Here is a 71,469-nt window from a genome sequence, read left to right as displayed (position 1 = left end):
ATTGTGAAAAAATAGCTTTAGAGACTAATGTTTTCAGTAAAAACGAAACATTTCATAACAGGACTCACCTATCAAAGCAAATGATGGTATTCCTACTTTATTAGTCCAACTGAATAACCACAGTTGTCAAGTAATAAAGATGAGGTTTGTGTACTTGATAGTGGTGACGAAGTTCTGAACACGTTGCTGGAGCATTCAGTGTGTCAGATGAAGCTGCTTGCGCAGCACATGTCACCGTACGCACCAACCACGGGAGGGGAGGGGGGGGGGGCGGGTTGCCCGAGTCTTGCGCCCCTCCTCCTCCCGGGAAAGCAAGTACAGTGTGCCCGCCAGACAAATTTGCACAGTTTTATACACCGAAAAAATAAAATATGTGTCACCGAACGCTCATGCTACTCCCAAATGTGGAGCTAAAGGTGCGAACCAGATCACAAAGTTCCAGCACCAACCGCGTTATCTTATTTAAAACATATAAGCGATTTTCTAAAAATTTCAACTGGAAAATGGCGACAGATGGACCTCTTTTAATACACGTAACTCTATGGTGAAAGTTACCGAGGACCGACAAAAATGGGCCCCATTTTCTCATTGAACATTTCAGAAAATTACATAATTTTGAATAAGATAATGGCTCGTTCTGAAACTGTGGCATATGGTTCGGGCCACATGGGCTAAACTTAAGCAGAGAATGATCGTTCGGTGCTGCCGTTTATTTATGCGATAAAAAAACAAAAAAAACTTGCAAAACAAATTTTCTGGGGCATGCATCTTGTACATTCGCATCATATGTGCGCCTTGGCGGGTGCACGCGCATATCGACGGGTGTCGCCCATGAGTAACTGTATGAGCTTCGCTTGCGGAGCACACTATCGTAATGATGCCTTCAGAGTGGTGATATTGGATCCAAGCCGCACTGCGGGAAGCGACCGTGGCTTCTGCAGGAGATCCGGAGGCGCGGATGGCGCGGCTGTGATGCGGCGTGCTGCGGCGTGCGGAGCAGAGAAAATATAGTACGGCGACACGGCGCGCGTTGGCCAAAGGTGAGACTCCAAGCTACGGCTACGAAACATTTTCTTTGTCTTGCCTTTCTTACAAAACTCCCAGTCAGCGCGAGCGCCGTCGCCCCGTCATTTGTCTCTCGTTTTTCTCGATACCCACTGCAGGTAGTAGTAGCCGACGAAAAGGTCGTCTTTGTGCAAGTAGTAGTGGTGTGTTGTTGTCTGGTCGAAGGTATACCCAGATGTGCTAGGTGTGTATCCATTCGCGAAAGTCGAAGACTCCAGTAACCCGATCCTCTGTGTCGTGTGCGTCTCAGACTTTAAAGACATATTTGTAAAATATCGCCCGCATTTTAAAACAGCACGACCATACTATATATTTAGTGGCTACACATGATGTTCAATGGTCAAGGAACCTTCCAGTTCGTTCTATTTTATTGTAGGGTGTATATTTCGAAAACTCAAAGTTAAAAACGTGCTTTTTCCGAAACTCGGCGCCTGCAAGGTCGCTTTCCCCTATTAGGTTTGGTTCCATCTCGGCACACGTGACCGCTTCTCTACCAATACCAAGTTGGCGGCGCAAGAAAGAGGAACGCGATACACTTGCTCTGCAATAAGAGTTTAAACAGTTACTTAAGAGTAACAAGAAAAATTAACTGCAAACACTTCACAAACATTACGAAACATTGCACAAAAAAAAAACAAAAAACAATGCGGGCGAAAAAAAGAGCAATATAAAAGAAAACCAGCCTGCAGGCGACAGAGAACACGTAAGAATCGACTCCCTCGGCAAAGACAACGGTTGCGGCGCTCTTGCCCAACATCCGCGAATGAGAAAGGCGAAAAGGAACTCGGGCCCTTACAAGAGACCCTTTTCTAACGACAATCGAGTAACATTGATGATTGCCAATTAATGGTCACGGAGCACGGGATTGGACCAGTACTTGCCGAACGCTAGCGCAGTGGTCGTCGTCCGTACGAGCGCCTTCCCCTTCAGTCGGGTCTCTGCCCGTCCCCGGGATATTGAAAACTTTCCGCCTATGCATGTAACCACCTTGGCACAAGAAAATAACTGCATCATGCAATGCATGGCACAAGTTAGGCAACAAAAAGTAGTATGCGCGACCTCGCGCTTTTCCGGGTAAGAAGGGGTTTTTTTGCGCTTCAAGTGAATGGAAGAAATATATATATATATATATATATATATATATATATATAGATATATATGACGAAGGCCGGACTCCGGCCGGACTCCTGAAGGCCGGACTCCGGCCGAAACGTCGAAGATTAAATCGTCCGTTGTTGCTGTTTTCACTAAGGGTTTTTTTCTTCTCAGTTTTATTTATATATATATATATATATATATATATATATATATATATATATATATATATATATATATATATATATATATATATATATATATTTCCAGTCCCGAAAAAAGTAAAAGATGTACAGATATTTCTGGGTCTATGCACATATTTTCGCAAGTTTATACGGGCTTTCTCAGATATTGCCGAACCACTTAACCAGCTGCTCCGTACTGGGGTTCCCTTCAACTGGACTCTGGCCCAGCAGCATTCTTTTGCCACACTCAAGAAAACTCTAACATCCGCTCCTATCCTGGGTCATTTCATTGAAGGTGCGGATACTGAAATAAGAACAGACGCCAGCGGCCATGGTATCGGGGCTGTCCTCGCTCACGTCATCAACGACACGCACCGCGTCATCGCATATGCAAGCCGCACTCTTACCAAGTCTGAAAGAAACTTTTCTACCACAGAAAAAGAGTGCTTGGCCGTCGTTTGGGCAATCTCAAAGTTTCGGCCATACCTCTACGGCTCTTCCTTCCGGATAGTAACAGACCACCATGCACTATGCTGGCTAGCTACCCTCAAGGATCCCTCGGGACGACTTGGCCGATGGTCGTTGAAACTGCAGGAATTCGATTTTACAGTTGTACACAAATCAGGCAGAAAACATCTCGATGCTGACAGTTTATCCCGATGTCCACTACCTTCTAGCATACCTGGCCCGAAGCATTCCTTTACACTCGATATTACTGCCACGGCCACGCTAGATACCGTCAATATACACTCCTGTCAGCTGGAAGATGGTGCACTAAGACCACTAATTCTCTATCTTCAAGGAATCAGCACGCCTTCCACCACCCCACGCATCAAGCGTCGCGCCCTGCTCTTCCAACTTCACAAAGGCGTCCTCTACAGAAGAAATTATGAGCCACAAGGACGACCTTGGCTACTCGTCGTCCCCCGCCGTCTCCAAAACGAAATCGTTAAAGCAAATCACGATGACCCAACCTCTGGTCATCTGGGATTTGCCAAGACGTACTTCAGAACACGCACAAAATACTTCTGGAATGGTATGCACCGCTCAATTAACAAATATGTCAGGGCTTGTCACCAGTGCCAAACGAAGAAAAAAACCTCGACGAAGCCTGCTGGAGTCCTGAGACCCAATCCACCACCAAATCATCCCTTTGAACGCCTTGGTATCGATTTCTTAGGCCCTTTTCCCTGCTCGGCACAGAACCACCGATGGATAATAGTGGTCATCGATTACTTTACCCGATACGCTGAGACTAAAGCAGTGTCAGCCGCTACAGCTTCTGAAGTCGCTGACTTCTTTCTGCACTCCATCCTGCTACGGCACGGAGCCCCGCAAGCCATTATTACCGACCGTGGCACTCCCTTCGTCGCAAAAGTCCTCAATGAGCTTTGTGGCCTCACGAGCACTGTCCATCATATCACAAGCGCTTACCACCCTCAAACCAACGGCCTTGTCGAACGCCTAAATCATACATTGACCGACATAATCTCGATGTACATCGCAGAGGACCACGACAATTGGGACACCATTCTGCCCTACGTCACATACGCATACAAGACTGGTCGCCAAGCTACCACCAATTATTCCTTATATTATCTCTTACACGCACGTGAACCTCTGTCAACGATGGACACCCTCTTGCCTTACCTTGATGACACATCCCTTGATAGTTACGCTGAAGATATATTATGTCGTGCGGAGGAAGCTCGCCAACTTTCGCGCATTTACACATTAAGGTGTCAACAAGAGCAAGTTCGCCGCTATGCCGACACTCATACTCTGGTTGAGTACACAGTGGGTGAAGAGGTGCTCTTACGGACACCGTCTCGAGTGCCAGGCAAGTGCGATAAGCTGCTCAAAAAGTTCAAGGGGCCATACCGAATTCTTCGCCGAATCTCCGCGACCAACTACGAGGTCGTCCCGGTTTCCCCACACTCGGACCATCGCTCAAAACAAACTGACATCGTTCATGTTGCACACCTCAAGCGTTACCACCGTCCAGCACCCTAACGCCGGATTCCGGCGCTTTCTGCACGGAGGAGTAACTGTGGTGAAGGAGGAAGAAGAAGTCTGTTCGTCAGAGACCGCCATCGTTCAGTCAACTATCACCCCATTAAATCAACCCTTCTCAAGTTTCACAATATATGTGTATATATATATATATATATATAGAGAGAGAGAGAGAGAGAGAGAGAGAGAGAGATAAAGTTGAAAATCCCAAGTCAGAGAAACAAAAACACGGAAGGTTTATTTCAACGTTTCGGCAAGAGTCTTGCCTTCGTCAGGAATGGCGACACACATATATATAGATATATATATATATTGTGTCGTGCTTATAGCCATTTCCAGTCACGGTGAACGACATCGTGCGTATAGCATTACTCTTTTACACATTGTATACGACTGCACAGTGGTTGGGGTATAAGCTAAAATACGCAAACGGCGACCAGGCAGTGTACAAACCACGCTGTTGCGCGGCTACTGTGCGTGCGTTAAGGGTGGGGAGGTATCGCCCGCGGCGGGTGACTATAGACACATTGAAACACCTCGACTGCCGTTCTGATTTACCACTCGCTGCCTGCTAGACTGCGTGGTCAAAACTGCCTGGTCGCCGTTTGCGCATCCTAGCTCATATCGCTGGCCACTCTACTGCATGTCTTATACATGTGTGGCTGGCCGTTGGCGGTGAAGTTGGAGACGCCACCATCTTAAACGAAGTTGGATAACTTCTTTCCAATGGTACCAGAGTTCCTAACTCGTAAGTGGCTGAACGACTGCTTTGCCGTGTAATTCTGGTTGATTGCTATTCAGCTAATGGTCGTTGCCTCGATAACTATCGAGAGATCGTGAAACCACATATTTCATAATACCTTTCTTGCCTGCGAAAATCAAGCACCTCGTCTTAAAGAAACAATAGATATATTAAGCAATAAAATATGTATGAAAGATTACCTGAAATCGGTCGTTGTTGAATTTGACTTCTCTCTATAAGAAGCTGCAGGCTAGAAATGATGCTTTCAGGCCTTGCAAATTTCGTTCATCGAACAGTACCTTTCGTTTGGTCCCTGAACTGTTCACCGTAAGCAGGTACGTTGCCCAAGAAGTCGCGATTAAAGTAGTCATTGCACTTCAAGCAAGGTGGCACAGCTTTAGCATACAAGCGACTACAAGTCGATTGAAGCTTGACAGTTCGACCTCCACATAAGTGACTTATACCAGGGCACCACGCTGACGAATATACGCGGAAAGTTGCGCCGAACATTGGCCGTGTTCACACTTGCGGAAAGATCCTTTGACGCCGACCGAATTTACTGAGCGGGATAAGACGGCGCCGTTCACATTTGCAGCCAAAGGCTGCGTTCGCGCGGCTTGGTCTGTCACGGATATCAGAGCAGACTGCCTGTGGCTCGAGTGGTGTAAGAAAAAATTCCCTCACAGACTTCCTGTTGCAATTGCCTTAAACCCGCAGTGCCGAGAAAATGCCCAACATTCTCTCGGCGACAGGAGAAGGCAATAATAAAACACCAAACAAACGGAGACAACGTGCGTACGTACCGCTCACATCAATTTTATTCCACAGGTCTTTGTGGGCGCTGTCTTCGTTGTTCAGATGCCTCTTGTCGAACAGGGTTGAATAATTGAGTCGCAATCAGCATTTCTGCCGACACTACGATACCAGCAGGACGGTGCCATTTACACAACTTGGGAACTCCGACAGCTCGGGCGGCTATTCTAACACACCCAAAAGCTCGGGCCACTCAGCCAGGATGTGACGCCAGCAAGAGTCATTTCCTCCGTGCGTTCCGGTTGGCTGCGGCTGTGTGTGAAGTTTTCTCTGCGCGGGAAAAATCGGTTCCGTACCGAGTGCTCCCGCAGTCTAATATTCCGTCACCAGCGAGGGTATTTCCCTTCCCGGCGTAAATGTGCACGCGGATTCGACTGCGCATGCGCAAGTGTATACACGAACTCGACCCTCCTACGTCACGCCGCGGTGGTGGCGCGTCGGGCGCACTTCCGGTCTGGGGTGGTGGGCAGAAGTCGCGGTGTGAGACATGCATTCCTGCGTTCTTTTGGGAGAAACCAGACAAAAAACCTGCCTTTTCGTCAAAATGCTGCGACGGGGGCTGTACCAAGAGAGCCTGGAAAGGTTTGAAGATCAGTGTACATGTGTTTCTGCCCCCTCCGCTCGTCCGAGAACGCGGATACTAGCCGTGACAAGGGCAAACCAGACGCTGTCGAACTACGATTGCCTGTGGAGGCAAAACCTTGCGCTCGCCAGATGTAGTTGTTGTGTACCAGCATGAACGAGAAAAAACCGCCAAGTTGTCCGGGCCACCCGCGGGTTCAGAGCGTCTTCAAATTCACACGGCCGCCTGATCGTTCAAACTTTCATCTGGTCTTTCAAACTTGTCTGCTTTTTGTCGTCTGCTCGTTCAAACAAAAGCGGCCCGTAGACCAAACTTTGACCCGGGATTGCAATAAGATGTAATTGCAGGCCTCAAAAGACTTAAGTTGGCTCGGTGTAAACAGTAGATACAAGATGTTGATCATTGGTACCAGTGGCCATCACCGACTTGTTACGCTTGGTCTGTTCCCGCTTCTGATTTTCAGTATTGACGTCGATCATCGCCGCTACCTTCTTCACTTTTGGAGCAGGAGCGACGTTGCGACCGAAAATAGCTAGAAGAATCTCATCGTGGTTTTGGCGTCCATTTTGCGTTGTTCATGCAAATGATTCGCCGCACGTCAAATTATTTACGCAAAGTTTAGTGGCGTTAGGAACCTGGATAATGTCTCTCAGGCGATTAAAGTGGTAAGACATTGCTATGAGGACGTAGAATCGACAATTCCAACGCGAAAAAGAGTATGCAGACTCGCACAGACGCCGACAACGTGACATTCCAATGGTTTGTTGACGCGGGACGCGGTGTTTCTTGCCCGCGCACTCCATTGCGCATCCATTCGAATTGTCGTCTGCTCTTTCAAGCTTGTCTGCTTTTTGTTGTCAGAGCATTCAAACGACAGCGGCCCGTAAACCAAACGTTGTCCCGGTAATTGCGATAAAACTAAGTGCAGGCCTCAAAACACTTTTGAAGGTTGGTTAGGGTAAGTAGACTAAGTGTAAACAGTAGATAAAAGAAGATATTGATCATTGTTACCAGTGGCCGTCACCAACTTGTAATGCCCGATTCTACTTGCGGTTTTCAGTATCGACGTCCACCATCTCAGCTACGGTCCATGCTTTTGCAGTCCGAGCGACATCGCGACTGAAAATAGCGAGATGAATCTCATTGTGCGAGTCAGGCTTTAGCGCCCATTCTGTGGCGTTCACGTGAAATGAATTGCCGCACGTCACATTATTCACGCAAAATTTTGCGGTGTACCGAGCCTCGTTAATTTTGCTGAAGCCGCTCAAGTAGTCAAACATTGTCCAGGAAGACGTAGAATCAACAATTCCAACGCGAAAAAAAGCACGGGGACTCACACCGACGCCGACAACAACGCAATTCAATGGTTTGTTTATGGGCAACGGCAAGCTTCTTGCCCACCGTCCACCGCGCATGCGCGGCGCCGGTGGCGTCCGCTAGGGGCGCTCCGGTTTGTTTGTAAACATGAGTTGGTGTATATGTGGCATTAGATGCGTACACAATGGCGGAGAGTATGCTGCAAATACGTGAGAATTACCATTGAATCGGTTTGGATTGGTAGTCGTAAACGTTGCAAAACCAATTTTTCTGCCATGCGAAAAGACAAAGTAAAAGATTTTTATCATAAAAATTTACTATTGAACTATTGAATGAGCTGAAATGATTACTTTTAATTCTGCGGCTATATATAGCTATGTTGTGAACAGAATTAAAATGGAAATTCGTGGCTTTTGGAAAGAACAAGAAGCTTGAAAATGGTTTTTCTGTGATTTTAAAAAGTTTACCCGGTCTTGTGTCAGTCTGTCTTAACGGCACTAAGTATGCATGCGGTTGGCAGCATTATTGCGACCTTTATTTCTTCTGAACAGCCCACTTTTTTCCTCGTCAGTGACATCTTATTCAGGGAGCAGGTGCATTTTGACTGATTTCAAAAGCTTGAAACAGTAGAATTTCATCGGCAATTTCACGCATGTGTAGAAAAACTGTGCCCCGAAAGCTTGCTTATGACTGACACCACAAACCTTCAGATGGATGTTCTAACCAATTATACAATAGGGAACAAAAGTCCTGGTGTCTGAGCGGCATGCTTTAATCCAGGACTTCCTTCCAAGATATTGTGTTTCACATAGGGCTGGTACAGTCTCTTCGTGCTGTATTCAATGTTCAGTCCAAATGAAGCTCTTAATCCGTCCAATTTTGGAGCGATGTTCAATTTATGAATATAAAAGAAAATACTACTTTCTATCACTTTTTGCTCGCGTCTAATTACACCTCGAACGAGTGGAAGCTTACGCTGTAGCCACAGGCACATGTGATGCTTATTCATGAACCTATAGACGTCCACAAGTGTATAGCCAGAATGGGATAGAGACCGGAGAGATGCCTCTGTTATCAGTTTGTCTAATTCCCATCAGGCTAAGTCGTGGCATAAAGATAGCGCCATGAAAGTAGAATACTAATCATATTTCAATAGTGTCGCGTAAAAAACAAGGTCTATCAAATAAATTAAAACGGTAATTATAGGTCCGATTTACCCGAGTAACAAGGCAGGGCTCTGTTCTCTTCTAAAAAAGAAATTCATTTTCCCCAGTGAATTAGAATATATAAACCGAAGTTATCCAAGGAACTGAATGTAACAGCGCCAACAGGCTGGTGTACATTGAATACTTGCTGGAAGTTAATTAGTTCGACAAGAGTGACGAAGAGCTTTCTAGGCTTGAAACGTTCTTTCTCCCAGCTACCTTCGACGCTGCCTCCGCCTCCCCTACTAAAAGCAATATTATTTCAGTAGATTACTCGCGATAGCTCCTTTTTTTTTCACCCCAGGTAGCTAATCCTGTACATAACCTTCTACACAATTGCAAATTTTGCTTGTATTGTTTTGTTTTATTTAACAGAAAAGCTACGTTTAGCCCCTTAAGTCTATGACATGTTAATCACATTTTTATCTGTCGTCCTCACAGCTCTATTTTCGTGTAAAGTTGGCGGAATATTTGCATAAAAAGTTTTTATTCCGTACGGTGATGCGAAATGAATGCAAGGTTTCTAAAAAACAAGTAAAACGCCCTCACGCGTTAGCCGCGTCATGGGCTGTAACTCTCACCCCTACACTCTCTTTGCGCCCTGCTCACGCCCTTCTTACACCCTTTCATATCGCGTCGGTGTAAACAGGGTTTTTCTGTCGCGTCCAACACCCTTCTAGCAGCCTTTACGCCCTTACGCTTTTAAAGTTGGAAAAAGAAAGACTTTACTCGATAATTAAGCAAAACGTCTATTGGCTGCTTTGCGAAGTCGTGACGTCGTACAGCCGCTGGGTTATTCGTTGGTGCGTAATGGTCCGCCCTGGAAACTACAGTGCGTGGAACGCGTCTTCGACTGGTGTGTTTAGCGTCCTGTTCAGCCCATGCATCGAAGGTTGTCCCGACCCGAAGTGGCAACAAATGAAGTCACAAAATCCGGAGTATCGTGCTGTCGAAAGTCGCGATCCTGGTGGCTGGTCGTAGAAGTTCCGGCAAAATTCTCGAGCAAACGCGAGTGTCCCTGTCGTCGTACACTCTAAGAAAAAGTGAGCACCCCCCTTCGTCATCGTGCGTTTTGACGGCTGTAACTACCCCACAGGCTTACTTAACGACCCACTGGGCTCCAGCCATTGAGAGTTAGCACCCTGTTGGCAGGTGGCAAGCATGGGGTAGTCACGTTTTATAAACTCTTGAATTGAACATTCAAGTGCATGCAGTCGTTCAATAGTAAAAGTCACTTCAAAAATCTCAAAAAGTACTTGAAACTTGTTTTCTTTGTGCGTTGGTTATCATTTATTCAAATTTGAACCGGTCGAAACAAGCGTGTGGCTCAGTTCACCTAAACTGGCAGAAAACAAACAAGTACAGGCAACCTTGGTAGGCACCTGCTAAAACCCGAGGCAGATAAAAAGTATCGCGGTTGTCCTTTTTGGTTCCGTCGCGGGTTTTACCATGTACAGCAGTAAACAGCTGGCAGCTGGCGTCGTGCTCGAGGAATTTAGCCAAATCTCTAGAAAAGCACAGGAAGCTACGCACAGGCGTGAGTTGACTTGAATGTTCGCCGGACGAGATACTCTCGTCGTCTTTTATTGTGCGGTTCAGTAAAGAGTGTGCTCTCAATAAAGGTGTGATCGGTCAGTTCTGCGTGCAGATCAGTTGCAACTGGCCTCCTCGGCTCCGCCGAACTTGCGCGCCTGTCGTACCCAATTTTTTTGCTTTCAAGTGTAGTATGTATGAAGCATTGAACACCACGACTGAGGCCGGACAGGACGAACGTACACAGATATCTGGGATCATGTCCGTGTATTTCACTATTTCTCTTTCTCGAGGTACATGATTCGCCTTCTCTGGTTCATTTGGCACATTTCATCGAGCATACTCGATAAAAAAAAAAATGCTTCACACAAGGCCGGTTCAGACACTAGCGTTTGACAGCGTTGCGTCGAGAACCGAAAGCCACTTACCGGCACGTCTGTGCTTCGTATCGAGCGTGGAATCCAATTCAAGGACTCATCTTGGCACGCGATATAGGCAGCAGGGATGTCCTGATTTCTTGCTGCCGCAACGCAGTCAGACGCACGCAGTCAAACACTACTGTCTCAACCGTTCGTTTCAGGTGAAGGCACGGGCCCGAAAGCAGCAATTCTGCACTGTCCTCTTGGCGCGAGCGCGAGCGCACAGAACGGATATTTAGCAAAAAGAAGAAAACTGAAATCACGCTTCGGGGAGGACCGGCGGACGGGCTTCGCTAAAATCACCTGCGCGTGCTCAGTGTACTCAACGTGTACCCAACCGCCGCTAAAGTCAGTCTGGATATGTAAAAAAAAGAAAAGAAAATGCATCAGTGTGTTCAGAAAGTTGTGATTGCAGAAATTGGTTTCGATTATTAATACAATTAATTAAACAGGCTTCTGTACAGTTGAAGTGTGGGCAAGCGAGAAAACGAAACTGTTCAAAATGTGACGTGTAGCAACTATTCCAATTTATTTATAACCTGCAGTTCGCTTTTGCAATGGCCCTACATTAGAGATACGAGCGCTTTCCTAAGGGCAGTAGAGGAAAAGAATATATACGGCTAAATCTCGCACAGTCTTTTCGTATTTATGCAAAATATGACAGTGGTCACCATCCTAATCGGTCACACAAAATACAGCAGTATATAACCTGGTGGTGTCGACTAGACGTGTGTATAGGAATGCAGAGTGTCAATATGTCATGTTGTATCTTGTGCTGTTTCTGAATGCGTTGATGTATAAGATGCTGTGATGTCGCGTATGAGTGAAGTGTGGCGTGGGAATCTACATACGGTATTGTCCGGCGAGACGCTCCGCCGAGCAAGAGCAAAAATTGCTGGTTTCTTTTTTTCTTTGGTTTGAGCGCTGTCCGCTAGGTGGCGCGTGTGGCCGCCCAATTCAAGGAGTCGCGCGTTTACGTGTCTACTTATTTGAGTGAAAAACATGGAGGCGTTGCGTTCCATGGCTCCACGTAGCAGCCACAAAGGTTCGTTCTGGTTCGGTCCTCGGCCTCTCGTCCAAATGGGATCAGTCCCATAGCCAGGTGAATGGGTGTTCCGTGCGGTGAATAGCGCCAAGTGCGTGCACAGACGCGGTGAGGATTACCAGGGACTTGAAAGTGGATAACGAATGCTAACAGGTGAGCAGGAGCGTTGAACGATCGGAACCGACGCCGCTTAAATCGGTGATGCTTCGCCTCGCCGCTGTCAACCGAAAACGCCGCTGGATCACTTGCGTCAAGCACAGCAAGCAGATGCTCTGTTCAATAAATACATCATTCCATTTGTCGCTATTTTGTTTCCTTCTTTGAATGTTTTCTGGCCGCGAAGTAAATGCAGCCGGCCTCGCGAAAGCAATCGCGAACAAACCCCCTCGAATGCGCCCGCCCGCCCGCCCGCCTATCTCACATCGTCGCCCCTAGTCATATTAGGTGCGGTGCCGGCGCTTCGAGGCGCGTTTCGGAGTGCTTTGTGCGCACGGAAGGCAGCGAACGGGCGTACGCACTTGAGAATCGTATTTTAGCAAAAAGCAGTCCAGCTCGCTAGGCCTTACTCGTATTGCTCCACTGTCGCTTGCCAGCCGCCATGTTGCTTTTGGGGGTGCTCACTGTGAGCACCTGCTGATTGCGTGCCGTGTGACTGCCCATGGGGTTGTTAGTATAACGAAGGGGGGGTAGCGATATCTGTGACGGCTTCTGACTACCCCAAGTGTAGTACCCTACGACAACACTTTTGTTGAGAGTGTAGCGACTCCACTCATGGCTGCCGAGGCCACCGTGGACTGACAACCTGGAGGGCGACTTTGCAGCAGTACACAGGTGTTTGCCCCAACCAACCACCGCTGCTATGACGTCATCAAATGGAAATCGAGGACCTTTTTTTTAGACGCGGTAAACGCACCAGTCGGAGCCGCCTTCCAGGCACCATACCGTAACGTAGTGAGATGATCTGGAGAGTTACACTTCGTCATTCGAGTGTCAGCTGTGCGCACAAGCGGTTTCCTAAGATATAACCGGCTCTCGTGAGTCGTTCATTAGTCGAGCTGCTGGCGCTCGCTTCAGCCTCCTCCTGGTGGCGTCGAGCAAAGGTATCGGGCTGCGGATCGCACAGCCCCTGTTTAGATTCCTTCTAAGCCGCTTGGTCATCACTTGTACGATTAATTAGGCATATAAGTATAATTACGTGCGATTAAGTGTTACGAAGTATTGCCATTATCGACGCTTTATAGGCCTGTCAGGAGCTTCGTGAGCCTTACGTAGCCTCGCCCCATGTAGAACGCTTTCGCCACACTCCAACGTAACGCTTATCGCGTGAGATCAGCCCATAAATGCGTTCTGGTTTAACACTGTTCCCAAACTATACCCCATTTCACACTACCTCCAACCACAGCCAACGCTACGATCCGACGAAACCAATAGACCAGTTCCAAAAGTACATCGTCACGGCGCTCGATGTCTTTGTGCGTTTGCTATGCGGAGCGCAAGACCGTCCGCTCCTTTGGCGGGGCTTGCGGTGACGTCATAACGGCGCCAAGCTCTGATTGAAGTTTAGTGGGTAGACCTCAAAGGCAAGCTGCCTTGAGGTCTACCCACTATCCGTCATTCAGAGCCAATCAGGGCTTGGCGTCGTTCTGACATCACCGCAACCCCTGCAAAAGAGGCGGACGAACTTGCACCCCGTGCAAATGACCGGCTGCTCCAATCACGCACAGTGAATTGGTCGTTTTCTTTTTGTTCGCGTGATTGGTTTAACCGGTGATAGCGAACGCGCAAGGACGAAGCAGTTTTGGTCCTGCTTCATTGGCTCCATTGAATTGTAGCGTTGGCTGCGGTCCGACTCAATAGAGTGTTTTAGGGAACCGTTTTCGTCCATCCGATACGGTACGATGACCCTCGAGTACGCACTGAGCATGCGCTAGTTTTATGCGGTAGTATATCCGCAGTTCGTACCGGACGTCTCATCGTACCACATCTCAGGTGCGAAAACGATCCCCTAAATCTTTCTGATGGGAAACGGAGCAATGACGTTATCCGTCATTCTCGTGGGTCGAAGAGCTTCGACACGAAGGTGTTGTGTGACTTTTGGCTAGAGCTGTATCATTTTTCAATTCACTCCAGCCGGCCGTGGGCCTGGACTGAAGGGGAAGTGTTTAAAAATGGAGTTTTCGTGAGGGTTGTATCAGCTTTTCTGAGTGTGTGCTTGAGAAAAGAAAGAGCAAGCAGCGGAGAATAACTTATTTTAGAAAAAAAAAAAAAAAAGTTTTCAGAATAGTTTTTTTTTTTTTTTTTTTTTTGCTTTCTAAAATACCGATAACTAAAATATATTTTCGGTTCCGACATATTGATAGATTCGGAGGCCTATCTGAATAAAGTATAACTGCGATTAAAATTTGTAAAACGAGAACTAATAAAATTAAAAAAAAATGCATCTGCCAGTTGTTTTCTCTTTTTGTCACCGGACTTGCGTTTTGTGCGTTGGCACAATAGCGTACAAAGTAAGTTTTGTGAAGTTTTCGTGTTAAGCGTTCTCTGGAAAGTAGGACAATTTTTAAATGTTCAGTTTGGCCTTGACAATTTATATAAAGTAAATATTACATTTATACAAATACAAGAACCACTAAAAAGCAAATATACGAGGCGTTATACTTTTACGTGTTATACGACTGCAGAATATGATCCTCATTTCCAAAAAAAAAAAAAAAAAGAGAAATATCGGCAGTCAGTGGCAATATTTGGTTCGTTTAATATTTTATTAGTGTTGCTTATGATCATAAAGAAGTGTTTTCTAGATATTCCTCTGTGAAATTGTTTACTATAAAAGCGCAGTGCACATTTGCTTAATAAAGTTTACTTTCGAAAGCAAAAAGCTACATGTTACGACGGACGATGAACTTTGTATATTTTGGTATCCTTCGCCGTGGCAACAAGACACGGGTTACAAGAAAGCACATAAAAGAATAGCTTCTGCAGACGGCCACATCGAACGCCTTTTCCTGAGCAATGTCTGCGCACCGAAACGCCTGCACGTCGGCACATCGCTGGCGGAGTATCGCTGCCGGTTAAGAAAACAGACGAACTTAATTGCGCGTTATAACATGACAGTCCCTGTCCTCTCCGTGCTGTAGAATGAAAACGATATGCCCGTTGGTACATTGCTCCAGACTTAAAAGCGCCAGAGAAGAGGACAAGCATGGAGACAAAGGAATACTATAAACTGAATTTAAATTTGCGTGCTTTTAATGTGTATATATTTCAGTTTTTTTTTTTTGTCACAGTGTGTGTGTGTGTGATTGTGTGCGTTTCTGTGTGTGTGTGTGTGTGTTATTTCTTTCATTGCGAGATAGCCGTCGTTCGTGAGGCTTCGCATCCGAACCCGTTCAGTTTATAGCATCACTTTGGTTGTCTCTTTTTTTTTTTCTGTTCTCTGGCACTTTTCTTGTGGATGCCTCTCTTCGGACTGGAGCCAATCCCCTTTTACGAAATTATAACGCGACGTTCCATGCGGGCAAAAGAAGAAGTAATTCATCGACCAGGACTTGTTGTCGCCTGTACCCAGTATTTACCGTAACGGAAAAGCTAGAACATCGCAGTGTTCGGCGGCGCATGATACGAAACAATTGCTCATTTATTGCGCGACTGCACGACCTACCGACAACAAAGGAGGAACCTTCCAGATTGGCGTGGCGCGACACGACGAGCGTCCAATTTTTCCTTACTCCCCGCCTTAAGGAATTATCTACAAAAACAAGCCAAGGCCAGAAATGCCCTTCGGTGTTTCCTGAAGGAAACACGCCTGGGCATATACCTTATGAAAACTTCATTAGTAAACCCAGTGGTGTGTGTGTGTGTGTGTGTTTGTGCGTGTGTGTGTGTGTGTTTTTGCGTAATTTCTTTTACTGTGTGATAACCGTCGTTGGTGAGGCTTCACATTCGATCACGTGCGTGGTTCGTGTACGCTGTGAAAAGAAACTTCTTCACTAAATTCAGTGGGAAATCACAGTGTCATTTTATTGTGGCGTCACAGTGTCTCGTTGCGTCACAGCTTTTTTCGCTGAATTCACCGGGAAACTTTCTTCGTTAAATATAGCGGGAAGTTTGGTCGGTTCAATTTACCGGGCATTGAGTGTCACGTGACGTTATGATGCCATGTGACATCATAATGTCACGTCAAGTTACGACGCCAAGTGGCGTCACAGCTTCACATGAACACTGTACACTTAATTTAGCGAAATTTCTTTTACACGTCAATGTAACTGTATGAAGCAGTGTGAAGGCAACCACCCGAGGTCAATAGCAACACACATCAAAAAGCCGGGTTATTATATTTTTACGTCCGGTGCTATAGGTGTTGTGTCTTTACCATACCCATCACGTTTTTCTCCCCTTTACTTTTTGTATTCCCTCCCCTGCGCAGAGTAGCCAACCGGGACTATTAATTTAGGTCACAATCACTGGATTAATGTTTTTGGTGCAGCTCTTTTTTCCACTCACTCTCTTTTTCTCTCTCAGAAATTACATGCACGCTTTGACGTGATTGCTTTTTCGTTTTCAAATTCCGCTGATTGAATCGATAAGCGAAATTTGAAAGAAAAAGTTTGTGTATGAACACATCGCCAAGGTATACGTTTCGTCTAAAGATTAAAATTTATGATGAGACTAACACAAACACATTTTGAAAAATTAAAATTTTATAATTTTTTTTTTATTGCAACAAGGTGACCTCTGTGTTTTTAAGTGCTTCCCTTAGGCGTTACGCGTTTTAGAAATATAACTCCGATTTAAACACTACCTGAACAATCTGTTCAACCTCATTTCAAGACCATCGTGATAAAGCATGACCGGGTACAGACGCTTTGCAGCAGCTGTGCATGGGCGCCGCCATAACCGACCTTCAGTTTTTGTTTCCTCTCATTCCGTTCGCTTCCCTTCGTCATTAACATAGCAGGCCAGGTCATTTCCCTTTTAGATTCTACCGTGTCCTTCCCCCCATCACTCGTCTTTCTGCAGACTCGTCCACGCCCGTCTTTGATGGCTCGGTCACCTCGGTAAAACAAGAGGAGGTCAGCAATGGCGAATGTAATTTGGCGCGTGTGTAAAGCGTCTATATGCTTACAATATGTGCTCGCACTAAAAAACGAAAAGTATACTTTGGTTGGTCGTTGGACACTCGCTCAAAAAAGTCATCAATTCTAGCTGCCCCGTAAATGGTCCCTGATGCCCACTAATGACTTCTTCTCTCAAAAAGCTTCCATGTTGATGACTTCTTCGGGATTGTTTATCACGCACAATATTTTCTTTGACAATCTAATCATTTTTACTACACTGAAAACAAAATTCGTGAACGTAACCTGATACCTGACATGCTTTCTAATGATAACTGTATTTTAACATATGGTCGGTGCTTCTAAGCAGTACTATAAAATGCTGCGCTGGTCGTGATTAAGCGTACGTGACGAAGAACGAGCAGCCTGAAGTGCTCTTCTTTTATTTGATATCTGTCTTTCCTGTTGTTCGATGTCGTCTTCAATTCTGATTATTCCTCATTCTGCTGACTTGACCTGCAAAGAATATGAAAATAAATATATCTAAGCCAAAAGTCACGGTTTCAAACTGCTTTCAAAACCCTTACGATATGAGCCTCAGTTTGAGGAAGGCACTTTACGTGACTGAGTTTTTTTAGAGCACTACATCGGCTCTCTTCTGCATTTTACACACACAAATTAGTGTAAAAACAGCAGTTTTCAACATACCTTGGTATTGCAATATGCTCATGTCACGTGCAAAACAAGAAATAACATTCATTAAACCGTTCTGATAAACCTTAGAAGTAATCGGTTTGCATCTAAAAGAATTGTCTTACAACAACAAAATAATTCGGATGCTAATTATTTTTTAACACGTGGAAGTTGTTACTAGGTCGAGGCTCTTTTTGCGAGTCTACCTGCGTGGCTCTTTTTCATGCTTTCAGGTTATTAGTTAATGTTCAATTATTTTAAACAATAATTAGATTTGACTCACAAGATAATACATTAAAAATGGCGGCTCTATTGAGATAGCACTTCTTTAAAAAGCTGTGCGTGTCATCAACAAACTATTTATGGCAGAAAAGACACAAAAAAGAAAGTAATGGAAAACGCGTGCGTCCTGTCGTTCTGTAAAAATTTCTATCAATATCATCATCGTCATCATCATCAGTTTGTGTTGTGTGCTTATGAACAGCGAAATCGCCTCAATTATGACCCACAGAAGAGTGTTTATAGATCCTGAGAGGTTGATGTCCGCTCTGTGATCTCGTCATACAGGGTGTTTCGCGAAAGGTGGACAAATTCGATATTGCGAAAACTACGCGTCGCAACAAAAAAATGCTTCTGTCGTTTTGGTCCTTGGTCAGGGACCCATCTAGGAAAATTATTGAAGTCCGGTATAATTGGATTGTTAGTTATTTTCGTGCAATTAACTTTTTATTAATGTGTTTAAGGACGTGGTTTCAATCAGAAAATTGCTCAGAATCATCGAAAAACACTAAATCAACAAATTGCAGAAGAATAGAAGGCACACGCAGCTTTTTACGGCTTTCTGAAAAAACACATATATTCGACGGGTCTTTTAAGTTTCGGTTTGCAATCGGAGCGCATCTCGGCCCCTACGGCACCACGCCCCGCGGAGAAATGGTGCAACCAACTTTTGCTGCGCAGTCCTCGCGCAACGCAGCAGAGGCTGGTTGCGCTATTTCTCCACGGGGCGCCGTGCCATCGGGGCCGAAATGCGCTCCGATTGTAAACCGAAACTTAAAATCCCGTCGAATTTGTGCGGTTTTTCAGACAGCCGTAAAACGCTGTGCCTGCCTTCTACCGTTTTGCAATTTGTTGATTTAGTGTTTTTCGATGATTCTGAGCAATTTTCTAATTGAAACAATGCCCTTAAACACAATAATAAAAAAGTGAAAGCCGTTTACAACTTCCTGTAACGCCGAATTGGAGCGCAGCTCTTGAGGAGGAGGAGTGGAGGATATATTCCTCCTCCTCCCTCGTGATCATGCCTGCTAGTCCTCCTCCCCTCCTGCTCCCCCTCCCTCTCCTTTACCACCTCCTCGTCCTTCAAGCTCCTCCCCTCCCCTCGCCTCCGCCTCCTCGTCTCTCCTCCCCCCCTCCTCCACCTTCGTACTGCTTTCCTCCTCGCCGCTCAAGCCGGACAATGAGGGGAGGAGGAGGAGAAGGAGGGGGAGGAGGAGGAGGGGGAGGAGGAAGAGGGGGGAGGAGGAGGGGAGGAGGAGAAGGGGGAGGAGGAGGAGGGGAGGAGGAGGGGGAGAAGGAGAGGGAGGAGGAGGAGAGGGAGGGGCGCGGTTACGCCGACGCCGACGCCGACGCCGACGGCGACGGCGACGCCGACGGCGACGCCGACGCCAACGGCGACGCCGCTCAGGCTGGAAACGGGCCCCTAAGAGCTGCGCTCTAAAAGTTAATTACGCAAGGATAATTAGCCATCCAATTATACCGGACTTTAATAATGTTGCTAAATAGGCTCCTGGCCGAGGACCAAAACGACACAAGCCTTTTTTTTTTGTTGCGACGCGTAGTTTTCGCAATATCAAATTTGTTCACTCTTTGTGAAACACCCTGTATAGCATTCTATATGGGTTATGAAACTAGCTAAGATGGCATAACTAACATAGGCAGTAATAATAAAACTAGATAAGAAACAATCAATGCGAATTCGTAATAATAATGAAAGGTCACCGCAAATGTCTTGTTTGGGACACAGACTTGTTAGTTCAATATTGGTAAAAAAACCTAAACAATTTCATTTGCCTTTAATTTAAGTCGTTCTTCCGTCAGTGGCTGCACATTATATGTGCTTAGAATTTCCTGAAGTATGAACACCTCCCAATAAGTTTAGAATACGGCCTTACTTACTCTCTCAGTAGAAGTGGTCTCCAGAGCTCGCAGATATCACGCCGTGGCGTCAAAGCTCTGGTGTAATTATGTGGCCGGAGGTATATGCACTCGGGATTGCTGGCGCTGAACCTTGGCCATTCAGTCGTGGATGATGGGATTGATGGCTTCCTGAGAAATCATATAAATATTCCTTTTAATAATGCCAGATCAAAAGCCGTATATTTTGTTTTAACACCAGTGTAACACTACTTTATTTAAAATATATGCACGCATAGGCTGTATTAAATGGTACCCAGCGCAAGCTCTAAGAAGTTCACATATGGGACAAAATGCTGCAGACTAAGTACAGTGACCGCCGATATGAACTGGAAGGCATGAGCGACAAGAAGGCAGCAGAGAACACGCGGTCTAGCAGGCAGTGAGCGAAGCGTCAGAGCGGCAGGGGCGGTGTTTAAATTTGTGGACGCAATCCTTGGGCGCGATACAACCCCACCTTCCGCCGTGTGCATGATGGTGGGTAGAGCAGCTGCAGAGCAGATGCGCCGCGACGCGCACGATATATCTTGCGCATCGTGGAGAGGAATCGTTTTCAAGGGGTGCCCACAAATTTAAACGCAGCCACCGCTGCTCTGACGCTTCGCTCCACGCACTCTCGACCGCGTGGTCTAAATTGCCTTGTCGTCGCTCGTGCATTCCAGCCTACATCGCTGACATTGTACGTAATTCTGAACACGAGAGATCAAGCTAAAAAAGGAAAATAAATATAAGCGAGCTTACCCAGTCTCAATGAATGAGGTCCAAGTTCCAATCAGTTCCTTCATGAAATCCAGCTCGTCTTGTGTGTAACGAATACCCCTCAATATCTTTCTGACGCCTTCTCCAAGGGGAGGGGTGAACCTGCTGGTGTCGTTTATAAACGGTAAGTATCCAAGCGTGAACGCCAAGTCGTCATTGTGGGTAGGTCCGAAGGACTTTGGCCAAATGCTGTAGGACGGCCGATGCGCAAAGATGTATCTGTAGGCCTTAATTCCAAGCTCGGCCGCAACTTCGCCGAAGAGAATGGTGGGGCAGTCAACAACAACGTCGCCAAAGATGTCCTCTAGGATACTGTTCAGAGATGTTTCGTCGTGCTCAACCGAGTCGTCTCCAAAATAAGCGTGCACGATTTGTTTCGCTCTGGCGAAAGGGGCATCTAACAAGGTTGAAATGGCGACAGTTCCCGCGAGTCGATAGTCAATACTCAAAACCTGCGTGAGTTGTGGTACCTGAGATTTCAGGAAATCTAAGAAGTACGATCCTTCGTCGGAAGTCGATCCCAAAAGAATTTCCTTGGTGCTAAGGGATTTCCATATCTCTTTTGATCTAATATCGTCTGGCAGAAATTCGTCACCATAAACCGGACTAAAGAACTGGTTGATTGGATCCCCTTTCTTGAGTGTTCGGTAAATTGTCTCCGCGTCGGGTTTCTGTAAACAGGTGACGATTTTATTAAAGTTATTAGACCAGTCTTTTTCGCCGGTGAAACAATCTAGGGCCCCGGCGACATTCAAAAATTTTCCTGCGCCAGCGGCTGTGAGACCTACAGCTAACGACAACGGTGTCGAACTTTGAAGAATGAGACGAGAAAATAGCTTCTGACTATGAGGCGAGATGGCATGAAGACCAGCAGAGATGGCTCCAGAGCTGAATCCGCTGAGCGTGATATGATTGGGATTTCCGCCGAATTGCCCAATGTTATCTCGAACCCACTTCAAAGCGAGATTTTGATCCCATAGACCAAGATTGCCAGGCAGTTCTTTTCTTCCCGATGCCAAAAATCCCAGGACACCCATGCGGTGGTTCATGGTTACGTAAATAACGTCCGAGAGCGAAACGAAATTGGCTGGGTCAGATAAAAAAAGAGACGAGTCACCGATTTGGAACCCGCCGCCATAAATATAAACGACGACGGGAAGCTTCGTGTCACATTCACCAGATTGTGAACACACGGACGATGGCCTCCAGACGTTTAAGAAAAGGCAGTCTTCAGATGATATGGAGGCATTGAGGTAGTTGAGGGTGATCGTAGAGTAAGGCACGTCGTACTGCCAACAAGGCTTGGGTTTCTCGGTGGCATTGTAGATTCCTTTCCAAGGTTTCGCCGGCACCGGTTTTTGAAAGCGAAGTTTCCCGACTGGCGGCTCTGCGAACGGAATGCCGTAGAATGCGTCCACGTGTCTTGCGGGGAGAGTCAATTTTCTGCCCAGGATGGGGCCATGGTCCGTGTGCACCACCGGAGTGTCGCTCGAAGGGTTGGAAGCAGAAATCACCAGACGCGCACAAATAACGAGCGAAAATGTCCGAAACAGAGCTGCAGAAGGCATGTTGGCTTGGTAGGATTCCTTCTCGAATGCTATCAGATTCACTTTCGTTAACCAATTCGCAAGGTATACCCTAGTCGTGTTTTTTAAGTCCCTTGATGCACATTTGAAGAACCGTCGCTTACGCGCGCCGCTATATAGCCTCAGCTGTGACCTTGGCGTTCCACGCAAGTTGTTTTCGTAGTTGTGGCTTTTCTTTCCTATACTTCATTTCTCCACGTATGACTTTGTCAGTACTATGTTGCCGTTTTTTAAATTACTTTATTCTGTTTATGTTCAGTTGTTTTTACCTCGTAATTAATGCCTAAATTTTCCCACCTACGAAATGTTTTTTTTTCCTTCTGGCCCACAGGCGAGAGCAATAAGCAACTGACGGTTTCACCAATCACACTGTTGTTTATGGTATCTCTTGGGTCATTTCAGCAATTACGATGATTTTAAGGCAATGATTGAGCCAACTTCATCGCGCGTATAAAAACAAGCGAAAGTGGATCTGAGATGGTGTCGTAATTTGCCTTGTGAACTGATGATACTTCCATATAGCAAACGAAGGAAGCTCGTTTTCTGTTTACATCGTGTCCCTGTCTTATTTTTTGGTGATATTTTATTTTTAACGAAAGAAGTGTGCTTGACACCAGTGAGTGTGACTAAAAAATGCAGTTTTGCTGAATAACTTTATCACATTCATTCCCTTACTTCAAGCAGGTTAAGAGTCTGCGAATTGCCTTAATTTATGCAAATATTTTCTCTAAACCAATTTCTAATTTAAGTATGACATCCTGAATTTTATATTTTAGGGGCATTTGTTATAATTCCCATTGCAAATTTAGAAGAGCATCAAGTTTACATTTGGTGGCCAGAATCAAGAGGATAATACATCTGCGCGAGCGTCTACATATATAGCAAGGTTACATTACAACAGATACTAACCAACTAGAGCAGAGTATGTTTAAGTTTCTATGCTTACAAAGCGAGTTTCTTAAGAAGTGTATAACCTTTCATGTATCATTTCTGTATTTATGGGCAGTTTCCAGGTGAAAAGAAAAGTTTGAAGACAATGAAACACATAAGAATAGGGACAAGTGAAACGACAGGACACGGATGTTATCGGCAATGGAAGACACAGTTTAATGGCAGTGTGTAGCTGCCGAATATATTTTATTTTGACGGTCAAAATCAAAACGAGGAAGAGAAAGGAACGTTTTCTACTTGTCTGTATTTGAAGATCGATTATGAATAATCAGTCCTTCCCGACGCCCGAACACTCATTCTAGGCAGCCTAATGATATTAGTATATTCTAAAGGCTAGAAATTAGCCCATTCTAGTAATTATACACTAAGTACTTTATCTAGGAGGGGGAACAATCTAGATCCAATTTATAAACCAACCATTAAAAAAAAGTATGAATAAACTTTCAAAAATAATCCCAGTTTTTACTTGTTAGATATTTTAGGAATGGCTATTATTAATAGGGAGTTTCATAATAACGAACGCAATTTTAGCGCACCCTAGCGCTAAATTTAGCGCTTGTATTAGGGCACGCGACGTGAGAGAGTTTTAGAATAGCGTTTCTCCGTCGCTACGCAAAAGCCCAACCATCTCGCGCTTGCGACGCCACCAAGATACGGTCACAATATTTATTTCACACACGAAATGCTGTAACTTCAGAAAAAAAAAAAACAAGTTTTTCGCTCTAGAGTATTATTTTTGATTTGTTTAAACATGAGAATGCGACGCGAGCGGTTGACCGGTCGTGTCCACTTGCGTCGCCTCGGCAAGAGAGGTCTCGTGTACTGACCTTCGCACATCGTACCTTCGCCGAGAAATGTTCGCGCGTCGCAAGCATCAAGTTGCCGGTGATAGTTGCCAAACCGAGTACAATGTCGTCCCGTATTGAAAATTGCAGTCGCGAGGATGCCGCCGACGTCGCATTCACGACGCCGCCAAAATAATGCTGGAAGCCGACATTTTTTTTTTTTTAACTCTGCTCGTCTTGGCTTTAGCCAACTGCTCATCACGAATCCTCCTTGGAGAAGCGCAGACTCTTTGCGTACGCACGCTACTTCCGAGAAATAGGGGACGCTAAAATTGCGCACGCAAAGCGCAAAACGTAGTTTGCGTTCGGAGCATGCGTTGTGGCGACGACGCTATTCTTTGCCTACGCAAATCTTTAGCGTGCGCTATTCTGAAACTCCCTAATAACGTCCTAACAGAAAATATTAACAAAATAAAACATTCTGTTTTTATGTTCTTCTTTGAAAGCTGAATCTCCTAAGATGAGCGTAAATAAATGACAAGCTTTGCTTGCTGCCTCGATTACAACTCCGCAGCTTAAGCAGAACCTTGAGAATTTTAAGAGAGCATTCAGTTTGGTAATCAAAATTATTCACTTCTAACTTTATTTCAGTGGATGACTATCTGCCCCTGATATTAATTATTTTCTTGCACCATACCTAAATTTACTATTCGTGCATGGTCATGCTCCTTCACTGACATATTACTGCATTTTTAAAACATTTGTACTAAAGTAATCAAAGTAGCCTACAGCTAAACAAGTCATACCAACACTGTTAGCATGGTTGAGGCTAGCGTCACGGCACTAAGTAACAGGCTTGGAGAGAGGTGCAGACACTGTGATATTCAACTGGAAAGTTAATAAGCTCAAGTCATTATCCACTTTAAGCCCGAAATTCATGATTCGCACATGCCTATTATTCTCAGTATGAAGCCAAAGGCGAACCAGGTAGTAGTCCGTTGATTTGTTACCGAAATAGAATACAATTTAAATACCAAACTGGATGCTTTGCTTATTTTTAGAAGGTTGCGATAAAAAATGCACTGCTTAATTGGGTTAAAAACGAAGCTTTGTAACACAATCATGTGCATGATTACATTCTACAAGTCGTTTTACATGTATACACATCATTCTATTTCAAAGCTAACAGAATTTTCAAAAAAGGCAGCGAGAGGTATGGGAATGTCTTCTTCATTGCGCGTTCGTGGGACTCTGTGGACATTAGTAAAGAGGATAAAGGTCACAGTACGTTGACTAATTGACGAAAATTTGTTAGCTTTGCAACTAATGGTTTTATGGGCCATGCTGCAACAGCAGTGTTAAAAGCCAGCCAATATTAAAGGCTATCCCGACTTAAACAATTCACAAAATGCCAAGCGGCTTCGACATATTCGTTGTCCAACTTTTGTATTTTAATGTCGGATGCAAAAACCGCGCTCAGGAGCTCAAGAATTTGTGCCGTTAATGGTGGGTGGAAGAGTGACATAGTCGTACTGGGCACATCGTCACCATCTCGACAGTGTGTCCTTGGTAGATGCATCCGCGTCATACTTCTAAGATAGTAAAGGTGCGTCCGAAGCAACCACGTCCGCAAAACATCTTAAGGTCTTCCCCGAGTGCGCAATTTTCGAATCGGCTGACAAAAAAGACAAATTTTTAGCATTCCATATCTTGAACCTTTTTGCTGTACAGAAATTCTGTTAGTATTTAATATTCACTGCCTTTGAAGCTAGAAGTTAAACATATCCCATAAAACAATTAATTGAAACATTATTAAAAAATGTTTGTTCATTAGTTTTGATTAACATACTGCAACGGTGATCGCCTTATCTAATGTCCTCCAAGCCCCAGAAACACACAGTGAGGGAATCATTTAAGTAACTCGTGCCGGTTTTTTTTTTAAATTTCATTCGAATCATAATAGGCAGCTTTGTATACATGTATATACATGTTTATGTAAAAGGCCAGTTTTACATAAACCCTCAGCATGGTATGTACCAGGGATGGGCAAAATAAATGCAAATATGTACCGAAATACAAATACAGAATACTTCGTCAAAAATGTATTTAATTACAAATCTAATTACATTTCCAAAACAGCATTTAAGTACAAGATACAAATACAACCAAATGTATTTGGTCTCCTTCCAATACTTTTCCAAATACATTCCTCAAAATTTGCGTCAGCGACTTCAGGGCACCTGCAACGGGTTTCTGGGTATCTCATTTTAATTTTGCATCGCACACTCGGGAGTTAGTGTGCGAGGCTCTAGTAACGCTATAGAAATATAATCACAAAAAAATGTAATCAACTTGGACGTAATAGGTGAAAAAACTAGAGCTTCAAGCAGCAGCTTTTTTTTTTTTGTCGATTACATTTTGGTATAGACCAACAAAGAACCGAGACGACCAAGACGCGCAGCACTAGATAGAGAATTTTTTTATCGTTGCAACTCGCACCAGTTACAAAAATCTGGACGACCCCCGTATTTAGAATGTTCGAGGCAAAAATATGGATGGAAATCAGGCTGGAAAGCATCACAAGTTGTCACAGGCACTTATTTAGCCAGTCTGCCTGTGATCGTCGATTTTGTCAATATTCTTGCCCTGGACTAGCACCGTAATCACGAAGTCACTAAACGCTTGTACTTCATTAGAGACACTGCATTCGGTGCAGAACGTCGTTTTCTTCCTGCTCTGGACAGTGTCAATAAATTTGAGGGCAGTATTTTCGCCCACAAAATTGCATTTAATTACAATAGTATTTGAAATACCCACGTTTCAGTATTTAAATACACGCGTCAAATACATTATCCAATTCGTAATTAAATACCGATGCAAAATACACAAAGTATTTGAAATATGTATTCCAAATACTTGTGTTTGAAGTACTGCACATCTCTGGTATGTACCAAGGACCGCCAGAAATGATTGCTCACCTCAGAACACTCTGTGCGGCTTGAAGAGAGCGGCTCGCGGTCTTTGACGGTGGGTCTAACCGCTTGGTGCAGCTGGGACCTGCAAGAAAGTTAATGCAGCTTGCCATATAGCAGAAAGTACCCGAAGGAAAAATCCATCAATGTAACCCTGTTTGGCAGTCAATGTTTTCTAGTGGACCGCTGACTGTGCCTGACTGTACCTCAAGCATGTCTGATTGGCGAACAAGTTACTCCGACCGACAGTCAAACTCCAGTCAGACGCCGCTTGTCGGCTTTCTGATGGTTTCCTGGTGGCAGTCGGCCGCCGCGAAATGCCATCAGGATGTCTTGGTGGCGATTCTGACTGTACATCGATTGTCTCTGAATGTACGTCAAAAAGCTTTGACGTGCAGACAGACGTACGGTCGAAGGACGTAAAGTTTGTTCGGATACCACTATTTCGTCAAATCTATGAATACGAAAAGTAATCTATGTACGAGAAAACGATTTCGGGACGTGAGCCCATAAAATCACTGACGTTAGAGATATGACACGCAACCGACCGACAACCTTGATCAGAAGCCCGCCGAAGCGCCGAACACGACACTTCGCTTCGCCCATAGAGGCTTCGCCGAGCTTTCATGAACGATCGCTCTCGACTCGTTTTGTTTGCCCGCTTGCTCCAACGTGTCGATCCTGCCCGGGCTCTACACTGTATTATGTTTTAGTAGAATTTCTACTCGATAAGACCCAGCCTGTTGTGAGTTCCGACGATGTAAGGGACTTTAGCGGTGCAGTTGAAGACGACAAGGTGTACCAGGTCTACGGGGCCGGTGACGCGCGAACAAAAGGATCGTTCTACGACGCGAAAGTACTCTACATGGCAGGTGAGTAGAACTGAAGTACGGCGAGTGATGTACGAGTGCTTTGCATAACATGCAGACGGCTTAACTGCATTTGCAGCCGAAGCATCTCGTATAAAACGAATAGTCAAATAGTGTTTCCAAAGCGGTGGCATAGCATAGCGGTTAGGGTGCCCGGTATGTGCGCAAGTGGTCGCGGGTTCGAAGCGCGCTTGTCCTGCATTTTTTTTTCTCGAACATTTTGTTTTATCGAGGCATTTGGCGATATTTATGAGTGCGTATAGCTTTACTTTTATATAAATGCTGTCCTTGTTGATGAAATTCCCTTGGCAGTGGCAGTCAGACGTCATCTGATGGTCCATCACGTTCCACCAAGGCTGCTGACTGGCAGTCAGTGTCCCAAATTACGTACCTTGATGGAATTTTCAATAGGGTAACAAAGACAAGGCCAGTATTACATAAACCCCCAGCATGGCATGCACCAAAGACAGCCAGAACTGATTGCTCACCTCATAGAACACTTTGTGCGGCTTGAAGACATCGGCTTGCGGTCTGACGGTGGGTCAACCCGCTTGGTGCAGCTGGAACCTGGAAGAAAGTTAATGCAGCTTGACATATACCAGAAAATAACAAAGACAAGGTCAGTATTCCATAAACCCCCAGCATGGCATGCACCAAAGACCGCCAGAAATGATTGCTCACCTCACAGAACACTTTGTGCGGCTTGAAGACAGCGGCTTGCGGTCTGAGGGTGGGTCAACTCGCTTGGTGTAGATGGGAACTGCAAGAAAGTTAATGCAGCTTGCCATATACCAGAAAATAACAAGGACAAGGTCAGTATTACTCAAACCCCCAAAAGGGCATGTACCAAGGACTACCAGAAATCATTGCTCACCTCAGAGAGCACTCCACGCGGCTTGAAGAGAGCGGCTTGCAATTTTTGTTGCTGGGACCTGCAATATATTTAATACAGCCTGCCGTATACCACAAAGACAAAGCCAGTAATACATAAGCCTACAGCACGACATGTCCCAAGGACCACTACAAATGCATGCTCACTTCATGGAACATTCCATGTGGCTTAAAAAGAACGGCTTGCAACCTGTAATGGTGCGTGCACCTGCTTGGTGCAGCTGGGACCGATAATAAATTTAGTACAGCCTACCATATACCACAAAGTAACAAGGAAAAGGCCAGTAATACATAAGCCTAAAGCACGACATGTCCCAAGGATTGCTAGAAATGCTTGCTCACCTCATAAAGCACCTCATGCGACTTGAAGAGAGCGGCTTGCAACCTGAGGGTGAGTGCACCTGCTTGGTGCAACTGGAACCTGCAAGAAATTTAATACAGATTGCCTTATACCCACAAAGTTACAAACAAGACCAATATTACATAAGCCTCCAGCATGAAATATCCCAAGGACCACTAGAAACGCTTGCTGAACTCGGAGAACTCTCCATGCGGCTTGAAGAGAGCGGCTGGCAATCTTTGGATAGTACCTACGGGTTCATTTTCCTTCCTGGATGAGCCTGAGCACTTTCGGATAAATGCCGCTCTTTGCGGTATGGCATGGTGCACACCTGGTACCTCTTTTGAGGTTTATCTGGCCAAAGTACCTATAACAAAAATATAACAATTGGGTCACACACTGCAGCAATACCACAGCAATGGCAAACGTTTGATGAGTGAATAAACATAAAATTATGTTTACTAACCAAAATATGTTAATTACCTTCTTAAGTATTGGTATAATGGGCTATGCTGCAATTGCAATTTTATACGGAGACATTATTAAAGCACAACCTAAATGAAACAATTTTGTGAAAAAGCAGGAAGTTTTGAGGTAATCCATGTTTTTCGGAAATCGCCCGTTAGAGTTTTGGGGTTAGATAACTCTCTTTAAAATTGCAATTGCGAAGAGGCCCATTAAACCGCTAAATAATAATAATATTCATAATAATAATATAATACATTTATTGTATCTAGAACACATCAGTTAGCATGACGGGCACATCAAAGCCAACATGAGGCTTGTGGGATATGCCACCCTGAAATTAACAGTCCAACATAGCTATACTTTGAGCCCGAGTGCAAAGTGAAACAACTATATGCAGATGTCATTAGTATGTCACAGGTGTCATGTGACACAGTTAGACGCAGACACACACCATGCACATGCACACCAACATATGCAAATGCAACGTTAAATTTGAAAATAGCCACTGTAAAAAAGAGGAAGCAGTTATAACCTCGTTAAAAAAAATCATGCACTAATGATAATAAACGTAACTATACTAAACACAAATAACGCAATTATACTAAACACAAATTAATTAAACCGAGTCCAAAGGGGAAGTGTCACGGCCGGGGTGTCTGAAGCTGCACAAGTGTAATCTACAGTGAAATAAGAAAAGAAAAGTAAAAAGCTATGTAATTAAACAGTGACTTTACAATTTTTGGTTAAATAGTAAACATATTTTGACGTTTATCCGCCTGTCTAATGTCCGCCGAGCCCTACAATTATACAGTGAGGACGGCATCCACATATATATCACCTTCATTTTCCTTTCAATCCGTTCAAGATTACAAAAAAAAAACTGTCACAAGAAGTTTTTGACGTCATTTCAGCTGTCTAATGACTCAGGTGCGCAAATGAACAGTACTCCTCAATGAGAAATGAAACAAGAGAGCGCAGAAAAGTAAATAAAATATTGTCACGAATGACAAGTGATGAGGCGTCAAATAACTGAGTAAACTAAACGTTTAATCGGGCGAACTCGTGCCCAAAATAAAGAAGGAAACAAAAGATAACAGTAGAGCGTCGCGGGCGTCGAGTCGACGAAAGAGCAGAGTCGAACGCTGGGGCGAAACTGACTCGACAAGGTTGCGGGTGGCCTCTTATCTAGAGTGAGTCATTATCTCGAAGATTCGGTGAAGGTTCGAGCGTAGAGCGCTCGGGGCGAGAATGAACACGCACTTTCTGGAACAACAAAATGAGGGATGAACGATAGAAGGTATGTCCGCAGCAAGAATGACCCTGCGCGCGGCATTGTCCCCTCCTTTAAAAGCGCATCGTCCCGATGCAGCACAAACCGAAAACATAAAATCCACAACAAAAGGACAGTAGAATCGCGATCCACAGTTCACAGTTTTACGAGAGTCCGAAGTTCTGTCGGTCGTAATATGGTTTGAGGCGCACGACGTGGACTACTTCGGGTCGCGGTTGACGTCGTCTTGATGGTCGAGTTCCCTCGGGAAGCACCTCGTAGTTTAAGTCCCCGAGACGGCGAAGAACCTTGTAGGGTCCAAAGTAGCGCTTGAGAAGCTTCTCGCTGAGACCGCGGCGCCGTATTGAAGTCCACACCCATACCCTGTCTCCGGGCTGGAAGTGGACGTCCCGACGGCGAAGGTTGTAGCGGCCAGTGTCGACACGTTGTTGGGCTTGGATACGAAGTCTGGCGAGCTGATGGACGTCTTCTGCCCGTTGAGAAATCACTTGGGCGTCGTCGCTTCCGTCGACAGCCGGTTCGTGGGGTAACATCGCGTCCAGCATCGTCGTTACTTTGCGACCATGAACCAGTTGAAACGGTGTCACTCCGGTGGTCTCTTGCACGGACGTGTTGTAGGCAAATGTGACGTACGGCAATACCTCGTCCCATGTCTTGTGCTCCACGTCGACGTACATGGAGATCATGTCGGCGATGGTCTTGTTGAGTCTCTCCGTCAGCCCGTTGGTCTGCGGGTGGTACGCCGTGGTGCGACGATGGCTGGTGGGGCTGAGATGAAGGACTTCTTGCGTCAGATGGGCCATGAATGATGATCCACGGTCTGAGATCAGGACTTCGGGAGCGCCGTGCGAGAGGAGAATGGTCTCAATAAAAAACTTGGCGACTTCCACAGCAGTCCCTGAAGGAAGGGCTTTCGTTTCGGCGTACCGTGTGAGATAATCTGTAGCGACGATAATCCATCAGCTTCCTTGCGTCGATGGTGGGAAAGGACCAAGTAGATCCATTCCGATCTGCTGAAACGGTGCGGTCGGGGCAGCAACCGGCTGCAGGAGACCTGCCGGTTTCGTCGGCGGTTTCTTGCGTCGCTGGCACTCGTGGCACGATCGTGTGTAGAGGTGAACGGTCTTCGGCAGCTTGGGCCAGTAATACCTTTCACGAATTCGGGCCAGCGTACGACTGTAACTAAGGTGTCCGGACGTCGGGTCGTCGTGGCAAGCTTGCAAGATCTCCGCTCTAAGGTCGGTAGGGGCTACCAGCAGCCATGGCGAGCTGTTGTCTCCGAAGTTCTTCTTGTAAAGCACACCTTGTCGGAGGACGAGGGTCGGCAGGGCTCTCGAGAAGACACGGGGGACAGTCCCCCTCGTCCTTCGAGGTGTTCGATTAAAGCGCGCAACTCAGGATCGTCTCTTTGACGTCGTGCCATGTCGTCGTATTCACTGCGCCTAGGAAGCACTCGTCGTCATCGTCGTCGCTGCTGCCGGAAGGCGTTTCGACGGGGGCTCTGGACAGGCAGTCGGCGTCGCTGTGCTTGCGGCCTGACTTGTAGATCACAGTCATGTAGGGACTCCTGTAGTCGGGGACTCCATCGAGCGAGGCGTCCTGACGGGTCCTTGAGGTTCGCAAGCCAGCAGAGCGAGTGATGGTCTGTGACTGCACGGAACGGGCTCCCGTACAAGTACGGACGAAACTTCGTCATTGCCCAGACGACCGCAAGGCATTCTTTGTCAGTCGTGGAGTAATTTTTCTCCGCCTTGGACAGTGTCCGACTCGCGTAGGCGATAACTCGCTCGGTGCCTTCTTGCACTTGAACCAGTACCGCGCCAAGTCCAGCGTTACTTGCGTCCGTGTAAATTTCGGTTTCCGCATCCTGATCGAAATGTCCAAGAACAGGAGGAGTCTGCAGTCGTCGCTTCAGCTCGTCGAATGCCTGCCGCTGCTCTTCGACCCATTCGAACTTTTCGGCGTCCTTTGTGAGGTTTGTTAGCGGTGCGGAAATCCTTGCGAAATCTCGAACGAAGCGCCGATAGTAGGCACATAGTCCAAGGAACCTTCGCACGGCCTTCTTGTCTCTCGGCGCTGGAAATGCTGCGACGACGCGAGTCTTCTCTGGGTCGGGGCGAACGCCTTCGTTACTAACCACGTGACCTAGGAACTTCAGTTCGTCATAGGCGAACCGACACTTTGACGGCTTCAGGGTGAGTCCGGTGGTCCGCATGGCTGGGAGAACAGCTCGGAGTCGTCGCAAGTGCTCGTGAAAGTCGCCGGAAAACGCTACGACGTCGCCGAGGTACACGAGACAGCTCTGCCACTTCAGTCCTGCCAGTACGGTGTCCATGACACGCTAGAAAGTTGCTGGCGCCGTGCACAGTCCGAAGGGCATCACCTTGAACTCGTACAGTCCATCCGGCGTGACGAAGGCTGTCTTTTCTCGGTCCCGTTCGTCGACCTCGATCTGCCAGTAGCCGCTCTTTAGGTCCATCGATGAAAAGTGTCGGGAGTGGCGCAGCCGGACTAAAGTGTCGTCGATGCGGGGGAGTGGATAGACGTCTTTCTTCGTTACCGCGTTCAGCTGTCGGTAGTCCACGCAGAACCTAAGCGTTCCGTCCTTCTTCTTAACCAGTACGACTGGAGAGGCCCACGAACTGCTTGATGGCTGCCCTGCTGGAAATGGCAGGCCTTTTCCAATTGAAATGCACAGCCAAAACCTATGAGCATGAATGTGCAATTGGCACCGATGAGAAAATGCGATGTTTTGCACATTGGTGCAACTGGAAATGCTGCAGAGAGGCCGCAGCACGGGAGAAGGCAAAATAATAGGTCGAGGAAACGTCAACTTTAGGGGGCAAGCGCCACGATGCCAATTGTGTCAATGTGCACGACAATCAATTTGCTCATTACCACTCATTGCAGCCAGTGGCGCTATGTGGCAGAGCCATTGTGCGGGAGATAGCAATGAGCCATGCACTGCAGAGAAGCGAACTCGGTGCAGTATGGCAGTGGCAATGCTCAATTGTTAAATTAGCACACACTAGCAAAAAGTTTCTATGGGACCGATAGAGCTTTTTATGAGATCAATAGGATTTCATCGTACCAATGGGCATTTCTACTGGGCCGATAAAAAGTTATATCGCACCAATACAGACTTCTCTTGTACCATTGGGAACCTCTGTGGGACTCGTAGAAACTTCTATGCAGGGTATCGGAACAAAACGAAAACCAAAAACGAAAAACGAAAAAAACGATATTTTTTGGCGGAACGGAAACGTAATCGAAACGTTACTTATTATTTTGTTCCGGAGTGAAACCGAAAAAATTTCTTATCGGTTTTCGGTTCAAGGGAAAATATCAGGTATTTCAGTAATTCGTTTCACGCAGCGAAGAGACAGCCGTTGGTTTGTACCATAATTAAAAAGAAGACAAGCAAGCAATCGCCCCCGCGTCTAAACTCCGGGCGAACAAGCATAGCAAAAACAAAGACAAAAAATACAACGAGAAACAAAAAACATGACGCAAGGCGCCATTGCTTCCCACCAATGAGAGCGCGGTGGCGCGACGCCTCCACACGCTCGCAATGCTCTCTTTGGCTCTTGCGCCCTCTCCCTCCATGCTTTCTTCGGACGACACAGACAGACAACAGATCACGGCAAGCGCGGGAAGTTTGTGACCCGTGGTTGTAGAAGTCCATCTTTTGTTTTTCTACGGACACGGCAGTCTGAGACTCTGTTGCAAAAGTGTACTTCTTGATCCCTATGGGCCTTCAGGGCCTTCTCGGCGCTGAAATTTATTTTATCGGACCAGAGGTCTTGCCTTTCACCGAGCACACTTGATGACGTGCTGCTTCTGAGATCATGGTCGGTGCCTTGATCATGATCTCATTCTCAAGGCAATGAACATGATCTCAGAAGCAATGTCGCTTCCGCAGATTCCTCTAGAGCGCCTGAATTATCTATTTTTGTGTAAAAATAAACGTTACGTTCCTTTTATTTTTCGCTGCGATTTTTTTTTTGTTTTCATAGAAAGAAACCGTTACGAACCGTTACGGAGCATTATTTTTTCGTTCCGGAGCGGAAACGGAACGGAACTTTTTTGTATGGAACGAAAATGAAAACGGAACAAAAAACATTTCGTTCCAACACCCTGCTTCTATGGGAACAACACGAATGTCTTCCGGTCCAATACAAGTGCATATTGGTCCTTCAGTAGGAGCAATAAGAAGTTGTACTGGTTAAACTGAAAGCTTCATTGGTCAAATTAAATGCATTTTAAATCGATAACTTTTAGTGGTCGACTGGGAATTTCTATTGGACCATTTGAGATGAGGATCATAGAGAACATGAAATTCATTAAGTGGGCATCTATCAGGTTAAACAGTATGCTTAGTGGAGAAATTAAAGGTGTTATATACTAAAGTTTTATGTTTTGAGCACAGGAAAATACTTTTTTCCGCAAACATGCCCGATGGCAGGCACACAGCCAGGATTTTGATTCGCCCATGACAAAATGCTTTATGAGGGGCAGGGGGGAGAGGAGGCCCCACCAAATGGAAAGTTTGGGAGGAGGGGGGGCAGGCCCCATGGGTCCCCCTCCCCCCCCCCTGCAGATACGTGCCGTGCCGGCCCGATGGGTTCCTCTCTGCCAAATAAACATTTTCTTTTTAGCTATATAACTTGGGTTGGGCCATATAGACACTAATTAAACAAAACTTTCAGTTAATAAAGTGAAGATGAACTCTTTTCGGCACGTGTTTTAGAATTTCCTGATTACTTACGTATTGTCCTCCTTCGTATTATAAAACATGCGGCTGCCAGTAAAACACAAAAAAAAGACTATGGGGAACGGGAACATTGTGTGTGCACATAGTGTGCACAAGATTCATGAATAATTATGTATAGGCAAACCACGAAATTCAGGTAACATCGGAACTCTGCAGTTTTAGCGGTGTATTGTCATCTTGTTTTCCAGGATGTCTCAGTAACAGTAATAGCGTAAACGATTGCACCAACTGGATTATGTATTCACATTCGACTTTGCTCCGTTTTATTCAGTTCTACCTGGTTCCAGAGTGGAACCTTCTCGTTTTTGTATAAATTTCGCTCCAGAACCGAGCAAGTCAGAGTAAAACAGGGTCAAAAACAGAATAACACTGACTCAAAAATCCTATTATCATCTTCCACGATTGGTCCAAAGCTCTCCGACTTCCGACGTCAGAACTTTATAACTTTGGCGGAGTTGGCGAAAAAATGCGATACTTCAGGCTTCCATTTTGCCATCTGAACGTATCCTGTTCGAGCCCCAGCAGAGGCTACGCGCTCGTTCGGGGGCGGCAGATCACGTGCACATTCTATCGTGGAGATGCATTTTATTAACAGAAAAGAAAAGCCGAATAATTATTTACACCATAGACGTCATAAAAAAAAGCACATAAAATGCACATACACACACAAAATAAGGATGACCTTCCCGATATTATGATTGCACCTTGTTTCACGCAGAGTAACCGCCGAATTCAGAAACCTCACTCAAACCACACTCAAACTGAAGGGCCCCTCCACTTCCTCGAGGAAGGCGCGAGGACCGGAGCTGGCAAATTGCGAGGACGGATCCGCCATCGCGATTGGCCAGCGCCAGCTTTCGCGCCTTCCTCGAGGAAGTGGAGGGGCCCTTCAGTTTCAGTGTGGTTTGAGTGAGGTTTCTGAATTCGGCGGTAAGTGCCAGGCAGCGCTTTCCACTTCGTAGTTGAGCAAGGAAGTTCCTTTTTGAAAGGCAATTTACGCGCTTGCTGGCAGTTTGGGCCTTTAGTTTGGCTTCTGGCTTCCCAATGCTGTACTTTTCCTTGGTGCCGGGAAGAGTGTACACTCCAGCAATTAATTTTTCGAGATTCAAAAGCCCTTCGACCTGCGTCCAATTAAAATTAAGGTCAGCCGAAACAGGGTACGTCTGACTCGTTACATTTGTCTTTGGCAGTAGCCGTTTCGGAAACTTGGACAGGAAATTGTCTTCAAATCTCCCGTCGCCTTTCACAATTTTATCACTTGTGTCTCCACTAACTGGCCCAGCACTGTGACCGCTTCCGATTCCATTGGTACTACTTAGTCCACGGGGACTTTTTGTCTCACCGTGCTCCGAGACAACCGAGCTTACAAAAACTGCTGTCGGCAACGTCGGTTCGGGTTCCTGACCTGTTGTAGCATTTTTCAGGACACAACTTCGTCTCAGGACTGTTGTCCTTGGCAAGCTGGGTATACTTAGTGGCTCCAAGTATATTTTTTGTTTGGGTTCATGGTCGCACAGCGCGACACCCTACATGTCTCAAATTGAAATTTTAGAATTCGCGCCGACATCATCCCGCAGCAAATGCAAGTTTCTACTTAAAATGACAAATAAAAAATTACTTCGTTAAAAGTTTAATATATATTTAGTATTTAAATTTGACAACTAATTAATACTACAATTTTTAGAAACGTTTATTATTTTCTTAAATGCATCATTCTGAGTCACCGGAGTCACCCTTGCGGGAATTGCGGGCTTGCGGGTTACACCAAGTGACAATGTGAGCTGGAGTCATTGGAGTGAGCAGTGGGGTCACCCGCATGACACATAAAACAAAAATAAGTTTTCAAAGTGCAATTTATGCAAATGTTTTGCTAAATTAAGATCAATAAATAAATCTTTTAAGTATTTGTTTACTTCAGCAAACAAAAACCAAAGGTTAAAATACGAAGTACTATAGTCACGTGATACATCCCCTGCGTCAGGAAGTCCGACGTGATAAACCGAACGTTCCGGCCGGAGGACAAGGAAGCGTGGAAGCTGTGGAAGCTCGTGGATGAACCGAAGCGGCCGAAGCAACGTTCGCGGGAAGTCTAACCGCCTGAAGCACGTTGCAGAGTCGAGAGACTCGAGACCAGTCGAGCTACCGGAATTTTACGAACGATTATGCAAGCGTACGTCTTGAGGACGACCATGAGCCACATATCATCTCAATTTCTGATGTGGAGAATTTCTGCCCGTCAAGCTGGTGTGACGAAACGGAATCGGACTTCTTCAAGGCGCGGATCCTAAAGCTGTTTGGTAAGTTCTAGTCTCCCTACGCGTTAGGCCCAGTCTAGTGACCATCTCCTTTAAGCTAAAAGTTGCAGCTTTAAGCACAATATGTGGGAGTAACTCTCGGCGCCGGTCGTTTCAGGATCGCCGAGTGACGCGGAAACCCAGTGACAGCAAGCGGGTCCTAGTACCGAAAATTTCCTCCGTCGAGATGAGCGACTGCCCGGGAGGGCTGGAGGAAGCTTGTATGAAACAGGTAATCGTCATTTCATTTTCAATTCATAAGACTTATTTTAAATTTTAAATTTTCTTTAGTTATACCGCCACAAGTACAAGGAACTTCAGTGACAGAGGTGCCGTGTGTTTGTTTTCATATGCCCAGAAACTAGGTGAAGTTTATGTGTTTTATAATATTTTTTGTGCTAATAAGTTTAAGCTTAGAATGAATTATATGTGTCAAGGCGTGGCGCGGTCTGTGTCTATTTGGAGAAGAGAGGTGTGTGTGTGTGTGGGGGGGGGGGTGTAAAGAGAGAGAGAGAGAGGAGATGAAGAAGAATTGGAAGTTGAGGGATTATGTCGAATCATTTAAATCGTTAACTCCGGCAGTTATAAGGTAAGAAGGATAACTGCTAGTTACACCGGTTCGGTTTTGTGACAAACTCAAATTGTGTTTTGCCGCGTAAATATTGCTACAATTTTTTTTTTATCAACAAGATTAATTTTGAGGCATGCCGTTGACAAATAGGACCCTGTGTTAAATGCCAGTACAGGTTATATTGTGCTGGTAAATTTCCTGTACATAGTGCTGCTTCAAAGATGAACTGAAGTTTATGTCTTCTATGTGTGCATTGGTAATGGCATGTGGCTCAACAAGACTTTACACAAGAAAGTTCTCAAATAGAAGAGGGAATCAATGTTCAACAACTAAGGTTTGGTAATGACCTTCACCGCAGATGGCCCTTTGCTAATTGTAACCGGCAGACCTTCGAACCGCACAAAGGCTAATCAAAGCCACAACTGGATGTGGCAAGACTAAAAGCTTTATAATATACTATAAAGGCTATAGCTTTATAGCCTTTTATAGCAAAACATAATGATCTGAAAAGCATTGTTTTTGGTTATTTTGAAGTGGTATACGGAAACTTCATCATATTCTATTAATTCTGGTTCACTGCACATTTAAAAGGTTCGTCTGCGTTGCTGCCAGAGCAATATAGCTTGCGATAAACTAAATCAAAGTTATGACTGCTGGTGTCATGTACATATTGAGAACATTTTTATTAAAATAAATGTAGTCAAAAGTGTTTTTATGGGTTTTAGCACTGTGATTAAGATATAGCAATGTGTTTTGTGAGAAAGACTACTAATTTGCAGTTTGTATCTTCTGAAATATTTTGTAGATCTAGTGAGCATGTATTCATACTTGAATATGTGCCAGGCATTCCCCAGTATGTGTATAATTGTTTACTAGGTCTGCAAGCTTCCCCACTGCATCATTGCCGCTATGTCATCACTCCCCAGCTATTATTAGGGAGAGATAAGTGTTTCTCATGATCAATTAGGTTGAGATTGTTTAGCGTTGATGTTTGTGAGTCCCCCATTTTAAATTCCTGACAGAACGCTTCAATGTCCCTTTATTTTTCGTTTGCCACTATTTATCACCACAAGCTAAAACGTCACGCCACTGGGATTAACCTGAAGCTCACCTCATGATTAACGACGCTGCCGTCCACTGTCTTGAGGTGGGCCTACGTTCATGGGTACTTGTCTAGTGGTTCTGGAGTTGATGTTACTGAGATAACCGAGACGCCGATTTCTACGATGGCCTCCTTTGGCATCACGGTCAGTTACAGCGGGCCTGAGCCCGAACCAGGCCAACCAACGTGCTGGCCCGAGTCCGGGCTTTCGGGTAAGCCCGTGCCTAGTGGTCTAATCGTGAGTCCAATCGCCATATTAAGATAAAGACGTCAAAATTCCTCAGTTTAAATGTCGGAAGTGCCTCAGTAAGAGCAGGTATAATTATTAATAGCAAATTTAATGAAGATATGGATGCTGATAAACACCTGCCAAATGTGACTAAATATAAATGGAAACATCCAATCCCTAACAGCCCTAGTTCTGTTTGAACTAAGTGGCTGTTATGTGGATGTTTTTTTATGTTCGACAGCTCAGCAAAGTCGCCGGATCTGGTTATGCCTCCTGTATGAGACGGATCACAACGCGGTTCCTGACTGACCAGTTGGGGCGAAAATCTTTGTTGGAAGGACGTAAAGGAAAGTTGACATTCAGGAATCTTCACCTTGCTGAGTGCATCATAAGTAAGTTATCTCTGGAAAAGTACTGCAGATCGCTTCACATGGAATCAGATTTATGGAAGTGTTGGTGTCATACGTCTGTTGCTTTTTTTTTTATCAGATGCAGTGCGGAGCTGCCATAAATGTGAAGACTTCAAGGTAGAAACCATAGTCACGGATGAACTTCGCCACGCACCTGCCTGACATCAATCATCTCAAAAGGTAAGCTAACGTCAGCACATAATTCTAACTTTTCTAAAACAGTAGAGTATGGTGCGCAATTTCTTCAAAGCATAATTTCTATGTGAGAGTATTTGAATGCTTTTAATGTTAAAGCCAGCAGTGATGTGATTGCTTCGCCAATTGCGCCAAACAGTGCCAAGGGGCTAACCCTGCTACATCCTGCTACATTTTGCCAAAATATGGGTAATCTGTGCCAAGCCTGCGCCCAATGACTAATTTCGGTCGCCTTTCAAAACTGAAACTAAACTAAGAACGTAATTGAGCATGCATAAGCTATGTGACGCAAGCGGCCGCCCGACACAAAGTGCCCTGCCTTCATCCGGTCTTGCAATGTTTTTGCCGCCATCTCCTGTTTCGCGCCTCGTCGTCTCGCGAATCTCGTCTCGCCTCTTTCTTAAACTTTTTCAACAATAGACGCGGGCGTGTGCGGACGCTCCGACGCTAGTGTGCCGGGTGCCAGACATGCCGTCATGCTGTGAAACAAAACCACGTTTTTGTGCGACTGGAGTTGCTTTGTGAGCTGAAACGCTGGTCGCGCGACGTCGGATGTTGCCGTCCGCACGTCGCTGCAGATATGGTGCTTTCTAAACTTCTTCATTGACATTCCTGTTCTTGTTTAAATAATACTCTACTACAAAAGTCTCCCTTTAAAGGGATACTACGACCAAATTTAGACACTTATCTCCTGGTCTATTCGCGTTCAAGGGCTCCAAAGGCCACTTTTGCTGCTCGAAAACACTGTTTTGGCTGCTCCAAGAGGTGCTCCAAAATGCTTAGGCCAATCACATCACTGAGCTGGTGACACCTCTTTTGGTTTAATTTGATATCAAATACTACAGGTGTGAACAGCATTGAATAATTTTAAATAGAAATATTTTCTTTGGAGTGTTTTTCTAAGAGGAAAAATTTAATTATATAATAGTACCTTATTTTGGAGTAAAAGAATGCATAGAAAACGAATTTCGAGAACACTGTGATATTTGACGTAAATCTAACAAACAAAAGTTGGCAATACAGTACACACATCCAGCATGAATGTGCTTTAAAAACAAGGCGTAAAATAATGGTGGTTTATTTACATCAGTTCCAATTCTTGCATATTTGAGTCATTTCACTTTGAACTTCACTGTTTTATTAGTTTTGCTTCAAAGCATGGTAAACCACTGCTCACATATTTTAACATAACATTTTTTGTTGCTTTTTCAGGAACATTCTGCACCACAGGAGAGAGCGATGTGAACTGCCTTAAGTGGGCCTTGAATGCACTGAGCTTTTCATTATGTTTATCAGAAATTTTTTTAAGCAAAGTATCCTGCATTGTTCAGTAAGTATACTTTATTTTGAAAACCTTATGCTATGTATGCAGCATTGTTCAAATATTATACTTTATTTTAAAAACATCAAGCACTGCTCGTATGTCTAACAGTAATAATAAAGAGTTAATGAAAATTTGTTTGGCACTGCGACTTTTTTTACAGAATGGATGTGCATGCCTGACAGGCTGGGCAGAAATTTAGTGCGCTACTCACGTTCAAAGTTACGCTGCAGGACTACAGCGGCATCTTTCGCCATGCAGTCGGTGCTATAGCTGTCATGGGATTCTGGTGTCCTCGTCACTAGAGCACATGCCCTCGCCTTAGACTTCAGTAAATTCCTCAGGGTCGTCGTCGTAGCATGTGACAATGTTTGTGTCCAGTATTTCACCGTTCTCTCGCATGTGGCGGGGTCCACCTCACTAAAAAGAGTATCAGCAGTGTCGCCTTCCTTGTCAGTGTCATCTGCATTGATCCTGCGGTAAAGCTTCTGAGCTTGATGGTGAAAAAAAACTTCAAAATAGAGAATGTCTGCTGCGGGCCTGATTGCTACTTTATACACCTGTAATGCGCCATTTGGGTATACATTGAGAGCATGCATGGGTTATACAGCAAATCTGCCCTCTGAGCATTGTTTGGTATTGAATTGGACTCATATCTGTTTAAATTTTTCTGTAGGGCAGTTCACACGCTATATGCTAGCATAAAAAGGAGGCTGCTTAGACACTGGCAGTACTATTGTGTGTTGCCTTCTGGCATAGGGCTGGTCCCTATACCAGGGAGAGTAATATTTCTGAGGTATGTACATAGTACATCCACAGGATCAGGCTGAACATCCTACAATGGTCCTGAATGTCCAGCTGCATCATCCAGATTGCGTTAGTGGTACGCTTTCTGGGGAATCATTTTGCACTGCACAGCCCAGACAACCACGAATATCCACAGGATGTCCACAGATTGTCCAAATATTAAATATCATAATAAAATATTTAGAGGACATTCATTATATATCAAGCAATTACCTTTAGTAGAATGTCAATTTGTAATATCTATGTAATGTTTCTACAAGATGTTTTTTTTTGCGTTAAGTCAAGTAAATGTCCAGAAGATGTTGCATTACTTTTTAGTATTTATCTTTTTATGATTGAACTCCGACTGTATACAAAAGGATAACTAGATCAATACTCTGTTACACCTTAAGTCAGAGCGTAGCCAAAGGTATGGGTAGCCGGGCCAACCAAACGCCGGCTGCGCTCCACGGTAAGGCGACCGCGCGATTTTTTCGCTTCTTATCTAGCCCCACCCTTGTACCTGCTCCACAAGTGGTAACATTAATGCGCCGCTACTCATCTCACGCACTCAAAGTCTCTGAAAAGGACTGATTTAGTGGTTTTCGATAACGCTGAGAAACTTTCTAATTAAAACCATGTCTATTTCCACTAACTAAAAAAGTTAATTAACAATTTTTAATTAATTAGCCGGGTAATTAATATGCTTTTGGCAATTCCCGACGTCTGCCGTGGCTGGTAGTTTGTTCCCGAAGACAGTTTTTTTTTTTAAACGCCCTAATTTTTAGGATTTTTGAGTCTTCGCAAATATGTATATAAAAGTAAGCCACCGTACTCGAAAAGGAACACCGCCGATTGTTTTCTGGGGGAGGGGGTTGCCGGTCTGCCTCAAAATTTGTTTATCACTGCAATAAGCATGGCAAATCAAACATAATAAATTACGTGTCAGTGGAAAAAAAAATTCGCAAAGTTATGCAATTTTTAAATTTCGTCTTTACTATATTTTCAAACTGAAATTATGGCAATCTTGGAAAAGCGACGTTACTGGCGGGGACAATCACGGCTTGGGCTGTAGATTTTGGCTTGCCGTAGACCTTGCTCTGGAGAAATTAGAACGGGTTTCTTGGTGTAAAAGGGGTGCTGTGAAGTTCGCAACAGCATTCGTTCAGTAGGATAAAATTAATGCTACACATACACGTACCTACCTTTCTGCCGGAAAGTTTTCCCACTGGCGAGATCGCGCCATTGGAAAGGGCGGTCAATTTGAATGTTGTTTTTTATTTGTGGTTTTCGCAGTAGCTATTCCGAATTTATACATTCTAATGGACCTTTTTCCAGTAAGGAGTGCCCCATGACGGTTTCGCCGCCTACTACAAATGGAGGGCAACCGAACTCGCCTTCTCCCATAGGAACAGATTAGTGTCGCAAGAAAACAGTGCCCCCCAAAAATGGCGAAAGGGCGGTCAAGGTCAAGTGGAAAGGGTGTGCGCGTGCGCAGACGCTTACTGGAAAAAGGTCCATTAGCCTTGCCCCTTGCTTCTTTAATCCGCTTTAAAGCGATTACAGAGCACCAATCATGCGGTGTAAAGTTTGGAGGCCTTTAAAGAAATACGAAATTTGAAATATATCCGTCGTGCTCCAAAATAGGTTGAATATGATGCACAATATCTGTAAATGGCAATCTCGCGTTTGTATTTTGAGCCTGGTGGCTGTATTTTTTTTGTTATAAACAGCCCACCCTAGCAAGTGCTCGGAGAAGGCCCAGCTTAGAGCACGTGACATCCGACGTAATCGTGACGTAGGTCGTCTCGGGACGTGCAAAGCTACGGATGGCCTAGTCGTTCCAGCCACTGAAGCGGCTGCTCTTGTATGAATTTTGAGTGACGGGTTAATCTTTTATAACCTTGTAGGGGGCAATAGCTACTTATGGAACACACCAAAGGGATTCTCGCGAAGAGGGGAGTTCCTCCTTCGCCTCTTCTCTCGTCGTGGCCGGAGGCGAGACAACCTCTGTCACTAGCTGTCAAGGTTTCTAGACAGGCATTACAAATGAGGCGTTAGCGACATCCACCAAGTGCTCTTTGTTAATCGTTTAATTCATTTTAAAATTCCTTTTTGTGACTTTTTTAACAAGATATTGGTGTGTTCGATGTGAGACTGCTCCTTTGAACACATATAGACCATAAAATAAGCGCCGAAATTTCGTTGTAGTATACTTTTAAAGGGAAGAGCGGGAGCGAGAAATAGGGAGAAAGTCGAGGGGGACTAGGGGGCAGAAAAGCACGGAGAGGAGGCAACACCTCGCGACTCTGCACGCGTTACTCCGCCAAATAGTTTGGGCATTTGGGCGCCAGTTCTGGTTACATTCTGCATCAACGGTGCCTTCTTCATGCAAATACAGCACGTAAACTTTTGTCCAATGTCCCAGTGATTCGGAAAAAGCGCAAGTGTACATTTACTGAAGTACTTAGGATACGATCAAGAGAAAACGTATTCTTTTGGACGTGACCGCGACGCCGGCCCTCTTGTCTGGCGTACATACGCTGTGCCACTCCGCCGCTCCTGTTTCCTTTCTAGGGCATTGGATTGCATCCGACTACACTTTGCAGGTTGCCTTAGGTCTAAAGGTGGGGCGACATGATAGGAAGCAGACACTGACGCAATACCTAACATTTTCCGTTACGTTTTAATGCACGCAATTAGAGAGGTACTGGTACACATATAGCTCTCGCCACGAATGCCCCTTACCTCTTCCCATGAGCACAATATATTTGCTCCACAATGCGTGCTACCGCGGCTTAACTTTACATAACATCCAGCATGTGCTCCTGCCATAAAATAAACATATCATGCAAGGCCTTTGCTTTGATACGGACGCCAGTGGCTCAGTCACGCGAATGAGCCCGCTCACCGAACGGTACACAGCGACAGTCGAGAGAACAGATTGACTGCACCGAGAGCCCACCACCTGCTTGGTCTGTTTCGACAAACAAACCTGGTCGAATTTCGCGCACTGCCTCTTCCGCGGACGTAGGGGCGAACGCACAAACACTGACGATTGAGACGATAGAACCCACAACGACCACACAGAGAAGACGCCATCTTTTCTGCTCAAGACACGTGTCCCCCTGGTGCGTATTTGAATAAACACTAATAACAAATTATTTACAAACAGTGTAATATTATTTATTTTTTATTTATAAATACCTAAAATTACAAATAATAAATAATAAAGAATTGTTATTCATATTTTGTTTTGTTTTAAACTTGAACCAACAGTTACAACTCGAACTATTTGCAAGTGCGCCGGAAGACAGCGTGTTTCGCTTCGGACATATTTCGGATCACTGAACCCTGTGTTTCGGATCCTAAGCATCCTAAGTTTGCGGCGTGCTAAGAAAAGTTGTCTTCAGAGCTCAAAGGCTCAGACTCTTCCACCGTACTCTCGGCGTGGCGACCGACCGAGCAACGGAAACCTAGCGGCGCTCATTCCCTCGAGTTCTTGACGTTCAAAACAAGCTGCTCTTTCCCATCAAGGGTGCCTCCGTTTGAAAGGTTCGTGCTGGTCTTATCGTTGTTGCACCGCGTGTTTCGCCATGCCAAAGGCGAAGTCGAAGTCTTGGGCAGGTCGCGCGGGTGCTAGACTATCAAGGAGCTCCTTTCCTTTACTTGAAGGTTTTGACGAGGGTCCGATTCCGTTGACAGCGCCATTGGTTAGGGCAGTCCTTGAGAACGAGACTACGCGTGAGCACGCCGGCGCCAGTTCCGAAACTATGGAGGCGGGGGCACGGACATCTTTACCGTCTCAAGAAGATAGTGAAAGGGAGTTTAGTTCAGACTCTTTGCACTCTGTCTCTTGCTTTGACTCTAAAGGGGACAGCGATGATGTTAATATTCGATCCGATTTGAGGCGATGGATGTTGGAAGAGAACGTAACGCAAAAGGCCGGAACCTCTCTGCTAAAGCTACTCAAAAAGCACAAGTGCTTTAATGATTTGCCACAAGACTCTAGGAGCTTGCTCAAAACTCCAAGAGCAACTGCAGTTGAAGCTGATATTAACGTAGTCACCCCAGGAAAATACTGTCACTTTGGGCTGCTGGATGGGTTACGGCAAACACTGCAAGGCTTTGAGGAGCTTCCATCTGTAGTCAATCTTTATTTTAATATAGATGGACTTCCTGTATCAAAAAGTTCAAAGACTCAGCTGTGGCCGATACAGTGCAAGTTAGCCAAGTGTGAGCTTCCACCTTTTATTGTTGGTATTTATGAGGGAAAAACGAAGCCTAAATGCTCTAATGAATTTTTATCACGGTTCGTCAGTGAGCTGAAGACTGTTTTGGCAGACGGCGTAGAAGTAGGTGCAAAGGTTGTGAAAATCTCTGTCAAAGGCTTTGTTTGTGACTCCCCAGCGAGAGCATTCGTGTTCATGACCAAAGGGCACAGTGGGTACAACTCTTGCCCGAAATGCACTGTGGAAGGGAGTCATCTGGGAAGAGTTTGCTTCCCCGAAACAGCAGCCACGTTGCGTACTGATCAGTCTTTTCGTGGACAGGAAGATCCTGACCACCACCATGGAGTGTCAGTGTTAACCGAGCTTCCCATAGACTGCGTGCAACATGTACCGCTAGATTACATGCATTTGGTTTGCCTGGGGGTAATGAAGAAGTTGCTGCAGCAGTGGGTGAGAGGTCGATCAAAAGTGGCACTGGGGCCTGCAGGGCGCAGTGCTTTGTCTGAACGGAGTGAATCTTTCGAGCATTTTATGCCGCGGGAGTTTGTCAGAAAACCCAGGGGGCTTGACGAGCTTGACCGTTGGAAGGCGGTGGAATTCAGAACATTCCTGTTATACACAGGACCAGTTGCACTAAAGTCAATTGCTGCTGAAGAAGTGTACTGCCACTTTATTGCATTTCACTGTGCAATATCACTGCTTGTGCATAAAAGGCTATACTATTTGCAAAATGGATATGCTAAATCTCTTCTGGAGTCTGTGGTCCAAGAGTTTTCCAGGTTGTATGGTGCAGAGCAGGTATCGCACAATGTCCACTGTCTTTTGCATCTTGCTGACGATGCTCTGTGCCATGGACCGTTGGATTCGTTTAGTGCATTCCTTTTTGAAAACAACATGAAACAAATTAAGAAAATGCTTCGCAAACATGAGGACCCCCTGCTCCAGCTGTGGAATCGGAAAGAAGAAAACAAACAACAGACAAGCAACTCTCCTGTGAGGGTGCTTCCACCATATCAATTTGGCAAATCCCACAGCTCCGGTCCAATGTTGCAACAGTGCTGCCCACCACAACATTACATGGTAAAAATGCCCATGTTCACTTTGGCTGTCAACAAGGCTGATGGATGTTGCTTTGTAGGAGATGATGTCGTTCAGATTCTGAACATAGCATTCCTCGAGTCTGGGGAGCCGTGCATTATTGGGCAGAAGTACAAGTTCAAGGAAAACCTTTATGAACTACCGGTTGAATCTTCGCGCTTTGGCATTTGCATTGTCTCTGACATCTCAACGTTGCTGCAAGCTTGGCCCCTGAAGGATGCTAGGAAAGCTGTGAGGCTTCCCTATTGTGGAAGATTTGCAGTATTTCCAATAATTCATGCGATCTAGCTATTGCAACCCAAATGGTCTGGAACAGTGAGAATACATACTGACTTGTAAGCTTCCAATGGTGTTACTTGGTGAAGTCTAAAATTGTAGTCGTTGTCTATTCTAGATGGCTTTTGCAATTGTGGAATTCATCAATAAGCGGCTAGTTGAAGTCGTTCCTTCATCATGGATCAATGGAAGCATGTGTTTCTGGCCCCCTGGAAAGCCTGAAAGAATTAACAAGTTAGTGAGAGCTTCAGCGAAAACTCAAGAAGATTGGAAGCAGCATGCTGTGGAGATCAAAGAAGTCTTCTGTAAGTTGCAAGTTCAGTTGTTGCTTAGAATTAGAATGTGCCTCATTTGCATGCTACTTACTCACAAGCGGTGAATTTGGGCCATTGTGCACAATACAAAGATGGAGATACTGGTGTGGCAATCAAGATGCTATACACCGTTTTGGTTTTTGTATGATATAAAATGTCACTAAAATGAACATTGTTTTTATTTTCAGCTTCATATGAGCGAGCCAGAAAAAAACTGGAAAAGTCACAGTTTACGTCGGATCTCGCCTCAACTGATGAGGAAGTGCAGAGACGCCTAGTGCAAAGGCCCAGACGGTTCATATCTGATTCGGACTCCGACGGCTCACCACCTAAAAAAAAAGCAAAAAAAGCAAGCAACCGTGCATTGACAGTGCACCAACTTTATCCAGCACTACCAGAGGATTTTCCCTCTCCACTTGCGCCGGGTAAGTGTTAACCAACTTAATTCAAGTGTAAGGGACTGCTGAAGGGAGGTAAAATTGAAGTGTGGGAATGAGCAGGTCAAACAAATAATTATACTAGCACATGTAAGACATTTTTTAATCCATATCTGCATTTCACCAAATTTCAGCCACTGCAGCTTCGGGGCATGAGACCGGCCTTGGCACCTCAGCTCATAGCCCAGGTATCTTGTTCTCTAATTAAGAAGCGTAACTGAGTTTATAAATACAGTTTTGAACCTTTGTTATTTCAGGTGGTGTTTTGACCTTAGAAGCACAAGGCCCATCCACCTCAGGTTCAACAGGTTAGTTTATAATTCGAGCATTAGCTAGGAGCTAATTGTGCAGATATTAATTATAACTCATGAGCTATTGTTTCAGACATTATTGTTATATGGTTGTCGCTTCTAATTACCAATAGGGCCTAAAAGTAAAAATTTTCCATTAGGATTCATGTTTTAATTTTAGGGCACATCTCTGAGGCACCCGTTTCTGGGTTGAGAGGCGTCGCTGTCGGCTTAACCGCGCATTGCATTATAGGATGTTTCCCATAGTGACGTCACACGCGATACCACTTGACCGGGAAAATTTTTCTGCTAAGGGGGAAATTTTTCTGCTAAATTTAGCGGAAAAATTATTTTCACTAAATTTAGCGGAAAAATTTCACGCCAAATTTAGCGGGAAAATTTTACCCTCGTGACATTGCACGTGACGTCATGTCTGACATCACGTGAATGAATGTGAAGTCACTGGAAATTTAGCGGAAGATCTTTTCCGCTAAATTTAGTGGAAAAATTTCCCCGCTAAATTTCGCAAGGATATTGACGTCCCGTGACCTCAACACCAATTCAGTTTCCCCACTAAATTTAGCGGGGAAGTTATCGCTAACTCTCCGGCTAAATTTAGCAGGAATATTTCCCCGCTAAATGGGACGTACGGGAGCAGGACAGGAGGAGGGGCATACCCTCCCCTCCTCCTCCTCAAGAGCTGTGCTCTAAGGCATCAGTTCAGGTTACAAATAGTATAAATGACTTCAGGTGGCTATTCTCGGGCTGCCTTTACTAACACTTCTAAATAAAGTAGTCACTTTTAAAGAGAAGCTGCTATGTAGGGATGACATGAAAGTTTTTATAGGTGCTAATTTTATTGTTGATTTCAAGACTGTTTCTCTGCACATTGTGTCTAATGCCTGGGTGAAGAACATTCATATTGCAGTGGTGTACAGCAAAATAATGCCTTCTAGCATATTTCAGTTGTGCAGAGCAAATTAATTTCACCTTAATCCCGTAGAAACTTGAGTTTTATTTTTTTTGCAGACATAAAACCTGAAAATTTTCTTGCAGCAAACATGAAGAAATGTACAGGATCTCCTCGAAAAAATGATGGCCTTTCTCAACGAGGTAGGTCTAACTCTAAACTTCAATACTCTTTTTTATAACAGGCCTATACATTTAGTGACATGTCTTGAAAAGCCACCACCCCAACTGTTCTTGTTCTGTTTCAATCTGCTAGTCTTTCAAAAGCAAGTTCTACGACATCTGCAAGTAATGAGGCTGATGCTGGAGCAAAACAGAGAACTTTTGGAAGCCTTGCAAGCTGGGAACATGCGCAGCGAAGCCATAGTCCCCTCACTTCTGCCAGAGCCATTCAATGACATGCAAGAGTTCACATCGTTTGACGAGACAATTCAGGAGGCCACAAGAGATCAGCTGGTAAGAGTCTGCTTAAGATGCACTGGTAAAACTTGGGATTATCTGTAAATGCTTTCCAGACGCTCTTGTATCTAATTGCAAAAATATTACAATGATTATCCAAGTTCACATCAAAAAAGGACTAAAGGAGCATTATTCGTTTCTCGATAGGGGTTATGCCGGGTCTGCAAAAGCAGTGAAAGCAAGCCTTTAAAATGGGAGTCTGACAAGAGTATATATACTCTTGTCAGACTCCCATTCCCATGATGATACATAGTCATGTATGTATCATCATGAGGTATGATATATACATATATGTGTATATCATACCTCATTTCATAAATAAGCATAGTAATTGAATGATTAATGCAGTGACCCAAGGCACTCTGTCATTTCTGTTTGTTGATAACTTATGATTGCTATATAACAGGAAAGTAAAATAAGTATTGGAGGAAAAGCGCATATATAGTTAGCTCAGTGGTATCGGAAGTGTTCAGGTAAGGCGGGGGGGAAGGGGGGGTCAGGATAGAGATGAGGATTTCCCTTCCCTTCCCACTAAGTGCTCGCTATAAATGTCAGGGACAATCACGCCTCTGTTGCTACACCAAACACCGGTGGGCAGCAAATTGGTTAACTGGATCAATTGATTCATAGTTTCAAAGGTAACAAGCACTGAAATAACCAGGACCAAGATGAAGTCACTCAACACAAAGCACACTTGGAACTGTTATTTATTCAGAAAGAAAATGTATTATACAGGCCCCATCAGCAAGTCTATGCTCCGTCTCGGCTTAAAGGCCGACAAAGAAGCAGAAAGGAGGAACCCCTCCAGCCTCTTTTACCCTCTCCACTTGATACCTTCCTCAGCGTGGCTCCCTTCACTGTTCTGGGGGAAAGGGTGATTCTGCCTGTGCAGAACTCAAGGTTGTACGTCAGGCTTTGAGGATTGAAAAAACGGTTGGTTGGGGCAAACCAAATGTCTGCCATTCAAATCAAGTGCAGCCTATGGCTGCATTCCGAGCCGGCGTTAGATTGGCCTCAGTCACTTGTAGCATTGGCTACGCTCGGACTTTAGTCAAAGTGAAGTATATAGTTGCAACACATCAATGCAAGGCATTTCATAGAAATTAAAACTTCTTGTTTGATAGTATGGTGTTACACAATGTTAAAGTTCTTGCTAGATACAGTGACAAGCAGGAAGCTGCATTAGACAAGCGAAATCTGGGTCAAATACAAAGATTGTGTGAGCAAGGGATCGATTGCATCATTAAAAAAGAGTTTGAATTCTTAACATATTATTTCCACCGACGTGATGATGACTAGACTAGAATGGGTCGTATATAATGTGTTCTTTCTGAATGAACAACAGTTGCGAGTGTGCCTTGATTTATCCGATTCTTTGTGCTTGTTACTGCGGCATTTGTTGCCTTTTTAAACTGGTGAGCATGCGATTACAGTCACATAAAATGGTAAAATTTTGCGGGTGTCATATCATTCTGCTTAGAAGAAATATTAGCTTTTATTTATATACAGCATCTTATTATACACATTTATGCAAACTTGATAACAGTAGTCTCATATGGGCTTAATCAAGGAGTAAAAATGCAGAACTCAGCCCAACTGAACTCTATAAAATGTATAAAAATGCTTGCTATTGTAAATGCCTATTGTTTTCCTCAGATTGCCAACTTGAAATCTTTCGGTGGGGATAATGTATCTTGTAACACAAGAAGAGTCTTGGAGTATCTTATGACGGACAACGTGGCCCAAAACTACAGCTGGATTGGAAATAAAGGAAAGAAAAAATTCTGTGAGCTCAAAGTGAAACAGATCATTACTGGTAAGCAATTCTATGATTTGTGAAAGATATGTTAGAATTTGCTAACTGTCCAGTTAACGCAATAAACATACATAGCAAGTTGTCTCATTTGATCATAGCTCTTGCTGACTGTAATTCATAATGCGTGAACAATTCATATAGTAGGTTTAAACATTTACAATTAAAATAATTACAGTTGCAGGCACATTAATAATGTTTATTTTAAAACTCAAACTTCTTAGCACAGACATTTTGAGGTATTGTTGTAACAAAGAGCCTACGCCATGTCGTGTGTCACAATCTGAAAAACTAAAAAAAAAGAAAATCTTGAAGCTGTAGATGAATATGAGAAACCTAGGCTTTACGGAAACAAATCTTTCAGCAGTGCTTTCTTATGTTGCCCTGGAAGCAGCCGTCACTCTTTCTACAAGACTGCTTTTTACATACCGTAACCCTTACCTCATTTTTTTCTTATTGGTAGCAGGACCGCTTTCAAGTATTTAGGTCACATGCTTGTTTCCTTGTCGTTTTTTTCCAAAGTGTAAATGCAACTTTTTGTTCATCACCAAAGTTGTGATAAAAAGAAAACAACCTAAAATAAATTATTTAGTTTTAGAAAATTAAACCAGAAATGCGTATTATTAATTATAAATTAGTGACTAAGTTGGTACTTACGTTTGTTGCCGTGTTAAATCGTTTTCAGCCCTCTCATTTTGCATTAAAACTGCATTTTATATTACTTTAATTTCAAGATGCTGTAAGATCAAACCCAAAGTTTACTGCAACAGTCGACGACGTGGAGAGGGAGATTAAAAAGTGGCTACAGCATGCTTCCTGCCGAATCAAGCTCCGACAAAAGAAGGTTCAGGTAACATTTTTTATCAATTATGCTTATTTTTTCATTTCCATAAATTATTTTCAACACATTGTAATACTTCAACCAATCCATATTTTACCATTTTTACTATTGCGATGTAAGGAAAGGAGAAAGAGGGGCGGGTACCTCTGTATGATAGTATTCCGTTCGGAAATATCTACACAAACAAGTTCTCTTTTAGTACAGAAATTGGAGCAAGCGCTAGGCAGTAAGTGAAGCAATCTAAGATTTTTGTTTGTGCATGGAAAATATCTAAATCAGTTTCTGCAAAGCTTTCTCATACGAAATCATAACCCCTTACCACATAAATTGTATTAGTGCCAAAAACTTACGCTGCCTTCACTTTGATACAAAAGTACCCATACCAGGCTTGTTTTTTCTAAAAAAAATCGCTCAGTTGCGACTTTATTACAACTATAGTGTCACTCCTTTTTACTTGCATTAAGAAAAGGCTATTTTGATGCGAACAAACAAAAAAAAAGAAAACAGAAGTATCATATCGGATGTCATAAGGAAACATTTTTTGTAATGAGAAGTATTTCTGTCCAATAGTTTGTCAGGCTGGTGTACAAAAAAATATGACACCCCTTGTGCCTCTGTAGTGCTGGAAGTTGCAGTATTGCACTCCCAGTGAAACGCCTTAAAGCAGTTGTGCTTCCTGTTGAAAAGGAGGTGTCTATCAGGCGAATACAGGAGGGCAGTTTAGAGTGCAGTCACTTCTCTTGCCAGGTGGGGAAGTGGTCCATCTCGTCTAGGTGCACATCAGTAGGTTGCAGTGGCGCCACTAGGATTCTCATTTTGCTTGCATAGATATGCGCATCCATTCAATAGTTTGGTCTCCCTGGAGGCTTCCCGTCATGCAGCTTCCCTGCTTTGCATAATCCCTCTGCGACATATGATTTGAACTCGAGCAGCAATGTCTTGCAGTACCCTTGTCTTCATTACAGGAGCCACGCATTCAGTGCCGTCAGGTCCATCATGTGGAAGCATATGCGGTGGTACCGCTTCTTTGCTCTAGTTTTGATGCAACAGTACCCCAGTATTCAGTCTAGGAGTTCCAGTCCACCTATGTGCATTTTGCATATGAGCATTGCGTGCGGTGAATGCATGATTATGTGTGGTTTGTCATTCGTAAAGTAACCTATGACTTCTTTTATAGCTGTATATAAAAAAGGAACCTAAAAAAAAAAGACCGATACCAAAAATCGTTACATCGACAAGTTAATCTTTTGACTCCAAAGCAGGGCGATACGGCGATATATGCCTGCATAAAAGCGCGTTTCCAACTCTTGTTTTGCTAAAAACTTTGCAATCAAATTATAAAGAACTACTCTCTGCCAAATTAATTTCTTCTGAAGATGGAGCCACTGGACGTGTGGTTTCTAGGCGTTACAAATTTTACTCTGAATATGAAAGGTATTTTTGAAAATATGGGTACGCATTGCTAAAAAAGAAGCATGCGTATCATATACGATATACCATTTACTAAGGAGCTAACATTTTTCTCAACCACTACAAACCCACAAGGCTTTTCATATGAACCTTTACGTGCCTTATTATTGATTTGAAAAGAATTTTATTCATGCAGGGTGCACAGAACTGAGGTCATCTCAAATCGCCAAAGCACAAGTTGTCAAGCCCAAGTTGTCAAGCCCAAGTTGTCAAGCCCAAGTCGCCAAGCCCAAGTCGCCAAGACCAAGTTGCCAAGCCCGTTGCCAAGAAGGCAGCAAGTTTTTTCATGTTTTATATTTTATGTATTATATTTTAAACTCGATATAAACTATAGTAAAGAATTTAATGCCTGTAACGCCAGACTGTGGTAGCTTTTTGCATGAATAAAAGAAAATTAAATTAGGACAATATTTGTGTATTTTGCAAATTGTGTGATGGGAAAACAGTCAACAGGTGAAGTTGTTTACATACATCACTCAACCATTTTATACTCATTGCTCACTCTGGAAAAAGTGAGCAGGAAGTATGGGATTGTCCAAAAAGCCGACTATGTTACTGGCTTGCAGGTTCTTTATATTGGTTGCAGATTCATAATAGTAGACGGTGTTCTTATAAAAAGCCCTTACATATACCTAGCACAAAAAAAAAATTGGAAAAATTCAAATAGCAGCTGCTAAGTGCTTTTTTATTGTCACCTGTCATATCATCAAACAAGTCACTTTTGCCTTTAAGTAGTGAAAATAAGTAAGAATATGTGTGTTCTTAAGCTCTATCCAGTCATAAAAAAAGTTATATAAATAAGCCAATGATATAGCAGTGTAGTAAAACTTGAAGAGGGTGTCTTTAGGTGGTGCACTTGCCATACTCAAATTTCCTGTGGGTATTAAAAAACTCATATTTTTTTTTATAAGCATCGCGAAAAAAGAGGAAAGAAATCACCTGGTTGACGTTGCTACTCACAGGTAATACCACACATTCTTAAACCTGTTTTTGGCTGTTCTTCTAAAAAAATCTTTATTGTTTTTGTTTTATGTGGTACCATTTGTAAGTGTAACATTAGCCTAGTGATCTGTTTTTCTTGAAGTTGTGCATAAGAAATTAGGTTTTTCATCTTGACAATCTCTAAATCTACTTTTAAAACAAAATAGCATGATAAATGCACTGCTTAAAGCACCTTTGTGAAAAGTTTAATCTCGCTGCGTTCACTGGCCTATTTATACAGCTTTTTTTAAGCCTGGATATTGCTCCAGTACACCCTGTGCTGTAAGATGCATCAGACACATCCTGTGGACACTGTGTATTCATCACCTAAACATTTTGTGGACATCCACACTAATGCTTATAACATGTCTATGTGATGTCCTTTGGATATTACGGAAACATCCTGTGGACGTAATGAGACCGTCTTGATGACCTTATGTGGACGTACAGCTCGAGGCAATAGACACATCCTAAGGATATCTTATAGACATAAATTGAATGTTTTTTAACATCCCCTGGACAACTAATATCTTGCAGGGGATATTGTCTGGATGTCCATTAGACGTAACATGGTTGTCTGGGAGTACATACTTGCGATGTTTGATGGATCATAGCAGATATCCACTGGATATGTTAAATGTCCGGACAACACATCTCTCGGATGTTTAATAGACAATTGCTCGTTGACTGGGTACCATCAAACCAATGTGCACCGGGGCACCTGTTGCCAATTACCGCTCATTGTTTTTCGCCCCCTTAATGCCATCAACCCAATGTGCACAGGGGTGTCTGTCGTCAATTGCCGCTTATTGGGTTTCGCCCCATAAATACAATCAATCCTATGTGCACACGGGGGCTTGTTGCCAATAGCTGCTCATTACTTTTTTCCCCATAAATACCATCAACCCAATGTGCACAGGAGCACCTGTTGCCAATCGCTGCTCATTGGTTTTTGCCCCATAAATACCCTCAATGCAATGTGCACCAGGGTACCTGTTGCCAATTGCTGCTCATTGGTTTGTTTCATAAATGCCATCAGCCCAATGTGAATTCCCTAAAAGATTACCAATTGGTGCACATAGGTTTTGTTTTATAAATGCATATTGCTCAGTGTCTGGACCTACAGTTGCACATTAGTTCAATGTGAATTTTGGCCTCATTTCACTTCGCCCATTTTCAGCAGGGTGGATTATGTCGTCGTTCAGCATCTATTGAATTTACTCCTGGATCACCTCCCTTTCTTTAACGGAGACTCTGTACGGTGATCGATGCACAGGGCGCGCGTCGTCCTCGGTAACGATGCGGTGCTTCGATACGGCTGTTTGGCGCACCTTCGACGACGTCGCAAAGCAGTCACGGTATTCGGTGAGGAGGTTAATCAGCTGCCGTCGTTTCGGGTCCGGAAGCTTAGGGTCGATGTCGAGCTGCGCTGGCGACGTACCGTCTTGCTGAGGTGGCGAGGATTCGTCAGTAATGGCGGCGATTTCGGCGGAGTTTCGGAGTTCCTCGACGTGGCCAACGGCTGCACCTTTTGTGAGGGTTTGCGTTTCATTCCAGAAGTTCGTCACGAGGACCACAGTGCGGCCATCCTGAAGTTCAGCTACTCCTCGTGCGACGCCTATTCCTCTTCCTAAAAGCAACTGTAGGTTGCCTTCCAGAACAACCTCGCCTCGGGTAGCTGCATCGGTCACGACGGGTACGACAACACTTGATTGAGGCGGCAAGTGCACGTGGTCGGCAGCGACTCGGACGGCGGCTGACGCTGTATGGGGTTTCTCTGAAGGCAGAACAGGCTTGCGCAGCGTCAATTTGTTCTCACCAAGGTCGATGACGGCGGCGTATGCACACAGGAAGTCCATGCCGAGAATGACGTCTCTGGAACAGTCTTGTAGAACGACGAACTTCACAGGGCACGTCTCACCGTGGATCTCGACGCCAGCAGTGCATCTCCGACTGGTGTAATGAGGTGTTCTCCGGCGGTTCGTATTTGAGGTCCATCCCACGGCGTCATGACTTTTCGAAGGCGGCGGGAGAGCCTCCCACTCAAAACGGAGTAGTCTGCTCCGGTGTCGACGAGTGCCGTCACGTCGTGGCCGTCGATGATAACGTTGAGGTTATTCGACACTGATACAGAAACGTCGTTTAGGGGCGTTGCGTTTGAGTGGGAGAGCTCCGACGATCTTGGAGGATCTTGGCATCGTTCGTCATCGGCAACGCCACCTCCCGGCATTGCCGCGCCCAGTTTTCCCGACCGGAAGCGACGGGTGACAGGCTGTCTCGGCGAGACCGGCGGAAGGGCGATGGCGCGCGTTGAGGAGATGGTGAACGGAATACTCGGCGGGGAGACGACTCAGGAGATGAAGAGCGTTGGAGGTAGTCCTCGATGTCCCGAGGTCGCTCTCCAAGACGTGGTCGAGGGTCGTTGGGCGCAAACCCTGGTAGGCCCAGCTGGCGGTAGGGGCATCGTCGGTAGATGTGGTCCGCTTCACCACAGTGGTAGCACATGGGGCGTCGATCGGCCGTCCTCCAAACGTCGGTCTTCCTCGCACCACGCTGCTCTGGGCGTGGAGCATACTGCGGCGCCGGTGCCTCACGTCTGGGAGCTGGCTGATAGTGTGCTGTGACGGGAGGTTCTCTCTTGACGGCGGCGGCGTAGGTCAGGACCGGCCGTTCGGGAGCCACTGCGACGGGGACCTCTGGCAAGAGGGCCCGGTGCACCTCCTCGCGAACAGCTTCGGTGATTGAAACAGCGGCGGGTCGTTCTGGGGAAGGGAGCAACCGCTTCAGTTCTTCTCGAATCACATCCCGAATGACCTCCCGAAGGGTCTCGATGCCAACTTCGCCGAGGTCAGGGATGGAAGATGGAAGGGATGAGGTGGCAGCTACGCCGACGACTGTCTGATAATGACTCGCCCTGGCCGACAGCGCTCGTTCAATGTTAGTTGCCTCAGCAACAAATTCATCTACGGTCGTCGGTGGATTGCGAACGAGGCCGCCAAAAATCTCGCTTTTGACGCCTCTCATGAAGACGCGCAGCTTCTTGTCTTCGGCGGCTCCAGGGTCGGCACGGGCGCACAGGCGCAGGACGTCTTCAGTGAAGCTTGTCACGCTCTCGTTCAGACCTTGGCATCTTCTTTGAAGAATGTTCTCGGCTCGTTGACGTCAGTGTTGGTTTGTGAAGGTGCGCTTTAGCTCCTCCACGCATGTCTCCCACGTCGTGAGGGAAGCCTCGTGGTTCTCAAACCATTGTCTTGCCGTTCCCTCCAGTGCGAAGTAAACTTTTGGAGGCGCTGTTCTGCCATCCACGCGTTGTAGCGAGCCACACGTTCGTAGTGCTGCAGCCAGTCTTCTAGGTCCTCGTAGATTTCACCGTGGAATGGCGTCGGCACACGGGGAACCACAGGCAAGAAGGCGTAGGACGGTGCTGCTTGGGGGTTTTCCGTCGGCTGGGCCGTGGAGTTCATCGTCGGCTTCGGTAGCATCTTTGTTACGTCCGCTAGTGGTCCAAACTCAGGGCGTTGTCTTTGCAGACGCTGGCTTGCCCGAGGCCCTGAATCCACCACGAGTCGACGACTTGGAGTGGGACTTGCCGAACGGGTCCTCGGAGGAGTACGGTTGAGAAACATAGAGTGTCTACCCCGCACCTCCACCAAAAGGTCACGAATGACAAGTGATGAGGCGTCAAATAACTGAGTAAACTAAACGTTTAATCGGGCGAACTTGTGCCCAAAATAAAGAAGGAAACAAAAGATAACAGCAGAACGTCGCGGGCGTCGAAGTCGGCGAAAGAGCAGAGTCGAACGCTGGGGCGAAACTGACTCGACAAGGTAGCGGGTGGCCTCTTATCTAGAGTGAGTCACTATCTCGAAGATTCGGTGGAGAAGGTTCGAGCGTAGAGCGCTCGGGGCGAGAATGAACACACACTTTCTAGAACAACAAAATCAGGGATGAACGATAGAAGGTGTGTCCGCAGCAAGAATAAACAAGAATCTTCCACACGACCGTGACCCTGCGCGCGGCAATATAAACTTCTGCGAAGCCGATCAGCCGTTGGGTATGCTGAGCTAATTATTACGATTTCGCGAAATGTTCACCCCTAAACTGACAGTGCGGTGGAAGCTGTATGTTCGTTTGACAGTCAACTGTTGATTCTGCACAACGTGATCACCGTCTATCCGCATACTCACGCGGGGAGAACGAGGCCAAGTGATAAGAGGCTTTAATTATAGTTGGCGAAAAAGTAGCTTGCACCGCACTGTCAGCGTAGGCGTGAACGAAATATAGGACATGCAAAAACCTAAAATATATGTACCGTAATTTCCGGGCTATAGTCGGTACCCGGTGTATAGTCCGCAGGGGCAAATTGGGGGTCCAAAGTAAAAGTTCTTGCTTAGATACTTAGAAGGTCCGCACCCGGTGCATAGTCCGCGTGCCGTGCATAGTCGGCACGTGGTGCTTAGTCGACACGAAAATCTTCTTTAGACGGCACACCTTGACACATGTCTGCTTTCTTAGCACACAAAGAATCCTATAATATACATAAATCATCCTTAACATACTCTTTCACTCACAAAATCCGTCACATCTCCTCATAATGAACGATCTTGAAAAACAAAATTCGTGTATAGTCCGCACGCGTAGAGCCTAAAATTTCAACTTTTAAACATGTATAGACCTTGAACTATAGCCCGGAATATACGATATGAAAAATAAACACACCGTTAAATATAAAGTCAGAGCCAGCAGCGAGCTGCAGAGTGGATGTTTACAATAATGAACCCTCCCAACTGCTTGAGAAATTTCCCGTCAAATTACGAGGGCGGCCAATATCTTTGTGTACGTCTTAGAGACTCGTGAATCGAGTGCACTGGAAACTTCCGTTTTCGAAGCCGCTAAAACGTCGTTCAATGACATTGCATCGTCACAAAGATGTTAGCCACTCGCTTATGTTGTCTGGCTGCATGAATGTTGTCGCAAAAACAAACACAGAAATTAAGCTTCCATAAAAGCTCGTACTCACGAGTTCTCCTAAGAGATAAGGCGCAGGGCTCTGAGTAAAGGCACTGCCGCTGCAGCACGGATAAATAAACACGTGCATATTATAACGGAAACATAACGTGCTGAAAAAGAAACACCAAAAGCACGATGTGTCGGTGGACGCCCGTGTTCTCAGACCGCGGATTTGGAACACGCTCGAGCGCTTTCCGTCTTCAACCGAAAGCACTCGAACCGCAAACATGAAGAAATATTCGATTACAATACGTAAAAAAGACATTGCAAGGATAAAGTCACATTGCATACCTTGAAGTGGGCGATTTAGTGGTCGATGAGCTGATGAGTCCCTGATGCATCACCGAACACTACACTGACCACGATGTCAACAGCCACCGAGGCGAGTTCGGCGACCGCCCGAAGAGCGATAGCTGCTGCAACCTCTTTTTGCGCCTGCGCGGCACGGGCGCACGACTCGGAGCAAAACAACAGAGATGGGAAAGAGCAGGCGGCAACAACGAGGTGTTGCAACAACCGCAACAACGCACCAACACCGCCGCCGGAGGGCCGCGAAAGAGCTGCGGGGCTGCGCGCTGCGCGGCGGGGCAATCAACTCCTCGCCATCTGCGCATGCCTGCACTACTGAGATTTCGGCTTTTTTGGAAGGCTCGGCTCTCGCGCCAAATAAAGAATGAGGGCATCCTCGTATTTTGAAATGATGAGCGTGCCGGTCTTTTTTGACGAGGGAAAAACACGTAAAATTGACGTAAATTTTTTACAGTGCAGAACATCGCAGTGTTCGGCTGCGCATGATATGACACAATTGCTCATATATTGCGCAAATGCACGACCTACCGAACACAAAGGAGGAACCTTCCAGATCGGCGTGGCGCGACACGACAAGCGTCCAGTTTTTCCTTACTCGGCTTAAGGAATTATCTACAAAAACAAGCCAAGGCCAGAAATGCCCTTCGGTGTTTTCTGAAGGAAACACGCCTGGGCATATACTTTATGAAAATTTCATGAATAAACCCAGTGGTGTGTGTGCGCATGTGTGTGTGTGTGTGTGTGTGTGTGTGTTTGTGCGTATTTTCTTTCTTTTACTGTGCAATAACCGTCGTTGATGAGGCTTCACATTCGATCCCATGCGTGGTTCCTGTAAGTTGTGACCAGAAACTTCTTCACTAAATTCAGTGGGAAATCACAGTGTCGTTTCATTGTGGCGTCACAGTGTCAGGTTGCGTCACAGTTTTTTTGCTAAATTCAGCGGGAAACTTTCTTCGTTCAATTTAGCGGGAAGCTTGGTCGGTTCAGTTTACCGGGCATTGAGTGTCACGTGACGTTATGGTGCCATGTGACATCATAATGTCACGTCAAGTTACGACGTCACGTGGCGTCACAGCTTTACATGAACACTGTACACTTAATTTAGCGAAATTTCTTTTACACGTCAATGTAACTGTATGAAGCAGTGTGAAGGCAACCGCCCCAGGTCAATAGCAACACACATCAGAGAGTCGGGTTATAATAGTTTTACGTCCGGTGCTATAGGTGTTGTGTCTTCCCCATACATAACGGTTTTCTCCTCTTTAGTTTTTGTATTCCCTCCCCTGCGCAGAATAGCCAGCCAGGACTATTATTTATGTCACTATCAATGGAGTAATGTTTTTTTGCAGCACTTTTTTCCACTCACTATCTCGCTGAGCATTTATGTGCACGCTTTGACGTGATTGCTTTTTTGTTTTCAAATTCCGCTTATTGAATCGATAAGCGAAATTCGAAAAAAAAAAGTTTGTGTATCAACACATCGCCAAGGTATACGTTTCGTCTAAAGATTAACGTTTTTGATGAGACTAACACAAAAGCATTTTGAAAAATTAAAAGTTGATAATTTTTTCTATTGCACCAAGGTGACCTCTGTGTTTTAAGGTGCTTCACTTAAACGTCACGTGTTTAGAATTATTACTCCGCTTTAAATACTACTCTGAACAATCTGTTCATCCTCATTTCAAGGCCATCGTGATAAAGCACGACCGGATATATGCTTACAATCTGTGCTCGCTTTAAAAAAGGAAAAGCATACTTCCGTTGGTCGTTCGACACTCGCTCAATAAGCCGTCATTTCTAGCTGCCCCGTAAATGGTCCCTGATGCCACTAATGACTTCTTTTCTTAAAAGGCTTACATATGGATGCCTTGTCCGGGATTGTTTATCACGCGCAATATTTTTTTTTGTCAATATCATAATTTTTACTACACTGAAGATAAAATTCGTGAACGTAACCTGATACCTGACATGCTTTCTAATGATAACTGTATCTTAACATATGGTCGGTGCTTCTAAGCAGTACTATAAAATGCTGCGCCGGTCGTGATTAAGCGTACGTGACGAAGAACGAGCAGCCTGAAGTGCTCTTCTTTTATTCGATATCTGTCTTTCCTGCTGTTCGATGTCGTCTTCAATTCTGATTATTCCTCATTCTGCTGACTTGTTCTGCAAAAAATATGAAAATAAATATATGTAAGCCAAAAGTCATAGTTTCAAAGTGCTTTCAAAACCCTTAAGATATGAGCCTCTGTTTGAGGAAGGCATTTTTGCGTGACTGAGATGTTTTAGAGCACTACATTGGCTTTCTTCTGCATTTTACACACGCAAATTAGTGTAAAGACAGCAGTTTTCAACATACCTTGATATTGCAATATGTTCATGTCAGGTACCAAACAGGAAATAACATTCATTACACCGTTCTGATAAACCTTAAAAGTAATCGGTTTGCATGTAAAAGAATTGTCTTACAACAAAAAAATAATTCGGATGCTAATTGTTTCTGTTTTTTTTTTTTTTTAACACGTGGCAGTTGTTATTAGGTCGAGGCTCTTTTTTGTGAGTCTACCTGCGTGGCTCTTTTTCGTGCCTTCGGGTTATTAGTTAATGTTCAATTATTTTAAGCAATAGTTAGATTTGACTTACAAAATAATGCCTTAAAAATGGCGGCTCTAGTGAGATAGCACTTCTCTAAAAAAACTGTGCGTGTCATCAACAAACTATTTATGGCACAAAAGACACAAGAAAAAGTAATGTAAACCGCGTGCGTCCTGTCGTTCTGTAGAAATTTCTATCAATATCATCATTGTCATCATTATCAGTTTATTTTGTGTGCTCATGAACGGCGAAATTGCCTCGATTATAACCCGCAGAAGAGTGGTTATAGATCCCGAGAGGTTGATGTCCGCTCTGTGATCTCGTTAACAGGGTGTTTCACGAAAGGTGGACAAATTCGATATTGCGAAAACTACGCGTCGCAACAAAAAATGCTTGTGTCGTTTTTTCCCTGGGTCAGGGGCCCATCTAGGAAAATTATTGAAGTCCGGTATAATTGGATTGTTAGTTATTTTCGTGCAATTAACTTTTTTATTATTGTGTTTAAGGACGTGGTTTCAGTTAGAAAATTGCTCAGAATCATCGAAAAACACTAAACCAACAAATTGCAGAAAATTGCACAAATTGCATGCAACGCGCGTTGCATGCATCCTGAGTTGCATGCAGCCTGAGTTGCATGCAACGCGCGGTTACGCCGACGGCGACGGCGAAGGCGACGCCGCTCAAGCCGGAAACGGGCGCCTAAGAGCTGCGCTCTAAAAGTTAGTTACGCAAAAATAATTCACAATCCAATTATACCGGACTTCAATAATTTTGCTAAATAGGCTCCTGGCCCAGGACCAAAACGACACAAGCCTTTTTTGTTGCGACGCGTAGTTTTCGCAATATCGAATTTGTTCACTCTTCGTGGAACACCCTGTATAGTATTTATATGGGTTATGAAACTAGCTAAGATGGCATAACTAACATAGGTAGTAACAATAAAACTAAATAAGAAATAATCAATGCGAATTCGTAATAACCCTTCAAAGGTCACCGCAAATGTGTTGTTTGGGATACAGACTTGTTAGATAAATGTCGGTAAAAATAACTAAACAATTTTTTAGCCTTTAATTTAAGTCGTTCTTCCGTCAGTGGCTGCACATTATATGTGCTTAGAACTTTCTGAAGTATGAACACCTTCCAATAAGTTTAGAATACGGCCTTACTTACTCTCTCAGTAGAAGTGGTCTCCAGAGCTCGCAGATATCACGCCGTGGGGTCAAAGCTCTGGTGTAATTATGTGGCCGGAGGTATATGCACTCGGGATTGCTGGCGCTGTACCTTGGCCATTCAGTCGTGGATGATGGGATTGATGGCTTCCTGAGAAATCATATAAATATTCCTTTTAATAATGCCAGATCAAAAGCCGCATATTTTGTTTTAACACCAGTGTAACACAACTTTATTTATAATATATGCACGCATAGGCTGTTTTAAATGGTACCCAGCGCAAGCTCTAAGAAGTTCACATATGGGACAAAATGCTGCAGACTAAGTACAGTGACCGCTGATATGAACTGGAAGGCATGAGCGACAAGAAGGCAGCAGAGAACACGCGGTCTAGCAGGCAGTGAGCGAAGCGTCAGAGCGGCAGGGGCGGTGTTTAAACTTGGGGTCGCCACCCTCGGGCGCGATACAACCGCACCCTCCGCCGTGTGCATGATGGTGGGCAGAGCAGCTGCAGAGCAGATGCGCCGCGACGCGCACGATGTATCTTGCGCATCATGCAGAGAAATCGCGCTCAAGGGGTGCGTCCACAAATTTAAGGGCAGCCACCGCTGCCCTGACCCTTCGCTCCCTGCACTCTCGACCGCGTGGTCTACATTCTCTTGTCGTCGCTCGTGCATTCCAGCCTATATCGCTGCCACTGTACGTAATTCTGAACACGAGAGATCAAGCACGCACAAGGGACCCTATACTGGCACATAACTGGAAAATAACTATAAACGAGCTTACCCAGTCTCAATGAATGAGGTCCAAATTCCAATCAGTTCCTTCATGAAAGCCAACTCGTCTTGTGTGTAACGGATACCCTTCAATATCTTTCTGACGCCTTCTCCAAGGGGAGCGGTGAACCTGCTGGTGTCGTTTATAAACGGCAAGGATCCAAGCGTGAACGCCATGTCGTCATTGTGGGTAGGTCCGAAGGACTTTGGCAAATGCTGTAGGACGGCCGATGCGCAAAGATGTATCTGTAGGCTTTAATTCCAAGCTCGGCCGCAACTTCGCCGAAGAGAATGGTGGGGCAGTCGACAACAACGTCGCCAAAGATCTTCTCTAGGATACTGTTGAGCGATGTTTCGTCGTGCTCAACCGAGTCGTCTCCAAAATAAGCGTGCACGATTTGTTTCGCCCTGGCGAAAGGGGCATCTAACAAGGTTGAAATGGCGACAGTTCCTGCGATTCGATAGTCAATACTCAAAACCTTCGTGAGTTGTGGTACCTGGGATTTGAGGAAATCTAAGAAGTACGATCCTTCGTTGGAAGTCGATCCCGAAAGAATTTCCTTAGTGCTAAGGGATTTCCATATCTCTTTTGATCTAATATCGTCTGGCAGAAATTCGTCACCATAAACCGGAGTAAAGAACTGGTTGATTGGATCCCCTTTCTTGAGTGTTCGGTAAATTGTCTCCGCGTCGGTTTTCTTTAGACAGGTGACGATTTCAGCAAAATCATTAAACCAGTCTTTTTCACCGGTGAAACAATCTAGGGCCCCAGCGACACTCAAAAATTTCCCTGCGCCAGCGGCTGTGAGACCTACAGCTAACGACAACGGTGTCGCACTTTCAAGAATGAGACGAGAAAATAGCTTCTGACTATGAGGCGAGATGGCATGAAGACCAGCAGAGACGGCTCCAGAGCTGAATCCGCTGAGCGTGATATGATTGGGATTTCCGCCGAATTGCCCAATGTTATCTCGAACCCACTTCAAAGCGAGATTTTGATCCCATAGACCAAGATTGCCAGGCAGTTCTTTTCTTCCCGATGCCAAAAATCCGAGGACACCCATGCGGTGGTTCATGGTTACGTAAATAACGTCCGAGAGCGAAACGAAATTGGCTGGGTCAGATAAAAAAAGAGACGAGTCACCGATTTGGAACCCGCCGCCATAAATATAAACGACCACGGGAAGCTTCGTGTCACATTCACCAGACTGTGAACACACGGACGATGGCCTCCAAACGTTCAAGAAAAGGCAGTCTTCAGATGATATGGAGGCATTGAGGTAGTTGAGGGTGATCGTAGAGTAAGGCACGTCGTACTGCCAACAAGGCTTGGGTTTCTCGGTGGCATTGTAGATTCCTTTCCAAGGTTTCGCCGGCACCGGTTTTTGAAAACGAAGTTTCCCGACTGGGGGCTCTGCGAACGGAATGCCGTAGAATGCGTCCACGTGTCTTGCGGGGAGAGCCAATTTTCTGCCCAGGATGGGGCCATGGTCCGTGTGCACCACCGGAGTGTCGCTCAAAGGTTTGGAAGCGGAAATCACCAGACGCGCACAAATAACGAGCGAAAATGTCCGAAGCAGAGCTGCAGAAGGCATGTTGGCTTGGTAGGATTCCTTCTCGAATGCTATCAGATTCACTTCCGTTAACCAATTCGCATGGTATACTCTAGTCGCGTTTTTTAAGTCCCTTGTTTCACATTTGAAGAACCTTCGCTTACGCGCGCCGCTATATAGCCTCAGCTGTGACCTTGGCGTTCCACGCAAGTTGTTTTCGTCGTATTGGTTTTTCTTTCCCATACTTCATTTCTCCTGGTATGACTTTGTCAGTACTATGCTGCCGTTTTTTTTTTTAAATTAATTTATTCTATTTATGTTCAGTTGTTGTTTTTACCTCGTAATGAATGCCTAAATTTCCTCGCCTATGAAATGTTTTTTTTTTTTGCCTTCTGGCCCACGGGCAAGAGCAATAAGCAACTGACGGTTTCACCAATTACACTTTTGTCTATAATATCTCTTGGGTCAATTCAGCAATTACGATGATTTTATGGCAATTATTGAGCCAACTTCATCGCGCGTATAAAAACAAGCGAAAGTGGCTCTGAGACGGTGTCGTAATTTGCCTTGTGAACTGATGATGCTTCCATATAGCAAATGAAGGAAGCGCGTTTTCTGTTTACATCGTGTCCCTGTCTTATTTTTTGGCGATATTTTATGTTTAACGAAGGAAGTATGCTTGACACCAGTGGGCGTGAGTAAAAAAATTCAGTTTTGCTAATTGAATTAATCAGATTCCTGCCCTTACTTCAAGCAGGCTAAGAGTCTGCGAATTGCCTTAATTTATGCAAATATTTTCTCTAAAACAATTTCTAATTTAAGTATGACTTCCTGAAATTTATATTTTAGATGCATATGTTATAATTTTCGTTGCAAATTGAGGAGAGCATTAAGTTTACATTTGGTGGCCAGAATCAAGAGGATAATACATCTGCGCGAGCGTCTGCATATATAGCAAGATTACATTACAACAGATACTAACCAACTAGAGGAGAGTATGCTTATATTTCATTGCTTACGTCGACGGGGGGGGGGGGGGGAGTTTCTTATTAAGTGGATAACATTTCATGTTATCATTTCTGTATTCATGGGATGTTTCCAGGTGAAAAAAAAAAGTTGAAAGACAGTGAAACACATAAGAATAGGGACAAGTGAAACGACAGGACACGGATGTCATCGGCAATGGAAGACACAGTTTAGTGGCAGTGTGTAGCTGCCGAATATATATTATTTTGATGGTCAAAATCAAAACGAGGAAGAGAAAGGAACGTTTTCTACTTGTCTGTACTTGAAGATTGAGTATGAATAATCAGTCCTTCCCGACGCCCAAACACTCATTCTAGGCAGCCTAATGATATTAGTATATTCTAAAGGCTAGAAATTAGCCCATTCTAGTAGTTATACACTAAGTATTTTATCTAGGGGGGGGGGAACATAATTTATAAACACTCTGTCTGAAAAAAATGTATGAATAAACTTTCAAAAATGATTCCAGTTTTTACTTGTTAGATATATTAGGAATGACTATGAATAATAGGGAGTTTCAATATAACGCACGCAATTTACCGCACGCTAGCGCTAAATTTAGCGCTTGTATTAGCGCACGCGACGTGAGAGAGTTTTAGAATAGCGTTTTTCCGTCGCGACGCAAAAGCCCAACCATCTCGCGCTTGCAACGCCACCAAGATACAGTCACAATTTTTATTTCACACACAAATGCTGCAACTTAAAAAAAAAAAAGTTCTTCGGTTCAGAGTATTATTTTAGATTTGTTTAAACATGAGAATGCGACGCGAGCGGTTGACAGGTCGTGTCCGCTTGCGTCGCCTCGGCAAGAGAGGTCTCGTGTACTGACCTCCGCACATCGTACCTTCGCCGAGAAATGTTCGCGCGTCACAAGCATCAAGTTGCCAGTGATCGTTGCCAAACCGAGTACAATGTCGTCCCGTATTGAAAATCGCAGTCTCAAGAATGCCGCCGACGTCGCATTCACGACGCCGCCAAACAAGCCGCCGACATAATCCCCTGGAAGCCGCCATTTTTCTAAACTCTGCTCGCCTTGGCTTTAGCCAACTGCTCATCACGAATCCAACTTGGAGAAGCGCAAAGACTCTTTGCGTACGCACGCTATTTCCGAGAAATAGCGCACGCTAAAATTGCGTACGCAAAGCTTTAGCGCGCGCTATTCTAAAACTCCGTAATAACGTCCTAACAGAAAATATTAACGAAATAAAACATTCTGTTTTTATGCTCTCCTTTGAAAGCTGAATCTCCCAAGATGAGCTTTGATAAGTTCATAATAACATAGCTGCACTGCTGGTCAGTAATATTTTGATGTTGTTAATCGAAATTTTCGTATTAGTTGAATAAAAAGAATAAGAGGTATTATTTTATTTGGATTGGTTTTAGCCACTCAGCTATATAATGCTGGCACTCAACAGAGCCGCAAAACGACGTTCAAGTTTTAAAAGGGGCGAGACAAACAAAATATTATGTTTTATTATCAATAAAAAATAAGGAAACAGAGTACATTTATGTTTTTAAGAAAATATACATTAAACATGCAATATCTTTTATACAGTCGCTTCTTTAAATTCACGTGACACTTTCGTTTTTTAGAACACAATATTCGGAATACATACGGAATACATATAGATGACTCTAGGTTTTTTAGAGATATCTATATTTGCAGAAAGATTAATAGGTCACACAATAAAAATGTGGCAAACTTAGCTAGACATTGTCAAAACGACAGCTTAACGTTGTACAGCCATAAATATTAATGGCCCTTTCGGGAAAATGTGGCGTTCGTAACCAAAAATCTACGTGATTGCGGGTAGCGTAATTTAGGGTGCTAGTAGCTTCGGTGATAAGAATGATAGAGCTCGGTGCTCAGACGTTCGCGCGCTCTCTCTTTTCCTCCTTTCAGTCAAAGTGATATGGTCGCATGATTTATCCTCTTCCCAAGTCTTCCTTTCGGCGCGGTGGTCAAATATGGGTTAAGAACCATAGGATCTTGAATTCGATTCCCGGTGGGGCGCCCTTGGAACTTTGTTGTTTCCTCTCAATAAATTACTCTTTCTTCTTAAATATGTGCTCTTTTGTGTGGATTGTCCTCTGCAGTAGGTGTTATACGTTTCGTAACGGTTTCTGTGGTGTTGCGTCAAACTTTTCTCAGGGATCTCAGCCCTAAACACATTCTGCATTATAAGTTCATTTCTGCAACCATTACGTGCCAAGAAATATTAAAGTCGTTTGCTAGTTATCTGCTAAAATTTCTATGCTGTGATAGCTTTGTAATTTATCTCCATAAATGTGAAGATGGGCGGAAGAAAACTCCTGTTGCAGTAAAGTATCGGGGGAAATTTCTGCTTCCGCATAATGTTTTTTACGAACGCCACGACACATACGGCAACTTGCAACTAAATTTCCAATTTGATTAAACATTCTTATACACAAAGCCTTAATAGGTTCCACATATTATCCCAATGTTTAAACATACCGGGTTTGCATTTATAGCATCAGACACCTATTTATTGTTTATTGCGATATGGTTGTAAACTATGGGGCTGCAAGTATGGTTTTCATGTTTTCATGCTAGCGTTGGACGATGAACATCGATTTTAAATAGAAATTTGTTTATTCTTGAAGATAGATTTACAATCAATTCGGATACGGTAAATCTTTCGCGCCATTCCTATAACTGAATTCGCTAAAATCTTAAAAGGCAGTTTCATTTTCTAAAATATTTGATTAAACAACGTAAAATATTGATAATAAGCACAAGTCACACACGCACTTGTATAAATAAAATAATCACAGTCAAACCATTCTCCACAATAGTCAACATGCTATCGCGAGCTTTTTAACTTCCTGGCATAAAAAAGATGTTAAAAAGGAAACTACACGTGAAACTATTACATACCTACATATAATTTTTACCAAATCACTAACAACTGGCATAATTCCCGACGATTGGAAAAAAGCAAACATAACTCCACTTTTTAAGTCAGGATCAAGAAATCTTGTTGAAAACTACCGCCCCGTGTCTCTGACATGTGTTGCGTGCAAGCTCTTGGAGCATATATTATATAGCTCAATATATAACTTCTTAAGTTCCAGAAATTTTTTCTCTCCTTCCCAACATGGTTTCCGTCGTGGTTATTCGTGTGTAACTCAGCTAGCTGAATTTACACATTACCTTTCAAACGCCATTGACAACAAAAAACGAGTAGATTGTATATTCTTGGATTTCTGTAAGGCGTTTGATACAGTGCCACATCATTTGTTATTGAATAAGCTTACATTAATAGGAATTAATAAA

General features: G+C 44.5%; 3 protein-coding genes and 1 long non-coding RNA gene across 4 annotated transcripts; 2 read left to right on the top strand and 2 right to left on the bottom strand.

Annotated features, from left to right (window-relative positions):
• Positions 1-17,560: 17,560 nt before the first annotated feature.
• On the bottom strand, positions 17,561-22,285 carry LOC120849198 (acetylcholinesterase-1). The gene is made up of 3 exons (XM_040221368.3): positions 20,700-22,285; positions 19,941-20,090; positions 17,561-17,585 (listed from the first exon to the last, which is right to left on the bottom strand). Exons 1-3 carry the CDS (start codon positions 22,283-22,285, stop codon positions 17,561-17,563), a joined length of 1,761 nt encoding a protein of 586 aa, XP_040077302.2.
• Positions 22,286-49,161: 26,876 nt separating this feature from the next.
• Positions 49,162-50,457, top strand: LOC121834728. The gene is made up of 3 exons (XR_006077322.1): positions 49,162-49,217; positions 50,256-50,312; positions 50,425-50,457. It is a non-coding gene; the product is annotated as an uncharacterized LOC121834728 (long non-coding RNA).
• Positions 50,458-50,459: 2 nt separating this feature from the next.
• Positions 50,460-62,791, top strand: LOC121836764. The gene is made up of 4 exons (XM_042291941.1): positions 50,460-50,624; positions 52,284-52,443; positions 53,175-53,290; positions 62,738-62,791. Exons 1-4 carry the CDS (start codon positions 50,460-50,462, stop codon positions 62,789-62,791), a joined length of 495 nt encoding a protein of 164 aa, XP_042147875.1.
• Positions 62,792-63,158: 367 nt separating this feature from the next.
• Positions 63,159-67,187, bottom strand: LOC115329187 (acetylcholinesterase-1). The gene is made up of 4 exons (XM_042291934.1): positions 65,907-67,187; positions 65,603-65,808; positions 64,817-64,966; positions 63,159-63,217 (listed from the first exon to the last, which is right to left on the bottom strand). The coding sequence occupies exons 1-4, from the start codon at positions 67,185-67,187 to the stop codon at positions 63,193-63,195; spliced, it is 1,662 nt and encodes a 553-aa protein (XP_042147868.1). The 3' UTR covers positions 63,159-63,192.
• Positions 67,188-71,469: the final 4,282 nt, after the last annotated feature.

Source organism: Ixodes scapularis, unplaced genomic scaffold (assembly GCF_016920785.2).
Source record: "Ixodes scapularis isolate PalLabHiFi unplaced genomic scaffold, ASM1692078v2 PGA_scaffold0__279_contigs__length_252992795, whole genome shotgun sequence".
Classification (NCBI taxonomy): domain Eukaryota; kingdom Metazoa; phylum Arthropoda; class Arachnida; order Ixodida; family Ixodidae; genus Ixodes; species Ixodes scapularis.
This window is presented reverse-complemented; position numbering and strand designations above follow the sequence as displayed.

Excerpts from the sequence above, each read along its gene's own strand:
- LOC120849198 (XM_040221368.3), bottom strand. The coding sequence starts at position 22,285 with ATGCCTTCTGCAGCTCTGTTTCGGACATTTTCGCTCGTTATTTGTGCG. Across the intron at positions 20,091-20,699 it reads ACCTCATTCATTGAGACTGG|GAAGCCATCAATCCCATCAT; the intron begins GTAAGCTCGCTT and ends ATGATTTCTCAG. Across the intron at positions 17,586-19,940 it reads AGACCACTTCTACTGAGAGA|GTCAAGTCAGCAGAATGAGG; the intron begins GTAAGTAAGGCC and ends TATTCTTTGCAG.
- LOC121836764 (XM_042291941.1), top strand. The coding sequence starts at position 50,460 with ATGAGGCTGATGCTGGAGCAAAACAGAGAACTTTTGGAAGCCTTGCAA. Across the intron at positions 52,444-53,174 it reads AGTGAAACAGATCATTACTG|ATGCTGTAAGATCAAACCCA; the intron begins GTAAGCAATTCT and ends TTTAATTTCAAG. Across the intron at positions 53,291-62,737 it reads TCCGACAAAAGAAGGTTCAG|GCCATCGTGATAAAGCACGA; the intron begins GTAACATTTTTT and ends CCTCATTTCAAG.
- LOC115329187 (XM_042291934.1), bottom strand. The coding sequence starts at position 67,187 with ATGCCTTCTGCAGCTCTGCTTCGGACATTTTCGCTCGTTATTTGTGCG. Across the intron at positions 64,967-65,602 it reads ACCTCATTCATTGAGACTGG|GAAGCCATCAATCCCATCAT; the intron begins GTAAGCTCGTTT and ends ATGATTTCTCAG. Across the intron at positions 63,218-64,816 it reads AGACCACTTCTACTGAGAGA|AACAAGTCAGCAGAATGAGG; the intron begins GTAAGTAAGGCC and ends TATTTTTTGCAG.